Source organism: Thermobia domestica, chromosome 5 (genome assembly GCF_964235325.1).
Source record: "Thermobia domestica chromosome 5, izTheDome1.hap1.1, whole genome shotgun sequence".
Classification (NCBI taxonomy): domain Eukaryota; kingdom Metazoa; phylum Arthropoda; class Insecta; order Zygentoma; family Lepismatidae; genus Thermobia; species Thermobia domestica.
The window spans coordinates 255,193,377-255,265,465 of NC_137458.1; the positions used below are offsets into that span (position 1 = coordinate 255,193,377).

At 36.3% G+C, this 72,089-nt stretch overlaps 1 protein-coding gene across 1 annotated transcript; it reads left to right on the plus strand.

Moving 5' to 3' along the window:
• The first annotated feature begins 23,145 nt into the window (after positions 1-23,145).
• On the plus strand, positions 23,146-60,451 carry LOC145686554 (endocuticle structural glycoprotein ABD-5-like). Its single transcript, XM_081759991.1, has 3 exons — positions 23,146-23,301; positions 39,661-39,776; positions 60,017-60,451. The coding sequence occupies exons 1-3, from the start codon at positions 23,293-23,295 to the stop codon at positions 60,210-60,212; spliced, it is 321 nt and encodes a 106-aa protein (XP_081616117.1). The 5' UTR covers positions 23,146-23,292; the 3' UTR covers positions 60,213-60,451.
• Positions 60,452-72,089: the final 11,638 nt, after the last annotated feature.

The following is a 72,089-nucleotide window of genomic DNA, read 5'->3' on the forward strand; positions in this document are numbered from 1 at the left end:
TGTCATATGCATTGTCTTTAATCTGTAACGTCCTAATCTCTTCCTGTAAGGTAGATATCAATTGTGCATTTGCACGTATTTGGTTAGAATTATCTGTCACCTGAATCTTTTGCTGACGAACAGAAGATTCTATTACTTCAAAATCTTTTTTTACAATATTAACTTCTTGGATTACATGATTGTAATTATCCTTGCAATCTTCAGATAATCTTTTTAACTTCTCGTCGAATTGTAACATAATATCTGTCACAGCTTGTATTACAGATTGTTTCGCTTCTTCGGACTTTTGTTCTAATCGTCTACCCAATTCTTCATGTCGTCTCTCTAATCGTCCATTCAATTTTTCATACTGTGTTTCTAATCGTCCATTCAATTCTTCGGATTTTTGCTGTACCGTTTGTTTTAACTCTTTGGACATCTGATTTAAATTTTGTTCTAGTCGTTGTTCCTGTCGCTGTAATGCTAGTAAAATTCTGTCTTCTAATGTCAACATTCCGGGTGCAATAGGAGCTATATTCTGCCCGTTGTTAGCATCATCAACAGTTTCATTCTCTACTGTCTCACCAATCATGATTTTTCTTGTAATTACTCTACCACTTCTAAGAATAGTTGAGTTCGTATTCATGAATCTTCTTACTAAGGTAAATTCACTCTTACTTATACTTTGGGATATGAATTTACAAGAATCCCGGGTGAGGTAAACCAAAAATTTTACAACGACTCACCAAAGGTAGTCGTTAACCCTGGTTCAGTTATATCTTCAGTGGCAATAATCGTTTTCACCTTCAAATATCTTCTGAAGTTATATTCACTAGTATGCTCACCTTTTCTACTGAAATTACAAGTACATGATGAATGTTAAATAATTTATTCTTTGACTCCTCTTAATGTATATTCACACAAACCGACTTGCAATCCAACACGTTAACTGAGTATCTATAAACAACGACATAGCAACCAACTAGACAATAATGTATATTTCTTATATATTAAAACATTCTTCTTTCATTATTTTTGATTAACATTATAACAGGTATAGTGCTTGTGTAAAAGCACTTTCTGCCCGAGATATATGTAATTATGAGCCGATACAAAGTATCTCGTTATACATGGAAGCATCTTTATCTCCTGGAAAAGGTATTCAACATCATGCAATAGACAAGATTTGCTTTTTTCAAATTATGCTTCTGAGAGTTTTAAAAAATGTTCGTTTGTCCCTAAAATGGTCCGTAATTATTGAAATAGTTTTTTGTCAAGTCCTACATTTACTAGGCTGAAGTTCATCGTAGACCACCAAATGTTGTCAGAGACTTCTACAATGTTAACGAAAGGAATCATTTGATATTTTCTGGCTTCACTGTCTTGTTTCAAGTTCGTTCAAGCAAGTTATTTATCGCATTCTCAACATTTTTCCTTTCCGAAAGCCAGATTCAAGTTTACAATTTTTATACCATTTCTTAATTGGTTTATTTCTCTTGCTATGATAATACTTTGTCAATTGTATGGGGTTAAGTTTAGAGTTGCCCCTCCGTTTTTTTATAAAAATTAGGAAAATTTACAGGAGAAATGGGGTCAGAAATGATGATTTGGGGTTCGTATGTGATATTTAGATATGTAAATTTGGCAGTAAAGTTACGTTTAATACGAGAAAAGATATGCAGAAGTGGGTACTATTTGCAAGACGCAGAAGGTTTCAATCATTCAGCAGCATGATAGTCGTAAAGGATGGTATATCAGTGCGTTGAATTTGATATTTCCGCATTTATTTTTACACAATTATATAAGAATAATAAAGAGAATCTATTATTTTTTTATGAGAACCACGAATTACTGAATTTAAGTGATAATTGAAGCTTCTACAAGAATCTGTACCAGTCACTGTTCTAGTCTAACTAAAGTCTTACCTGATAACCTAACCTAGCCTAACCTAACCTAAATTAACCTAACCTAGCTTAACCTAATAGTTTTTAATGTTTTAATCACTTTTTTTTAGGGTTGAAGCTATAGGGGCAACTCTAAATTTAAGTCATTGTATGGAACAAACATAGAGGTCTGTATGTTTTTGGATACGAATTAAGCCTACATTCACTTTTAGATATAACCGCTGTCTCTTTCCAAATTTGTGGGGCTACCTTTCTGTTAAACACTGTTGCATAACCTTTTCAAGTACCGCAATAAAATATACATCCTTTCTAAAATTTTCTTCTTTGACCTTACTAGTACAAGCGGTGTTTATTTCTATTCCGTTTATATTTCATTTTGGCTTTATAACTTATGCCAATTTAAATAGTTTTTTTTTTAATGTGTTCTTATCCGAAGATGGGCGGGCGGTAGAAGGTAACTCCTTCCTTGAGGCCATAAACATTAATTTATTGGTAGTTTCATTGGAGACGGGTATCATGATTTTTTATTTATTCATATACCTGTATTTAACTGGTTAGACATACATAAGAACTTGACCTAAGCATGGTATGTAATGTATATGTTGATGTGCAGTAACAGAACAGGATATATGATGTTAGTTGCGACGAGGGTGTTAATCTTCTGCTCTAGTTCTATTCAGAGTGGGTTCAAAAGCCTTAGTTAGAAAACAAAGTAGTTCATTGATGAAATTTTATGCAATGGATGAATGAATGATGATAATATATACGATGACGGGAATTATAGTAAACAGTGTTCTGATCATTTCATGGATAACAAGAAGTTGGTGTAACGGGGAAGATGCGTGACGAGGTACAGCTGGAGTCTGGTCTAAGAGTCCATCGAGAATGGGATGACCGTCCGCTATGTGTCATGAATGTAACTAGAGCAAAGGCTGCACAGAAGTATTAAGAGCGTTAATACAAATGTGCGACGATAGATCTTTTGTGCTGGCGTCCGTGGTGATAAGTAATAAGCAATGCGTTAAACATGGTATTCCAGGACTTTTAGTTTACCATAAAACTTCTTTGGAGCCAATAACCAGGATCATGCGTAAGAGCAGGACGAACAAAAATTTTATGTATTACAAATGAATTTAGTGTTAAGACCTCAGTTAGTGCCTTTTACACTCCAGTAACAACTTGATCCGACGACCAATATTAGCTTATAAATTGGAGAGACGGGCGTTCCAAGAGAGATGTTTGTCGAAAGTGGCACCAAGGTACTTCACGCTATCTTGTAATCGTAGAGGCAAACCTAGCAATGTAAGATGTAAACGTTCTGGATTTCGTGTTAAGCAGTACTTGTTTCGTTTAAGTCAAAATAACGTCATTTGTGTTTTAGATGGACAAGTTTCTATTTGAGACACAAACTGACGAATTATCAATTGCTGGTTGTAATGTTGCATTTATTCGATCCACTGAAGAACTTGAAGCGAGATATGCTGTATCATTAGCAAACTGAAGTGCATAAATGGGTGATTTTCGTATTGTCACATCAGCAATATATAGGATGTATAGTAGTGTTGAAGAAACAAAACTTTGAGGAACTTTGGTCTGTAGGATGAAGTGACGGGATAATGTATGATTTATTTGTTTGACAGGGGAGCGGTTATGAAGAAAATTGGCTATAAATCGAATATGCGATAATGGTAGAATGCAGAGTAATTTGAAGAGAAATCTTTGTGCCAGACGTGTCAAATGCGTGCTCAATATTAAAGGAAACAAGGGCAAATGGTGGCCGTTTACTGAAATGGTTAAAAAGATAGCTTGATAGTTTTGTCAATTGGTCAGCACTGCTAAATGATGGTCTAAATCCTGCTAGGTAAGAGTGAGCACGGAGGCAAGAATGGAGTCGCTTTACCAAAATTCGTTCCAATGTTTTGCAGAAAACATTGGTAAGACTGATTCACCGTCAGGAACTAATATTAAGAGCATCTTTATTAAGTTTTAAAAAACAAAGATGTTAGGAAGCTTCCAGAAAGCAGGAATAAAGCCGGTTGTGAGCATAGCTAACTTCGCCGGGAGCCCACAGTTTTTCATGTTAACCTGTCCATGTTATAGAATAGTCGACGTTCAATTTCATTCCCATCTGAAGATGTGCGGGCCGCAGAAAGTAACGCGTTCTCTTGGGCCATGAATAATTATTTATTTGTAGTTTGCATTGAGAGATGAGTTACAGGATTCATTCATTGATCGATTTTAGTTGTTTACAACATAAACTTACAATAGATAAAGATACAGAAATACAGAAGAGTGCAAATACAAATAAAACAAGAAAAATGCTTTCTACAACAAACAATTAAGCTTTGAAGTACTGTAGTGCTGAAATGCTGAAAAGGATTCTTGATTCTATAGTAATATTTCAGACAGGAAAGCTATGAGGATAGTGAATTTGTTGAGCAAATCTGGAGCATCTTTCAGCTTTACATCTAGGTGTGCAGCGTATGTACTGTGTTGATCAGATTTAAATCCTTCAGAAGTTGAAGAAATTTTCAATATTTTGGATTATGTCTTCAGAGGATGTGTTATCATCAGAAGACGTCTTCGGTGTTAAAGCTCCAACATTGTAGGCTCAGGTCTTGAAGCGAATGTGGCAGCGGTATCTTGAAGGGATGTTGTTGTTTTGCTTTTTGCTTGTAGGATTTGTTGTATTCGCGGACATGCGGAATATTCAGCAGGATGAGCGCCTTTACAGATGACACCTATCTGGTCTTCTTTTCACATTGGTACTAGTGATCACCTAGGAACAGTGCGGCAAATCACTGGGAGAATGAAAAATATTTTTTAAAAAAATAATTCAAAAATTCATAAAATTAAAGCAGCAGTTTTATTTAAGAAGACAAGCACCGTTGGGAAAGCTTTCTTGGCTGTATTAAGACACAGAACATAAGCTAAAAGCAGACTCTCTAAGTCTAATTTAGGTAGTAAAAACTACTCGTGACCCTGAAGACAAGACCTGAAAAAAGCATTTAAACTTCGGTTTTTGAGGTCACGGGATGAGAATTAGAGGTGCTACTAAGGATGCTGCAGGTCGTCTCTTAGGTCTCGCCAACAACAACTGACAAATTTTTATCTCTAGAGAGAACTTTCGTTATGAACGACTGCTGAGAACTCTGAAGGTATTAGAGTCTAACATCCAGTACACGGGCCCTAGTTATGTGCTACTGAGATCCTGAGTTCAAAACGGGCGACACCAGAAGCAACAGCCACACGAAGAGCTTCGCTGTGGGCAGACTACTGATCTACTTCGCAGCGTATCAGGTGTTTCGAAGTGTGAAAGAGGAGAGGAATATGAGAAATTCGCAGTGATGTGTATGTAATTTTGTTTAGTGCGTGAGTGTGAGTGCAATAAAGATTAAAGCTAACTTCCAAGAAGAGGCCGTAACTACGTAAGTAGCCCGCTATTGTAATTTTGTGCTTGACAGAATAGATTCACTCAGGGATATGTCTGAAACGAAATTAGCCCAAAGCTTATCATATGCCTGGTGTGATGTACATACACAATAATATCTTTTACTGACAATAAGAATAGCAACAAATCTCTGATAATTAACTGATCTCTTTAATAATAACGTTTGCTGCCTTCAGAGTTGATTAAGGTTCACTAACATTTAACTTTCATTTAAAAGTAAATAATTTTGCCCTGGACTAGTAACCTTTAAACGATAGATATAATTTGAGATGATCTGTAGATTCCCTTTCAAATAAGAGTAGCTTAGACAATAAACATTCATCGTCATTTAGTTTCGCATTTTCTTATTTCCTCTCAACAGTTCTAAAATAAGGTTAATGAAAGGTGTAAATGTTTCGCCGAGTAGTTGTAAAATAAAATCCTTATTTTGGTAGAATTGCGTTGGCTAAGCGCCCATCCATTTTGGAAAAGATAAAAGATATTGCAGATTAGCACACCTTCAAGGGGAATCGAACTCATGGTCGCTCACAATCACTCCACTAACCACTGTATTACCCAAAACAAAATAGCAGAAACTTTATTCACTAACAGTAATTTTTTAGTACACCCAATGAGAGCCAGACACACAACGCACCGAGGCAGAGCTTGAAAAGTTGCTTGCAAGTGCCCAAATCGGCAATTTTTTGTCATTTGAAGCATTGCAAGTAATGCTTCTTTTGTAGTAGTTCTATGCGAACTCTCATGTGTAGCAATAAGTCTTCTTTCAAGATTCTGGTAGCTCGTAGAGACTTCTTCAATGTAATCAAGAATAGTAAGATGGGGACTTTCCCTTTCCGATTCTGGGTTCGCATTTGTGAAACGGAGATTATTGGGAAATCCTTCTCATTGAGTGCTGTTGTGATGTCTTCAATGCTGGTATCAATTGGAAGGTGGCGAATAACTGTTTTGATAGTCTCAGTTTTCTTTTTGATTTTGGTGGCATACTGTAGTTTGTTGTGTTTTGTACGTCTTCGAAATCTTGACGAAGCTCTTAATTTTTGTGTATCCTTTCATGAATAGAAAAATGACTTCGTTTGCTACAATCTTTAGTTATTATTATTATTATTATATTGTAATTTATAGTCCTGTGTAGGAGGGCAATCGTATATGTGTATCCAAGTTATGATCACGTCTCAGGTAGTCTTTATGTCATTATTTCCTCAACATTCCCAAGTTCAGTGCTTAGAGTGGAAGCTTTTTAATTTCATCCGTGGATTTTAAAATGACCTCATAGGTTGGTATGGGTCCAGGTGTCAGTGATGATCTGTTTTCTTCTTGATATCGACGGCACATTGTACTTGAGTGTAAGAACAAATATTTTGCACGACTTTGTAATCTTGAATATTCACAATCGAGCTAATTGAACTCACAATTAGATAATATACAGTCTTTCTACTACAATTATAGCTAAGATCCAAACAAACTTTTTCTCATTCAGGATTTAAAATTTCTACCTCTCGCTGAAGACAAAAAAATATAAAAATTTAAATTCACTTGAGCGCTGGAAAACCTAGCATAATATTTTCAAGGACGAAGTTGTTTGAAGTCTGAAGAACTACACAATAGTGATATTTTCTTTGAACTATTTTGTTTACGGAACTGAAGTGACATCTTAAAGTATTTTAAATCTGTATTATTTCAATCAAATATTTTAATGTCATTTCTATTATACCACTATATTGGCCATGGGGACCAGTTGTTAACTTGGACAAAATGAGAATCAGCCAGCCTCCGAAGTTTGGAGGCAGGCGTGATATGTTAGGGGGTTCAAGTCGTTAAGAATTCGAAACAGGTTTACATCAATATTACTCAGATCTTTTACGTGTGGCAGTGCTGTGCCGTGAAAAATCAGTGTCCGGTGCGAGAGTATACGGCGGCGGTTTGTACATATATTCCAAATAATTTTTCCTCTCTTTTTCCTTTTTTCTCCCGAATTGTTCGCCCCATTTTCTTCGGCGCCCGGGGTCGTCGTCCTACTCTCTCTCCCACGGCACGGTACTGATGTGCGGTAACCATAATTCTCTTTATATCCCTTCACTGTATCTATGGGTTTCTAATAATAATAATAATAATAATAATAATAATAATAATAATAATAATAATAATAATAATAATAATAATATAGCAAGAAGAAGAAGAACGGAATGGATATTTCAAAAACTTGTAAAAACAATTTATACCGTACTTATAAAATACAGAAACACTCTTACTCGATTTTTTTACAAGTTTTACGTCCTACGATGACACACCGAGGTAAGGCAGACGGCGATGATGAGATGGATTATAATGGTGAAATGAGAAAAATCCCAAAAAAGCTAAGCACACGAAGTATCCCATGGCTCCACCACAAGGTTCAGTTGGAATTAAACCAAGAGCACCGAGTACCAAAGGTAGGCGTTCTACCAATGCACCACCGCGGCCCCCATTGTTGAATTGTTGAAAGGCTTTCTGTAATGAAATTCTATTTATTGAAGTACGTTGTGCATAGGTAGGGACCACTGGAGAGTAAAGAAGACCCTCTTATGTGAAATAGTCACCTAAATCCAGCATGGTGAGTGTTAAAATTGCTGTAAAGAGAGGGTGAAGAGTGAGGCAAAAAGGCCTACTCCTGGTACTGAAAGAAATATCACCCTCTTTCACTGAAACAGTAGTCTTCTGAGAAGATCTGCAAACACCAACTGTCTGCGTGGGTCCATGAGTGGGAGCTTGAATGATAAATGCGGTAGACACTTAAAAAAAGAAATGAAACTTTAAAATTTAGATACCAAAACAATAAATAAATCTCTACATAAACCTGGATCAAGAATATGTAATTTCAAAATATCACGCCCCATATAAAGATCTACATAGGGCTCCTGCTCATATGACCTGCATTGCGGGGTTTGAACGTGTGAATTCATGGATTTCTTATTCGGTAGCCTTTCCATCAAGATTGTGGAACAGAGTTTAAATTGACCGATAGAATGTAGGGGAGACCGGGGCTGGTTGGCGAATTTTCATTCTTTATTTTTTATGAGCAGATGGTGCACTGTATTACAATGTAATGGATGTGTACGGACAGACCAATGCTTCCTCTAATAAATTCAATTTTTGTTTTTGTTTTGTTGCTTACAGTTTTCGAGAAATAAAATTTTCTTTCTTTTAAAATGGAGTATGCCAACCGATCCCTAGTAAGGGGCTGATTGGCTGATATTGTGGGGCTAGTTGGCATACTTTTTAAATATAGCAAAACACAAAAAAAAATTGGATTTATTAGAAATAAACGTTATTTTTCTAAATTCTGTTACATATATTACAATGAAGTAGGCTATTTGAAGTTTGAAATGACTTTTATTCACAACATTTAAAAGAATCAGCATTATGAAATATGAAAACTTCTTTCTTTCATTCTAAATTGGTTGTCGTGACTTTGAAAGCTACAAGATTATCAAACCACATCAGTTTCAATATGATTTGGTGTAGGTTAGTTCTTCATATTATTTCAAAATGTAATTAAAATAACTGAACTATCAAGAAACGTAGTTTATTTCCCTCTGTTCACAAAGTAGCTAAGATAAACTAAGATACGTTTTAGCTGAATTATCCAGAAATGTAATTTATTTCCTACTTTCCACAAAGAAAGAAAAAGCAATGGCTAGGCCTCTATTTTTGTAACAAAAGAGCACATACAAAATATTCTTGACCCTGAGATTTGGGCCTATTCAGAAAATTCAGAGTCCGGCATACAGTCTTATCTCAATTTCTAAATTTCGAGAGTAATCCAATACGTGTATGCTATTCTCTAACATTGAAGTAAAAGATTGGTAGAACTGTAAACAACATAACAATAAAACAAATAATGTAACAATAACACTAAAATGAAATAAAATTCAACACGGGGTTGTTTGGCGCACTTGCCAACCAATCCCAAATGCTATACGCCAACTAACCCCAAGCCCATATTGTGCAAGAAAGTCGTAATTACTCAGCAATTGTATGGCATTTACGTTTTATTGTTTGAATATCCAAGAAAACAAAGTTCAGATCTAACTAATGCTATATTACTTACCTCTGTATTCCAAGTAGTAACGATTCTGCGATGATGTAACGGAGATCTGAAAAAACTACTTCAGACTGGCAAAAACACTCTTTATCTAATAGACGCCATAATCCGCAAGTTACAAATTCCATATGAATGGTGGCAGCAGCATCCATAGGTCGCTCTTTTATGACAGCAGCAACAGCTCATTATGTTAATTAATGAAGGAGTTATATGCAGTTCGTCAACCAGCTCCTGCTGCCAACCAGCCCCGGTCTCCCCTACATGTTGGAAATTGACAGCATCACTTACAGCAATCAGCTTAGAGATCACTGACCACTGACCACCTGTGAAGAACATACAAATAATACTCTGATTAGTACTGAAGTACTTACCACTTTCCGGTTAATATACCAAGACATCAGGATATAGCAGGCAGCAGCAGGAAGTATAATCCAAATTATGATTGTGGTGAGAATTTTGTTCACACTAAAAAAGAAAAAATTACACTCTATTAAAGCACATCACTTATTTCACACTTACAACCAAATAATAATAATAATAAAACTTTCTTTGTAGTATATTCAATTGTCTATGGCCTCGTATTTTTGCTTGACAAGAGTGTCCAGTCCTTCTTAAAGTTAGGCTCTAACACTAGTTGCAAGTTCGCCAGAACATCTCTTGCTCTTCCGTTTCGATGCCCACTGTCCTCTCCGCTTAGAAACGTCCTTGGTTCGAATCTGGTGCTCTTCTCATCTGCTAGCGAACGGAATCCTATAGTAAACCATTTAATTGGGATAGTGATTTATTAGTAAAGAGGAACTAAATAGCTGGTGACTGAAGGAATAGTAAGTATTACATTAATACACGACGTCCAACACCTTCTGGCTTCTTTTGCTTAATCAAATAACTGGGAATTAGCACGTTGCCAAGTGTGCATATTGAAATGTTGTACGAACTATACTCAGTTTACTATTTTGATATGATGTAGTCTGTAGCTATATGCACATTGTTTCGTCTAAGTCCTGTAGAAATGTGTTGAAAAAAACATGATCACTACAAGTTACGGTAAACTCCACACTGATTAAATTTCGCGTGAAAGTTTGATAGAAGGAAATAGTTTTGGTGTAAAATGTAAACTAACCTAACTATCTCGCGGGAATGTGTTATTAGCACACATGTAACTATCATCGACTCTTCACTCCCGATAAGGTACGGTACAATCTCTTTAATTTAACTATCATATTGAAGACATGAAAGGGACATGCAGCAGTTGTCTCCTCTCTCAGAAACTAATAACCGTAGTATTTCTATTGAAAGGTGCTTGGAGACGACCTCCATTCTTCCAGAACTCAGTAAAAGATGCTATACTCCTTTAGCTGCTGGCTAGTTCCTTATGTAGAAACGGCTTTTTGCAATAACGCTATCATTGTCTGTTTTTACACCGACGCCAGTTTACAAGTTTATATTACACTTATTCCATATTATTTTTTAGTTCTTACCAAGGGCGCCGATCCTGGGGGCCGAAGGGTCCGGGACCCCCAAAGGTCATGTGTGCCCCATGTATTTTTATGAATATGTATTTTTATATGTATTTTTATTATTATATGTATTGTTGTATGCATTTTTATGAATGCCTCCCCCCAAAATTACAGAGAAATCGGCGCCCTTGGTTCTAACTGTATCACTAGACTCATCCATGTTTGTAGTACTTAATTATATTGTTAAACACAATAAATCGGTTAACATATAGTCACACAAAATGAAAAAGGAATACAATCAACAATTTTTTCTGCATCACTCATCCCATTCTGAAACACCTGTCACTGCTGACCTCTGGTGCCAAAAACCACCAGACAAAGTAGCAGATGATTTTGCAAAATAAAGTAAACAAAACGGAGAACAATATATATTTACAAACATCTTTGCCTATACAGATACAATAATCACAGAACAAACACATACAAAGAAACTATACAGGGTGTTTCAAAACAACACCGACAACGTTTGGGAGGTTATTCCTGACACCAAGATAAGACGAAAAGTATAGACCAACTTGGGTGCACAAATGCTTCCTTTCGGAGTTATAGGCTGCCGAGAACATGAAAAAAATAAACTTCAAAGGTTCATAGCTGGAAAACTATGGGACGTACGGTAGTCGGGTCAAGACTTCACTTAGGAACTAATATGTACCCTATTCAAAAGTTCATGTTTCAAAATCCTGAAGTACTTCTATAACAATTTTTATAGAGGGAGTTTGAACACGGGGATATAATTTGAAGTAATCACAAACTACCTCCATAAAAATTGTTGTGGAAGTACCACAGGATTCTGAAACGTGCATTTCTGGATAGGACAAATATTAATTCCTAAGTGATGTCTTGACTCGACTACCGTATATCACAGTTTTCGAGCCATGGACATTTAAAGTCATTTTTTCATGTTTCCGGCTGCCTATAACTCCGAAAGAAAGCATTTGTGCACCTAAGTTTGTCTATACTTTTCGTCTTACTTTGGTGTCAGGAATCACCTCTCAAACGTTGTGGGTATTGTTTTGAAACATCCTATATGTGTTTGTTGTGTGATTATTGTATCTGCAGGGGCCGCGGTGGCTCAGTGGTAGAGCGTTTACCTCTGGTGTTTGGGGCCCCGGGTTCAAACCCTGCTCCCGCCAAGTGAACTTTGTGGTGGACAAACACCGTGTGCGTGGGTTTTCTCGGGGTTCTCCCGTTTCCTCCCACTTTCTTCATTCCACCATTTCATTCATCTCTCATCATCACCGTCTCCTTTAGCGTAACCGGCATAACCGTGGGACGTAAAACTCAAAAATTTCATTTCACTTTTTTGTATCTGCATACACTGTGGTGATTGTATCTGAAAGAGGTGATACACAATCTAAAAACACATTTAAAACAGTCTGTGGATGAGTAATAACCGTTCTCTCTATTTGTTGATAAATTTATAAGCAAGAAACAACATCCATATGCAGACGGTCCCTAGCCTTTGACCTCAAAACCTATCTGTAAATAGTACTTCTCAAAGAAACAATAATGGGTTAACTTAATAAGCGGATATGCGATTATATCCGATGTAAATACATTAAATCTCTTTTTCGATACATCCAAAAATTTTTGTGATTTATATAAACCTAAATAATATCATTTTTACTGTTTGAATTATGTAACCTTCTGTTCCATCTGAAGCTATTGGCTAGTTAGGTTCGTTTTTGGAAGCAGCATCGGAGGGAGAGTACGGGGGTAAAGTGTCAAAGAACGTCATACGCACAAAATCACGCAGTTCATTGTATTGTTGAGGTGATTTTGAGTTTAACGTTCCTTTCAGCAGCGAGGCTATATGATACGGAACCTACTGATTAACGTAGAATCCGAACCCATGAGTTCCCACCGGGAATCGAACTCGAGTTTCCAATGCCAAAGACGCGTGTGCTAACCGCTTAGCCACGAAGGAGCTCTCATTTTATTGTAGAAGTAATAGCACAGTGCTGTGAGAGATACAATGAATATGTCCATCTACCAGTTGGCCCCACTTGCAGCGTTGAAATCTTGAACAAAAGAGTACTAAACCTGCCCTAATGTAATCCTCGTAGTTGTCCAGGTTTATTTATTTTTTACTTTTGGAGTTTAGATAGCGCTCCGATAGAAGCATTCGCAGTCTCCAACTCTCTTCTTGCAGAAATACACAGATGCGTAGAGTTGAGTTGAGTTGATTGTAGTTTAGCGTCCCGTTCAGCAGCGAGGCTATATGAGACGTGGACCTACTGATTAATGTGGAATCCGAACCACGTGAGCCCCTGCCGGGAATCGAACCCAGGTCTCCCACGAAAAAGGCGCACAGATGTGTAGAGATGTACTCTATTCGATGTAGAAAATTATATTGGTTTAAAAAAGAAAAAAAGTTCTTGAGTTTTCGTAGCTCTGCATCCCCTTTTCCTATTGAGCTATAATTATACCAATATAATATGTATTCCATTAGTAATGATAGTCTTATTTAATATTATTTATGTATTAAAGTAATATATATATACGAGGGTCATTTAACTCAAAGTGGCAACATAGTTGTGAAATGGAATGTAGTAAATCACTCACCTCAAGAAGCTTACAGTCTTTTAATGTAATCGCCGTCAGCCAGTTGAACCCTTCGCCAGATGTCTGATAACCTTTGAATATCTGTCAAAGCCCCATGTTGTGAGAGGGTATTGACAGTGCGTCCTAAGGCATGAACGATGCTGGGATTGTCTGTGAAAATGTTTGCCCCTGAGAGGTTCTTTCATTTTTGGGGAAAGGTCAAAACGCAGGGGCTCATATCCGGGGAGTATGGCGGGTACCTCTCAATCCCACCGTCGTAACAGAGTCTGTATTGGATCGGCTGTATGACATCTGGCATTGCCGTGTAGGAGAATTGGTCCAGACTCCAGGAGGTATGGACGTTTGCGCCGCAATACTGGTCGCAAATGGTCACTGAGGTTTGAAGCATAGTATGCAGCATTGACGGTAATGCCCGGTGGAACTTGATGTAACAGGATAATGCCTTCGTGGTCGTATGACATTATTATAATCACTTTCACGTTTGCTGGGTCTTGTCTAAGCTTTTTCGGTCGTAGAGATTCTGGATGGCGCCATTCACTCGACTGATGTTTCAATTCAGTCTCTTAGGATCTTCCTCACGTTTCGTCACTTGCAAAAATGTTGTGCTAGAAGTCATCACCTTCCTCATTGTAACGTTGAAGGTATAGACGCAAAAATTCCCACCTATGCCACTTTTGAATCTCGGTCAGAGCATGGGGTACCCATCTGGCTGCAATTTTCCGCATGCCAAGATCTTGTGTTAGCATGCAGAACACTGATTCGGAAGAAATGTTCAGCTCCTGCGCCAATTCACTACAAGTCAAGCGCCCATCACCGCCAAACAGTGTCCGTAGTCTTACAAGATGAAGTTCTTCCGTAGGCGTTCGTATATGCCCTACACCGTGCATTTTGTCTGCTGACTATCGTCCCGCCTGAAATGCTGCAACCCACTCGCCACTGTCCGATACGGTAGAGCAGCTTCACCTCAGGCCTCTACTAATCCTCTGTAAATCGTCCTAGCATTACGCCCTCGTGCCACCTTGGATTTCATTAACATATGCTGTACTGCACGCCTGAACATTGCGTTATGGCAGTATTTCACGCAACCACCACTTTAACAATGTATACTCGCCACACACACACCCTAATATGGGACCGTAGCAGCGTTGAACTGACTCATCCACAGAACACACTGCGTTCGTCATTTGTCTCCTACCCACACGACACTTTAATCGTAGCAGTGTTTCCAGTTCAAGTTAAATGACCCTTGCATATTTACAGTAAAATTTGCGTTTTGATATGCAAAGATATAACCTTGTCACAATAAAATACTCATTTCCCTATTAAAATGTAAAATAGTGTCGCAGAGGTACTGTAAAGTTGTTAGAAGTTCCCATTAATTGTAGCAAAATGAAACTATTAATTTTCTTTTCGTAAAATTTCTTTCACACAAGTATAATTAATCAGTTTTCCCTTTAATCTAGACAAAATAAGTGCGGAGACTGTAATAATACCTTATTAATTTAATGCAAAATGGAGAAAGATTATATTAGATTAAATAAGCATAATAGTATTGATTATTTAAATAATAATATCCGAGAAATGCATATTTGTAATAGATGAAATTACTTTCTTACTAAGGTTTCTCACTCTAAATCACTAAATTGTACATAATGATGCTACAATTTACTAAAACATTTATTTATGAAATATGAACAAATTATAACAGGCGTTTCAAGAAAACTTCCAGGAATGTTTTCTTTCCCCCAAAGTAAAACTACTCCCTGTTGGTTTTCATTTGAAATGACATATGCCATAGTGTACAATTGTTATTGTGTTTATTTATAAAATGTGAACAAACTTGAGAAAACAGAATTTTTGAGAAAACTAACAATCCTTGTGGCTGTTTCCAAAACTTACCACATGTTACTAGTGATGGGCAGTGGGAATATTTCCGGTGGGAAAGAAAATTTAAAAATGTGAATATTCCCGTTTTTTCCCTGCATATAAGTTCCCGGGAAGGAATTTATTTTCATTTCTTTACTTTATCTTCCAAATTATAAGAACCGTATTACTAATTACATTATTTTCATTTATTATGATTTACTTCGAGGTTTTAAATAATTTGCAGGTTAAAAAATTAAAATTTGTTGACTGGACTTTAAATAACTAATAATATTATTTTCTAAGGGACATTTCCATTTGCACAATAAAGTAGCAAAGTGTTAATTTACAAATGATTAAAAGGAACAGTTTGGAATATAATGTAGAAATTCTGTGGAAATAGAGATGAATCAATACATCCCGAACCACCGTTAGTAATAGACGTCTGTCTGTCTCCTATCTCTGACTCGAGTTTCTAAAGAGGTACTCGGACTTCTCTTACACGTGAATTAACGTATGAAATTTCGAGAAATAGATAGGAAGAAAGGTCGTGTGTGGCAATGTTACGTGCAAAATTATAATGATAAACCAGTATCTTGCAAATATTGTGAACATAAACATGATGCGCAAATGTTGATAAAATGGTGAGACATGCGTCTTCTAGCAGTTACCCAACTTAATTTGTTTATAATATTCAAAAATTTAATATATTTATAATATTACCAGTAGGATCAAGTTTAGAAAATCCACTTACATATGAACAGTTTAGCGGTGTAAAAGTATGTGGACTCACTATACCATTTTTTCCACATATTTACTTGCATAGAACATATCGTCAATAAATATACATTTATTCGTACTCTCTAAACATAATAAAATGACATAATAATGTTCAGAATATACATTTTAAAGAATCCTCTGGAGACAACAGTAATAATATATTGTGATAAAAAAATCGAATTTAACTTTGAAATCATAATATAGTAATAGAATGCAATAGAATACACAAATTCTCGGAAAATTCTCATTTTTGGGAATCTTCCCTGAACTATTCCCAGGGAATATTCCCCGAAAATATCTTCCCGCGAATTTGCCCATCACTACATGTTAAACGCTTGTTTAAGAAATATGAACAAAATTGGCTGAGTACTTTTGAGAAAACCTCCTCACCCAAAAACAATTCTCTTTGTGAATATTTTCAGAAGAAATAGCTTATACTACTTAACACGACTGTTAAAAAAATATTTATTTATGAGCAGTTTTTGTTAAACAGTCTCCAGAAAAGTCGCCCAAGGAGCAAATTAACCCGTTGTTTTTTTTTTTTTTTTTCAGGAGAATATTACACGGTTGTTAATATTTGTTTATGAAATTCAAATAAATTCGGTTTAGTAGTTGAGAAAATCCTCTGGTGAAAATGTACTCCTAGAGCAAGGTACAGATTATTGACTTCTTCAGGATACACGACTTATGTAACAATATGATGTTGGTAACGAAACATATATTTATGAGAAATGAGCAAAATCGTCTGAAAAGATTTTGAGAATATGAATCTTTAAAAACAAAGAAAATCTCACCCAAACTAAACTACATCTTATTTTTGATCTTGAATCTTCTTGACTATACTTCTTTTTCGGAGAAATGACTTACATCACATTATAGAGTAATATTGAAATATTTATTTATGAAATACTATTATCAAAATTGTTTGTGGTGTATTCGAGAAAATCATTCGGAAAACACTCACTCCGTAAATTGAAGTACTCACTGTGAATCTTTGAATGAAAACTGCTTACGCCATATTCTAGTTTTATTAATACAATATACAATAATCTACTATACTTATAAAACAAGAACAAAATATCCTAGATTTAAAAAGAATAGTCTGAAAAAATAGTCAACCTCAAGATCAAACTACACCTTGTGAATTTTTCTCAGAAAAATTGTGATAGAGCTATTAACGAAATATTTATTTATGAAATATAAACGAAATCGTTCCTCAGTCACACGTCCATAATGAACTTACCCCTAAAAGTAAACTTCAAGATACTGTTTTGTATTTTACATAGAGAAACTACTCTTACAGTATTTCAGTATATTGATTCCTAAAAGGTCGTTAGAACGCCTTTTAAGAAAATAGTAAATTTTGATTTTTACCTCACGGTAAACTACACTGGTTTTGGGAAGTAGAAAGAAAATTGACAAAACTGTCCCTAGTAGCAGAACAACTTGAAAACCATTTGCTTTATCGGCGAAGCTTGCATCCAGATTGATTGGAAAGCGTGCAAGCATGCCTCAAGCTGGATTCCAGTAACGAAGTTAGATAAGAGCAACTTTGCATTCAGTCTTCCATGCAAGCTTGACACAAGCGTTTCATGCTGGCTGCAAGTCAAAAGCCAATGAACGGAGTGATGCTATGACGCTCTTCGAAGGGTCTAAAGCATCGCTTGCAAGTATAACAAAAGGCAGATTGTATGAAAGCACGAGATGAAAGTGCAAGCATAGAAAACCAAAAGCCCAGCACGTGCTAACTGGCCGAAAGTTTGGGCTAGGTTTAAGATTTGATCTGGATACATTGAACGGTTTGGCCTCTTCGCACGTGTAATTCAATTGACAGACACCCAAAAATCATATTTTTAGCACAAAGGGGTCATGAAACGTGTAGATCCATTGAAAAATTTCGAATTCGGTTATTTGCATCATCACCATTCTTTCTTCTCTCTTATAATTGCTTGAAAGTGAAAACTGCACAGAAATGCAAGAGCTCGCAAAAATAAATATCGGATGTACAAAGTGTATCTAAAAGCAACAGTGCTTTATAGTCTATTTCACACAAAAAGGGGAGTACAGTATTACATAACCTTCCCGAAATCATACATTCTTAATCATATCAACCTCCACAAGTACGCTGCAGTAGCACCATTTCTTAGTAAGGGCCCGTGTTTGTTCGGTGATAGAGTGCTTACCTCTGATGCGTGGGATCCCAGGTTCTACCCAATCTCCCGTAAAATTGGCTTTGTGGTAGAAAAATACCCTGTGCGTGTGCATTTACGGGGTTCTCTTGTTTCCTCTTACTTGCGTCATACCACCACCATCATTGACCTCATCATCTTCGTCTTTCTTAGCTTCGTTGCAAACCGTAGGACGTTAAACAAAATAAAAATATTTCTTGGCAAATTAACAAATTTCTTTCAGAATTTCGCAAATTTATGGGCCTTGTTCAACTGTAGTACTGATTAAACCTAACACTCAATAATACCCATTTTCCTATTTTCTATCAACGAAAACTACATACACCATGTATTGGCTCACTGATGGAATGCTCATCTCATTTGCGTGGGGTTCCTGGTTCGATCTCAGCTCGCGTCAAATGGACTAGTGTGATGAACAAATACCGTATGCGTGGGTTTCTTGAAGTCCTCCCGTTTCCTCTAATTTTCTTTATTCTATCACTTCATTCATGATCATCGTCACCGTCTCTCTTAGCTTCGGTGCATAATCGTGCGACGTTAAACTAAAAACCAACAATAAAACCGTCTTGAAAGTATATATATCTTTAATGTTGGTTCTCATTGCATTGCCAATCTCATTTTTACGCTAGCCTCTAGAAGTTTACCCAGCCACAGAAAGAATGTTCTAACTTCAGTTCGAATTTGCGTATTTTTGCACTTGTTTTGTATCCTTCCTGGCATTGGTCTTTTCTTAATCCGCATGTGCTTCACTCCATTCCGCTTACTACGATTACCGTCATTCAATTCCACTCGCTACATTTTTTTTAATGCATGATGTTGCTGAGAAATTACCAAGAAATATATGTAAAAATTTCGCTGAGGAAATGTGTATTTTCTCTATTTGTGTTCTACCTATTTGTGTTCTACCTGTTACTTTATTTCTTTATTTCATACTTTTAAAAAAGGGATTAAAATGAATTTAAAATAAATCATCTCTTATTAATATCTAAATTGTAACGTTTGTACTATATTACATATAGCGGTACATTGTGATCTGGAGACACCAACGAAAATCTAAAGGTTCCAGGTTTCCCTAAACCCTCCCTAATTACGGGCTTGGATGCCATTCGAAACGAATTGACAAGTACATCATTAATTGATATACAGTTTCCCCTAAACTTCTTTTTAACCCGGAAAATTAATTTTAAAAAACTGGATTTTTGACAATGCGCCCCGGTTATCTACTGGGACGAAATGTGTTATTCATTTCATATTCATAAATAAATCTATAATTTATTTGACATTTTTGAGAAACTTCTATTTTAACCATGATACAATAAAAATCCGGGAAAACTAAACATCATATTAATCATTATAAGACTTGTCAATACTAATCGAATGACACCCATTTCGTTCCAGTCGATGTCTGCTCTACATCGCCTATGTCACTCCCTATATATTAATCTTTGTTCTTGCTCCTATGTAATATGACCACCACTAGTACCTTCGTACTACATCTTATGCCTTCTATAATATTTTAGTGTTCTAGTACGTTCACCAACAAATCTAGTACTTTTCTCCTTCTCTTATTCTTCATAAATAAATTTTACATTTGGGAGAGAAAAAGGAATTTCATAAAAATTTGGTAATGTACGGAAATTTCACTGTTCTGGTAACTTTTTTCTGTCTCTTTCTTTTCAACAGTAGTATTTACAAGAGTGGAAGTATGACATATGTGCCGTCCGGTCGCTTCCTCCACCTTATAAATGATCACAATAAAAAATATTACATATTTGGTGATCCTCCCTTTAAAAACACGATTTTCTTAAAAAGCCTATTTTATGATACTTGTTGTTTTCTCCGGACATCCTCTATATTTGTCATACCTGTGTTATTTAGTGGTTTTACAGGAAATTCTAATATGGGAATTAAGCAGAAATTCCACCAGAATTTTTAGTCTGGGGGGTGTAAAGTCAAAATTGGGAGGGTGTATGTAGTTTGAAAGGTTTGTATCGAATTTTCACTGTAAAATAATTAAAATTGCAGTTCTTTCAAAAATGTGGGGGTCAGTCCCCCACCCACAGGGGAGGGAGAGCTGCCGGAAATCTAATAAGATATTAATATCGTAAAATGTGATAATAGGGTGAAACGTGAGCAGATAAAATTTTAGTACTTTTCCCCCATATATAGTACCTTTTTTCTGCATAGATTAGTACGAAACGTTTTTGCTGGTGGTCACACTGCTCCTATGATGTAACGAAGAATAAAATTATAGAGTACCGTACTTATAACGTAGAATATTCATTGGTATTCAATTAACAAATGATATAGTGTTGTGTATAATTCTATGCTAGATTAAGGATAAGTTTACGATCTTCTGGTAAGTTCCTGATACGTTTGGTAGAACACCAGCACATATAAGTTCCTAAAAATTTTTATGTGTTCTACCATATCGTTTGATACTAGTAGGAGTTAACGTTATATTTAATTCTGATAGCTTTATCAGCCAGAGAGCAAACTGAAAGTTCATCGAAAAATTGTAAAAATGTCTTTCAAGCACAATAAAAAGAAATGTTTATATTTATAAAGTTAATGCATAAATATAGTCATTTTCCATAACCTTCTAACCTGGATGTAGCTAGAACTTCTAATATGGTTGTGCACGAAGGTAATTAAAGCAGAACTTTCACATGCGTGTTCATATTCGTAATGAAAGTTTACCCATATTCTCACTATAGTATTGTCACATGCTCATATTACTGGGTTTTAAATATAATTAAAAAAAAAGTAAGATAAAATGTGATTTCAATAAATTGAAAGATTATAGATAACACAATTGAAGAAGACATAAAATAATTAAATCGTCTTGCTAGAGTGTGCATAGACACTAACGGTACACCATGCGGCTACGTCTATACCGTGCAACTACACACTGCGGTTTGTAGGAATTAGACCACGGAATTTCAGGTCACACTGTCAATTATTTTTTTACCAGAGTAATGAATGAGACTTAGAAAAAATAATGTAAATTTAGCTTCTATACTCAGCTTTTGAAAAACATTCATAATTTCTATTTTTTATTCTCAAATGCATGCTACTGTGTTACAAGCAGTCTGTCTGCTTATGTGTGTCTACTGGAGTACAGTTGGTGTTAATTTGGAATCAAGCATCAATGATAATAGATACACTTTCAATCCTCTAAGCTAGAGATTCAGATGGCTAGGGTTCCCTGAGTTATAGACTTAAAAGAAACCGAGACAGCCTATAAAACTTTATAATATATTCTTAGTTAGGCTTTTTTTTTTTTTTTTTTGCTGAAATATCAGAGTTATTCGAATTCCAGGTCACGCACTAAAAATGAGTGACAGAGTAGATTTTCCTATCGGTTGAATATTGGTGAATAATAAAAGCACATTATTCATATTAGTTGAGTATCGATGAATATTAAAAGAGTATTAATCTTATCAGTTGAATATCAAATAACAATAAAAGCAGATTATTCTTATCGGTTCAATATCGATGAATAATAAAAGTAGATTATTCCTATCAATTGAATATCGATGAATAATAAAAGAAGATTATTCCTGTAATTTGAGTATCGATGAATAATAAAAGTAGATTATTCCTATCAATTGAATATCGATGAATAATAAAAGAAGATTATTTCTGTTATTTGAGTATCGATGAATAATAAAAGTAGATTATTCCTATCAATTGAATATCGATGAATAATAAAAGAAGATTATTCCTGTTATTTGAGTATCGATGAATAATAAAAGTAGATTATTCCTATCAATTGAATATCGATGAATAATAAAAGAAGATTATTCCTGTTATTTGAGTATGGATGAATAATAAAAGTAGATTATTCCTATCAATTGAATATCGATGAATAATAAAAGAAGATTATTTCTGTTATTTGAGTATCGATGAATAATAAAAGCAGATTATTTCTGTTAGTTGAGTATCGATGAATAATAAAAACACATAATTCCTGTTAGTTGAGTATCGATGAATAATAAAAGCAATTTTTTTAAAATTTACCACGAATAATATTAACTTATGTTTTATAGAAAAACTGGGACATTTAGAGTTTTGAATAATTTTGGAGAGAGAAGCATACATTGTGTAATTCTGGACGTCTGAGAGCCCTAGACATGACTGCTCTAGAAAAAAAACTCCATGTCTGATATCTTTTTACATTAACACATATTCATTCCAGTCAGACAGTTCTATTGATTGCTTTCAAAATCTTAAAATAAAATCATCAAAGATCCACAGGGTTTGTCAGAACCCAGATGTGTGATTTATGCACAAAAAAGAAAGAAAATGTGTTCATACGAATGAATTTTGTTGCATTTGCTTTATATTTCCCATACCTCAATACATATCTCGTCAAAATTCACGATTCATTTTAGAAGTATATTTCCTTTATATATCTTCCATTTTTCAATTTCTATGGGATAAAAGATTTTGCTTTAATTAATATTTCAAACATATATTATCAATCTATGCAAGACCGCACAACATATTCGTGTGTAATACATTTCTAGAAGTTTCCTTTTGTGGATTTTTTTCACGTTTACCACATACCCGCACAATTATGTTATATCATAAATTACATATTCATATATGCATTCACGTGCTAGACTCAACTCTTTTGTTACTATGAAATACTGTTCGTCCCTGACCCATTGGGACATTCTGAGTCGCTTCTCAGCGAAGAAGCTCCCAGAAGAACCCGTTTGACCAGTTGACAATGGGATTGGAAGAGGCAAGCCTTGAAAACTAGCCAGACAATTTGGCATATAAATACTCTCACCCATTTAAACACTTCTTTAAATACGCAATTTTTATCTTCTTTCACACTTTCGCGTAATTACTTAACGTTTTGCTAAACTTTCTTTTTACGTTATAAAAAACAGTAGTGTACTTTTTCGTCTCCGACTTCGAATATTAAGAATTTAAGTGTTTTTGAAGAAGTATGAAAACGGTAAGTAATGGAATGACAACTAAAATTTTGTCTTGAATTTTGATTTGCCAATTGGCTATTAACCTAATTCAGGTTGTCACATAATTCAAATTGATTACTTGAAACAATTTCTGATTGGTAAGTATTTTCTTAGTGTTTTCTTTCGTAATCATTCTAAGCATGTTTGAAGAAAACAATTCTGATTTGTATACACTCACCAAGTTTCTGGTACGTTCTACAAATGTTCAATGTGTGTGCCTTTGGCCAACCGACACACACCCAAATGGTAATCCAGTTCCGTCCGTATGTTCACTAGAATGTTTCCGTCAATGTCTGTCACAGCAGTAGTGATGAGTTGCTGCAATTTGTGTGTCTCTTCCAGACATGTTTTAGGGAGCACCCGGGGAGGAAGCAGTGCTCCCTAAAACATGTCTGGAAGAGACACTGATTACATTCCCGTTTAAGTGAATCCCGATTAACCGATTTGCTAGATTAACCCAATCGCGCAAAAAAACAAAACAAAAAAGGGGGCTTTGCCACCGGAATGCCGAGGATATTGTATAGCTTTAGTTTAACAATGTTCAGTTCTAATGTTCAGTTTTGAAGAAGGCATCGTATGTTGCAACATCACTTCTCCATGTTGAAGATATTTCAAATATACGATACTTATATCAAAAAGCTTTATTTCAGTTTAAGCGAAGCATCATCGGCCCCATCAAATTTGGTTAAACTTTACTCTTAAGGAGTAAAGGATAGCCTAATCCTGTAGTCTTTAAATTTTATAGTAATGTACAATGTTCTGTGAACATATACCCAGTAAAAATGATTGTGTTACTTGTAATTTATCACATCATATCTGTGTCACCTGAGTTGTGTTAAATTTTGTCACATATCTTGTGCTACTTCCATCCTATCACGCTTTGAAGTAGTGTGTTAAAATGGTAGTCGTTCAATCAACTACCTGAAACGAAATGATTAGGAGTTATTTTAGTAACATGCATTCGAATTGTTTTGTGTACAGTTGGTTAACCATGACTTTTACATTTTTCTTTTATATTAAACGGACATGACGTTTAAGAGTAATAATAAAATGTAGCGTAAATTATTTAGAAGTGGTTACAAGGAACGAAATATAGACATAAACAAAGGGGAACATAGGAACAACAAACGACAGCACTTCTCATGTAAATGTTGTCAGTAATTACATACGTTGACAAAATTATTTTCGTGAAAGATTCCAGGTAACATATGTTGTTCGTTACTTGGTATAAATGTTAAATATATCGCGTATAGCTTTTCTCATAACAATAAATTAAAACTAATTCAAAGTTTCAATATAAGTTACTAGATATTTATGATTTCCTTGAAAGGTAATGTCTATCAGTTACTAGATATTTTTGATATAATTGGACGACAATGTCTATCAGTTACTGAACATTTATGATATCCTTGGAAGGCAATGTCTGAAAGTTACTACCTATTTATGACATCTTTGGAAAGCAACGTTTGGCAGTTGCTAAATATTTATGATATCCCTGGAAGGCAATGCCCGTCAGTAAATAAATATTTATGATAACCTTGGAAGGCAATCTGCAGGTTGAAAATTACAATATAAGTGCATCTATCTGATGCACAGGATACATTTTTAGGTAGCTGTGATACCTTTGCTAAATTATTATTCTTAGAAAATGAAAGGTTTCGATGATCACTGCAAATTTAAGAATACAGATGTTAATATTTAAATCTTCATAGCTTGCGTTCACCATTCTAAACTGAAGTGTTACTAACAGCACATGCTATGTTTATATAAAGGTAACCAAGAGAGTTCTGTCACTGTTTTTGGAGGTTTGTGTTCAAGTAGAATTTCACAATGCAAATCGAGATAAGGCGAAGGTCAGTTTTTCGTGTGAGTATATCCAACTTACTACCTGCTTGTGGCAATTCGGTTACACCTGAACTACGAACTGAACATGAGACCTCCACAGAGCGTCATAAGGTCGTGTATGCTGTACGAGTTCAAACTGGAAGATATGCCAGGTCTTTAATGAGAGTGACGTGACTACGCAGACAGTGCAAGGGTGGTTTAACAAATTTAAGGACGCTGACGAAACACCCGAAGACGCACTATGTACCGGAAGAGCAACACATGTAGAAAATTAAGGTCTTCAGGCAGCAATTGATTCTAACAGTGGCCAGACATGTGAGGAACTGGGACTACAATTCAGTGTGAGTGGAGAAACCATTCGCCAGCACCTCCATCAACTTGGGAAGCACTACAAGTTAGGTCTCACATGATTTGACTTCGAACTAGAAGGCAACATGAGCAGATACCTGTGTTTCTTTGATGTCTCGTCTGAAAAAGGGTCAATTTCTGGACAGGGTGTTGACAGGCACAGGCGTGCGCAACGTGGATGCCATGGGTGCCTTGGCAACTCATTAGACAAACTTTATTTTATGTAGAATTATTACAAACTGAGAAGAGATTACGTGTAAATTAATTCCCGTCTGCATGTGTGCCGTGCGTCGCCGACGCAGCGCCGGGTGCAATGACGCTATCTTTTCTTAGGGGAAAGTGGGGGAGGACGACATTCCATATGGTGGTACTTTAGATCTTGCACCCACATTCCCAATGTCCTGCGCACGCTAGTGTTGACAGGTGATGAGAAGTGGGTCCTGTACGAAGCTCCACGGCTTGTCATCACTGGTTAACGTTATATGAACCGGTTCCAAAACAGCCGAAACCCGTACTGCACTAGAAGAAGGTCCTCTACTGTGATAAGTGGACTGCTCGTGTCATTGTGCATCGAGAACTGGTCAGAGCATCAATGCAACTATGTACTGTGAGCAGTTGAGCCGTGTTCAAGAAAAACTCAGAATGCTGGAGCCAGTACTTCTGAATCGCAAAGGGGTCCTTCTATTACAGAACAACGCTAAGCTCATTTGGCTAGGATGACCCGGGACACCATTCTATGCCTTGGATGGGAAACGCTATTGCATCCGCCATGCTCCTCGAACATTGCACCGTCCAATTATCATCTGTTTCATTCTTGGACAATCACCTTAGAGGACGCCAGTTGAAATCCCTAGTAGAGGTGCAAAATGCTCTTGATACCTTCTTCGCTTCACGGACCACCAAGGTCTACCGCTGGCTTTTCAGAGAGTTGGCAGAAGGTAATCGATGCTGATGGGTATTATTTTTGACCTTCCAGATACGTCTTAAGTGACATATCGATATTCGAAAGTGGTGGGTACAAAAGCGACAGAATATTCTTGGTTACTTTTAACTATATAAATCTCAATTTCCGCGTTCCTTTATTCATAACTCTACTAATTATCTTTTAGGCGTTCCTCTAAAATTCGAATGGCATCCTTCACCTGGAATGTGTATCTTACAGCAGAGGAATATTACTTGATATACACAACGGAATATCTGTGTAATGAAGCTATAATTACTGAATCCCTAATCCTAGTTCTCAATCTATTTCTTGTCACTACATTCCTAATTTCTAGTCCTAAATAGAGAGATAGTCAGTAGGATGGTCCTGTAATTCAATACCCTTGAACGTGAGATAGTATGGTAGGAATGGTTTATACTGTGACCTGGTGGTTGTCCTGGGATTATGATCTGTGTACTCGTTAACTGCACCGGATTCAAGCCCGTTCGCGGTTAAGGAGCTAGAGTCTTTCTATTTCAAGTCTGCCCTTCCTGGCGCTGCTGTCGCTGTGTCGAAAGAGGACGAACAAGTTGCTGCGGCCGAGATCTTTGAATTGTTGGATGCGGAAGCGTTGCCACAATGAATTATTTCACGGACTTCGCTGTGCACTGTCTTGTTAGCCATTCTAAGTAGCCTACGATCTTCACTCGTCAAGACAAACGACTTTTTTCCCCTAAGCAAATGGAGAATTTCCTCCATAAGAGGGTGACGGAGCTGGAGCCGAAGTACGTTTCACATAATTTTCTAGGGCACACTTGAAATTGAGAGACACTAAGCTTGGTTGACGTACACGTCATCAGCGTGGGAAACTCGTGACATTTAACAGGATGCTAAACTCAAATGCAATCAGTCAATTAAAAAAAACTCGTTTCACATAACCTAGGTATTGAATAATGACACAAAGAAAGAAAGAAAGAATGAAAGAAAGAAAGAAAGAAAGAAAGAAAGAAAGAAAGAAAGAAAGAAAGAAAGAAAATAAAGAGAAAAATGAGAATAAATGAAATCTTAAGTTTTATACCTCACGCACATGGCGGCTAGGCTAAAGAGTCGGTGATGATGGGTAATGAATGAAATAAGTGGGAGACGGAAGACCTGCGAGAAAACCTACGCACACGGTATTTGTCCATCACGAAGGTCACGTGGCGAGAGCTGGGATCGAACCAAGGTCCTCGTGCGCCAGAGGGGAACACTCTACCAATGAGCCACCGCGACCCTACTAACACATAGTTTACCAAAATATATACAAAGGAGTTTGTATCAGAGTTAATAAACTATCAATTTAGAACTTTTTTCCTTTTAATTATGGGTTGGTAGTCCCTAGTCACATTTGATAAATCAGACACCATGAACTTGGCATAACATTCATTCATGATTCATTTATATGAATTAAGAACATAAGGATTTATTTCCTGAATGAATCATATAGTGAAATAAATTACCTCATATGAAAGTTTCCCGTTCACAGTCTCACATTCTAAGACTTATATAGTTTTACTATTATTGCACATGAAAAAATACATACAGAACGTTTTACACTTGCATGTTTTATAATCACAACATAAATATATAATTTTACTCTCTTCAAGAATAGCAAAATTGAAATGTGAATTTGCACATACATACATAAAGCATTTCATTCCCATTCGGCCTTCTCTCTGGCCAGAGGTCTGATTGATTGGAGATGCAACGAAAGATAGTTGGAAATCAGGAAATGTACGAATTTATAGAAGTAAAAGATTCAGCCTTAATGTGCACACAAGGTATTTGTTTATTAATACCTATCATATACTTTCGTCTGTAAGTGGGAGTAAACTATATTCGAGGCTAACCTTACTAACATTTTATATAACTGAAAGACAAGGACTCCAGATACAATTATTTTATCAGAGAAAACCGCGATTAAGGCCTTGCGTTCCAGTGATATAGTAAAATCGCTCGAACCATCCCCACGCGGCTACAAAGGAAGCGGAACACAATTGAAGGAAACCGCGTGTTTCTTTGTTACATGGGAGGGATAATTCAACATGTCCTTCCAGTTGAGGGTGGCCTGCCAGTTGACCTGCTGAAAAAGAAAGCGATGTTGCAATTTTCACCCTCTTGCTTACTGTTCTTCAGTAGTCTTCGCAGAAAGACAGATTTATCTAGTTCTTTTTTTCGTTACTTTTGTTTTCATTGCATCCTCCTTCCGTCTCCTTTAGCTTGGAGGGCATAATTCTGGGGCGTTAAACTGAAATATTTAATTTAATTTGAATTCGTTGTAATGAAAAGAAAAAAGAAATCAATCATTAGTTTCATGATATGTGCTTATATTACTCTTAAATATAGCATATTGTTAATATTATGTAACTTCCATAACGATAACGCTTGTACGAACCAAACATGTTAAGTAGTTCGCCCCTGTCCTCCACCCCGCAAGGCAATGCCGCAGAAGCCTGATGAGAAAAAAATACAATCTTTCTTTGCCACTCCCAGAAATCCGTCCTTGACCACCCCTGTCCATACTATTATACTGAATTCCTTTAATGATTGTTGTGTTTTATTATTATTATTATTATTATTATTATTATTATTATTATTATTATTATTATTATTATTATTATTATTATTATTATTATTATTATTATTATTATTGTTATTGTTATTGTTGTTGTTGTTGTTGTTGTTATATAATGTATCCATCGATAATAGAAGTTTAACGATGGCAACAACGTATTACTTCGACACCGAACACGTGCCGTTTATGGCTTATTTGGAGTGTTATTTATGAGGGTGGTTATGGCAAATTTTCTGCTTGAGTACAAAGGAAGCCGGTTGGGGACGAATAGAACGTCTCGACTATATCTGTGTGGATGTCGTAAAATACTCCGCTGCAAAATACCAGTGACATCCATGAGTATATCATGAAAACTTATCCTTTATTCAGGATTGTATTAATCCTGGAGATGAAAGTTTTTAGTGAATAGTTAGTTCTACTATTTCTCCTTAGGTAACAGCACTTTACTAACAGAAAAGAAAAAAATCATGTTTTGTCTCAGTAGATAGCAGGCATAAGGGAGCATTCTATTACGAAATTACGACACACATGTCTTTGTTCTGACGATAAACAATTGGCAACTTCGAGAAGGTATTCGAGATCGGGAAAAAAAAAGAAAAAAAAGGAAAACTTTTGTCTTAGATCTCAGGTCAGTGTTGCCAACCGGAAGCAGCATAAAATTATTTCAAAACATCAAACTTCCCTTTTTTTCGCTCAAATCTTCCACACTCCATATATATATATATATATATATATATATACAGGCCCGCAACTAGGGTTTCTGTCACCCGGGGCAAACACACAATTCGGCGCCCCCCCCCAAGGTTTAGTCGAAAAGTATCACTTACTTATGGATTGCAACTGTAAATAACATTCTTAATGAAACCAGTTATATCGATTTTTAAGTACTTTAATCAAACTTACTTTAACCACAAGAATATATTATATTCGTTATGTGCTCACAAGTTTTAAGAATAATTTTGTACATACATTTTGTTTTAATGTTGTATGAAGAAATCAAAACAAAATGAACTAGAAAATATCTGCCACATTATACAGTTATTAATTGAAATAACACATTTAGTTTTAATAACCCGAAGAATAATTATGAACATACGCTTTCATATTAAAATAAGAAACTAATACAAAATAAACTAGAAAACTTCTAGTACATCATAAAGTTATAATTGAAATAACATTTAGTTCTAATAAACCCAAAAATAATTTTGTACATAAGCTTTCATTTAAAAATATAGAAACAATACAAAATAAACTTGAAAATATCTGGTATATTATAAATAGAGCAACCCAAAAGCATAAAAAGCATAATAGCAATTTAGACATATGGTTGGTACCTTGAACATGGGTGTGGTTGTCTAAGGGTTCAGAAGAAACTAATTTTAAAGAATAATAAAGCATAATTTTAGAAAATAAAGCAAAATTTAAAATATATAGCATAATTCTTGGAAATTCTATTTAACTGCAAGTTTAACATATACTATATTAATATTTTTTAAAAAATATTTATAATGCAAAATCATTGAGAACATAACAATGCAACAATGAAAAGCTTATTCTTATTTCTGTAAATTTTTCGGTGTAATCCTTTGATGTGGAGAAAAGAAGAAAACTTTCCATCAACAATGAAGCACAAAAGAACTCCACACTATATTGTTATGTGTACCTCTCGAACTTGAGCACTTTCTGTACTTTTGTGCACCTTTCTGTATACTTTCTCTTTCTGTATATATGCACCTCTAAGGTGCACACAAGTGATAGAAAAAACTGATTCGAGCAAAGTATTTCTCTTTGCAGTGCATTAACTAGAAAGTTCATTAAATATGAAAGAAATTGCTTCATAAAATATTAATAAATAGATCAAGATATTTAGATTATTTAATGTATAGTAAATATTATACATTATACACGATTAATGTAAAACAATGATTGAAATTAACAATAAAGCATAATAAAGCATAAGTTGGACTGATAGATAACAATTCAAAATGCCTCGAAAAGCTCTCAAGCAAAACTAATAGATAAAACTTCATACATCCTTCACTCGCAAAATCCCTTGGTAGGCGTACAAGAAACAATTAAATACACCGAGGCGTGTAACTTATCTTTTCCGCCACAAAACTGCCCTCTAGCTTAAAAACATTACAGGGGCGCGTCTGAGCTAAACTCTTCAACCACCAGCAAGCAACAAAAATCAGTAACTTTTCGCCCCCGCCCCTATTGATAACAGCGTTTTAAACTTCAGAGCTGTTCTCAATGGAATTATAGAGCTTCTTCGTGGCTAAGCAGTTAGCGTACGCGCCTTTGGCGTGGGAGACCCGGGTTCGATTCCTGGCGGGAGCTCATGTGGTTCGGATTCCACGTTAATCAGTAGGTCCACGTCTCATATAGCCTTGCTGCTGAAAGGGACGTTAAACTTAAAATTAACTCAACTCAATGGAATTATACAGACAAACAGCTCCTTGTGGTAGGAAAAGGAAAGGGGGGCGGATTCTCTGTGGTCGCCCAAGGGAACAAATGAATGCAATATTAGGTTTTTAATGTATGACATTACACCTATTTAGATGAGACTCTCTCTCTCTCTCTCTCTCTCTCTAAAAGAGGTCCCATGGAAAAGGCCAAGTAAACTTTTGATTTCTTTTAACCTCTAGAATAAGTTTCTCAAGGGAAAGGGTGCGATTTTTAAAACAATTGATATACTATCTTCTTTCTGGCGCCCTCTCCAACCACGCGCCCGGGGCACGTGCCCCCCCTGCCCCCCCTTAGTTGCGGCCCTGTATATATATATATATATATATATATATATATATATATATATATATAACAGTAATGTGAATGTTCTCCTCGAGCATTCACAATAACTATACCCTATATAACGGTTTATATAGTCTCTTAAATATAAACGAAAACCTGGTATTACAGCACACACACATAGGAAAATGACATCTTCACGCAAGGGAGTTAATTGAGAAGAAACTTCAGTAAAACAAAGATCTATTTTTTTTAAGGATGCATAATGAGAAATTAAGCATAATTTAAAGCAGAAGACAACACGACGAAGTGGCTTGAAAGTCAATTTTTCTAAAGTTGCGAATAGGGATGCACGCGAGACTGAAAATTTTATGCGAGACGCGAGACGAGACTAAACCATGCGAGACGAGACGCGAGTCGAGACTCAGTTAAGTCTCGCACGAGAAGTCTCGCGAGACTTCTCGCAGTCTCACAACATTTATGAATTACATGTAATTATATATTTAGTGATTTTACATTTATTGAATATTCTAAGTTGAGTGTTAATGCCTCCAGGAACAAAAAAGTGATTGGGGCAATAGACATTTTATGAGATTTATTATTATTCAAGGTTGATTTTCAGAATTAAAGCCTTCTTTAGTTTCTAAACGTCATTAAAAAAGAAAAGCTTTGTAAATTGGAAATTTATTACAACAACATGGATTTAGGACTTTATTTTGCGACGCAAACACATACACGCGGGCGCGCACGAATTTATGAACTTCTGTTTTTTGGTCTGAAAAGCGAATAAGACTCCCTATTGCTGCAAAATGTGATATTTCTGTTGTTTCTGTCTTTTTCACATTACTACTAGCGATTTATGTTGGGGGATGGCGGGGAAGTCCCCTCTCGTCAAAGTTTATCCCGGGTACGGCTCGCAGAAATAACATGATATTTTTACAAGGAATAAGTATTTTCTTTCTATATATTTATCAAAAACATCCCCCTCTACTTCGGAAGTTTAATTCAAACACTGGTTTGGTAGGATGGCCCTATAGGTTTGATGCGAGATGGTAGGAATGACCCTATATCTGTCAGTAATTTTATTTTCTAGATCTGGCAACACTATATAAGTTGAAAGCGAAAGTTGATAAAATGCGATAATGCAACATTGCTACAAGCGCGAACGAACCAAAAGAATGGGTCGTATTGTGTTGTGAGGAGTTCTTTTGTTGTCTACAAGTTCTTTTGGTGGTATAAAAACATCTTTATAATGGAAAATCACCCTTCAAGGAAACGACCAAAACGTGTAAGTGTTGATAGTGGCGACGATATTTTAGGAGAGCCAAATATTGCTGGAGACCTCTAAGCTGGAAAACAATGTTGGATCCAGCAACAATTTATGCTGTTTTTGCTGTAAATTATGCTATTAACCCTTTGGGGATCCCATGGTACAATCTGTACCATACGGGGAGTTTCATGGTACATTGCGTTATAACTCTCCTATTTGAGATTTTTCGTCCGGTATTTTTTTTCAAGTCCAGAGGCATTGTAGAAGACCTTACGTATGGTTTCACACCTTCCTGCGTCGAGACATAGGATGTGATGACGTCATAATTCTAAAATATATATTTTCTTTTAATATTGCGGGGCCGGACTATGTTCATTATTTTTGGGCGGGCTTATTTTTACACGTAGAAGATTGAAATTTTGCACAAACATTCAGTCCACCGAGTAGTATTTACCAGAATTTTTCAGATTTCTGCGTTAAAACAGGGGGGGGATCCAGAGGGTCAAAAAGTTGAAAAAAGGGATACTTTTACCAAAAAATCCCGTTTTTCCTCATTTTCCCGCCTTAGATACATGATGGAGACAAGTGAATGGCCGCCTGAAAGGCAGTTCTATTCTGAAGAGAATGATGTGCGACACATGACCCTAGGGTAATTAGGGAATTGTCAGGGAATTTTTATGAAAATATACTTCTGTATAGGCGAATTTTGGACATTTTCGGTATTACTTTTTGCGGGCTTATTTTTGCACCTAGAAGATTGAAATTGTGCACAAACTTTCAGTCCACCGAGGAGTATTAACGAGATTTTTTCGTACTTCTGTGTTAAAACATGGGCGTACAAAGGGGCTAAACGTTGAAAAAGGGAAATTTTTACCAAAAAATCACTTTCACAGGATTTTCTCGCCTTAGATACATGATGAAGGCAAGTGAATGGTACCGCCTGAAAGGCAGTTCTATTCTGAAGAGAATGATGTGTAAACCATGATCCTAGGGTAATTAGGGATGTCTCAGGGAATGTTTAAAAATTTCCCTCTGTATACGGGAATATGGGACATTGTCGGTATATATATATATATATATATATATATATATATATATATATATATATATATATATATATATATATATATATATATATATATTATATATATATATATATATATATATATATATATATATATATATATATATATATATATATATATTTGGCGGGCTTACTTTTGCACCTGGAAAATTGGAATTGTGCATAAACATTCAGCCCACCTAATAGTATTTATCAGATTGTTTCAGATCTCTGCGTTAAAACATGGGGGTCCAGAGGGGCTAAAAGTTGAAAAAAAGGATATTTAGACCCAAAAATCCCTTTTTTCGGGATTTTCCCGCCTTAGATACATGATGGAGACATATGAGTCATACCGCCTGAAAGGCAGTTCTAAGCTGAAGAGAATGATGGGCGAAACATGACCCTAGGGTAATTAGGGATGTCTCAAGAAATTTTTTACCTGAGATCATGGTGTTTTACGGTAATTTGGGGCATGGTGGGAATTCCTGATAAAATTTCTTCCGCCCTAACTATTCAAGATAGAAATTTGAAATTTGGCACACACATTTATTATACCAAGTACTATTTATCAGATTTTTTTTAGATGGGTACGTTCACACAGGGCCGCTCCAGAGAGGCCCAAAGTGCGAGAAAAAATTCCCTCCGTAATTTTCCCTTTGACATCATTTTTCCCGCTTCTGGTGTATGGTATGAGCATGCAAGTGGCACCACTTGAAAGCCAGCTTCATTCTGAAGAGAATGAGGTATGAACCATGATCCTAGGATAAATAGTGACGATGCAGTAGCTGCTTGACTGAAAGTCTAAAAAATAGCCCAAAAGGCCGGGTACCGGAAAGGTTAATTTGACGAAAATTAATGGTCCAGGAATCAAATTCCAGCACAACTTTTCTCTTAATTTGGAGCGGAGGGGACACAAGTTCGGATACCATGTTGAACTTTAGGTTCCGTCTCCTTAGGATGTTATGAACATTCATCCCATGGAAAGCAATGACTAACCACCAAGGATTCAGCTTGCCAAGGGACGTTTAGGTCAAATACCTGCCTTCGGACAGAATATCACATCATCATTCATTAACAGCCATAGAATAACACATTGCAAAATTTTGACCAGAATATACGCGAGACTGCGAGACCATGCGAGAAAGTCTCGCGCGAGACGCGAGACGAGACTCAAGATTTTATACGAGACGCGAGACGAGACTTCACATTTGCGAGACGAGACGCGAGACGAGACCACATTTGAGGCTGCGAGACGAGACGAGACTTTTCTATTTCTCGTCTCGTCTCGTCTCGCGTGCATCCCTAGTTGCGAATTAAAGATTGCACCTTAACTTCTCATAGCTGAAATTTGAGTTTAAACGAAACGTGCAGTTTGTTTTCATGCTAATACGAAATTGAAATAACAGTGATTATGAGTAGTATATGTGTGTCAGCATCACGTAATAAGTATGTGTGTGTCAGTATCAGAAACAGACAAGTAAATATAATTTCTATGTGTCAGTGCGTATACAGTTCATAGGTTAAATAAACAAATAGTTTGTTTCAACAAAATAAACACTATAAATTATTATTGACGACGCACGACACACATGTACATTTAGCAACATAAAAAAAAAATCACTCTCAAGTATCTTAGTTTCCTCAGCTCGATGTAAAACATGTGAATGTAAAGTAAGGGAATCAAGTCCACATTTCTGTTCATTTTTGGACATATCTCTATCTGAAGCTTCTTCTAGAGCTTGAAAAATTCATGTTCAGATATTGTAAACAACTCCCATCATCATCACCATCATCATAAATATTCTGCCATTATTGTCAGGTCACTTGCCCCAAATGAGAAGCTTCCATGCTCCACCGATGTTCCGCTAACCTATTCGTCTTCATGTACGATTTTTCTGTTTCAATATCGTCCAGTAATTGTAGTCTCCTTTGTACCCTCCTTCTCTTTCCTGCCACCATACCTTCTAGCACGTGCTTTATGATACAGTTCCTTCTTACCCAATGTCACAACCGATTTCTCTTCCTCTACTTAATAATATCTACAATTGTTCTTTTCTCTCCACCATTTCTAACAAAATCTCATTCGTTTTCCTCTCGACGCAGTCAACTCTCTGCATTCTTCTTCAGTCACACACAGATTTCGAAAGTTTCCAGTCGATTTACATCACTTTTGCCAAATGTCCATGTTTTTGACTTCACCTCGAAACATTTCATGACTCATAAGTAAATCTTTCAATGTAAAAACTAAAAGGAAAAAGAAGAAGCAGTGTTAACTTTCCCATGTACTTACGTGAATCGTATAAAACTGTATGTCTCTTTTTCTCAAAACTTTTGTAATATGACTTGATTCCTTTGTGTTCTGAACACCCAATATATATCATTAGACAATATTGTAGTTAAAAACAAGTTATACGTTTAAAGGCTACTCATAGCTTTGGGTTATATTTCATTATCCATATCGTGTTTTATCAATATGCTATTGTAACGAAAAACTTGTTTATATAAATTCTCACTTTGAGGTACAGCTTCATTTTAGTCGATGGGATTGGTTATCATGCATCATTAATTTTTAGGTTTGAAAAAATACTTTCTTTTTTAATTTTCTGGGAAACTATGCATTAGCATTTACACTTACCAACATAATTATGTTCAGGTAAATGAAATAAAGTTTATTCAGTGTTTCAAACTAAGGACGCAATAGTATCACATCCAAATCTTGCTGATTTCTGCATCAGAAATAACGCAAGTGAGACGGAGGCGTCAATGCACATAGAAAGTACTTTAGTGTTTAATACTACGATAATGATGTGATGACTTTCGAATGAAAAGGGAATTACAAGGGATTGGAAATTTGAGCCTCTACTTAAAAGAAACTATCTATATGAGTACCTAATCCAATCACAGAGACAGTTTCCGAAATAGGTAAAGGTAATAATATAGATTACAGGAACTTTAAATCTCAAACCGTTTTGGAGATATGGTAAATACTAGTTAAGTTTGCAACACTGCTTAAAATTATGTAACTTCGAGTGCTAGTTGAAATTAAACCTGCCCAAAACTAGTGTTATGGAAGCAAAGTAAACCAACAACAGTTTTAAAAACTTTTCACAAATACACCATTTTGAGGAATATAGTAATTTACATTAGGCCTATAGCATTTTTTCACATCTCTCGAACGGTTTGAGATATCAAATTGCTGTAAACGACATTATAATCTTTATATCTATTGAAAATCATTCACGTAATTAGATGTGATGTTTGTCTAAATACTTTTTCGAAATAAAGTCCTTTGAAGAAAGTCAAATAATATTCAATTCCTTGTAATCCTGCTTCTACTTGTTCGAAATACATGGTCTCCAGCATAGGCGCCGACTTGAAGAAAATATTGGGGAACCCAAACAATGAATAAATATATCATCATATTCAGCCGTTTTCAATCAACTTCTGGATAAAGGCTCCTTCCCTCCAGATCTCGGTCCGCTGCATCCGCTCCACTGCTAAATTCATGACCTAAGTCAAATTTGTCTGGAGCCATTAAAACAAATTCAAGTTCAAATTCTGGGAACTTCACTGCACCACACTAACCTTCTGGTTGAAGCTTTAGTGCTCTATTAAACAGCGTTTTGAAACGCTTTCTATCCAATAGGAAGGCTGTTTCTAATATTGAATTAAAGGTACGACGAAATTTGACAGAAATTCTTGCTCCTCTTTGTTAGTACTTCCTCAACTGGATTATATTGCGTCTCACTTACGTTATAACTGTTCTAGAAACTTCAACAATTTGTTTGTTTCTCGATGTTTGTGATATTGTAGCGTACTTACTTTGCAACACTGCGTAACAAATATTATATTGCAAGTTATTGTTTAACATGTAAGTTTGAAGTCTGTAATAACCTGACGTAGTGCCTTTTGATCAGGGTCTGACCCCGTGAGGTCGGTCAATGGTGAGTCTACTGTATTAGGAGAATTTGTGAAGGGATCGTTATGTCTTTGGCATATATGGTGTGAGTCAATGAAAACTTGACCCATGACCCACCGTGATCCATTCTGACCCACCACCCATCATGACCCACTCTGAACCATCACCCATCAAAACCCATCCTCTTCAACTCTGACCCATGATCCACGCCCTGCTCTCAACTGAATAAAGAGCTTACACTTGTAATAAAACAAGGCTCTGAAATTGTTACTAATTCCAGTTGGAATTTCTACAATTAATCGCTCAAACACCACTCTGTTACAATATCGGTGGATCTCAACTTTATGATATAAAATGGTGTTCGTGATCGGCCATATTATGATAAATTTCAATATACGTAATTACAATATATAATTATTTCCTTGTTGAATTACAAATACTATTCAGTCGAAAAAGGATGAAATTTGAAAGTTTGAAATCAAGGTAAAGTAGGTTAGCGTAAAGGGAAAAAAAATAAAAGAAAGACAGAAAGAAACAGTGTAAAATTGGACTGTGTTCGAAAAGCCAAGTAGTAAGTCCTATTGCTTTTATGAAAGTCTATTATCCGAAAGTGTCTAAAAGTTATTTTTTTCACTTAGATATACTCATCACAGGTAAATAAATAGAAACAAATCAAAAAAGAAGAAAAAAATGGAGGTCTTGAAAGTAAATCATAGACAAATTCACCAGTGTTCAGAAAATGCTGTGTACAAGCGTTGAGGAGGGTGGATCATAATGGATTAGAGTGGGTCACGATGGGTGGTGGTTCGCAGTGGGCCTCCTCCCGTTGACCCACGACCCACAGACTCATTCACAAATCTTGAACCACGACCCATGATCCCCTCCATTTCTGGTCATTCAAAATGAACCCTTGTTTCTATCATTAGTAACTGCAACTTTCCCCTCCTCTTTTAGCTTGTAGAGGATAATCGGGGATATTAAATTATAGGGGCCCCATGAATTATATTAAGAGCTTCAGTAACGCTTAATGCTAACATCCGTATTTACAATAGTTACAAGTTCCTGAAGTTAAAAACGATTTATATCGAAGAAGACCAAGTACGACTTCTCCGTAGGGTTGTCCAAATACAATTGGGGAAATCAATCTGAGAGAGAAGGATCTGTCTTAAGTAGATTTCTTGCAATGTATTTGGGCAACACTGCTGGGAAGTCTTAGCTGGCCATCGATATAAATCAATGTTAACTTCAGGAACTTGTTTCTAAGTACGGAAGTTAGCATCACGGGTTAATAAAGCTCTTAGTACAAATCTGAAAACGTCTCTGCATAGGTATCTAGATGCATTATTCATTTTCTGAAATTTACTTGTGTTATGCAACAATTTTACAAAGTTTGTTTTCAATAAATTTGATTATCATGTTCCCATTTAAACATATACTTCATAAAATGTTAACTAAACTGTTAGATGTATGGTAAAGATTTCTGTTATAAAATGGTAATGTTAAATATGTGTTCTTTCTTTACATGTTTACCGAATTTCCAGTATTTTTTACATGTCTGTGAAAATACGTAATACAGTTACAATTACGGATTTAAAATTTTTGTGATTACAGCTGTTAATATTTGCTGTTATCGTCGCTGTTTGTCTAGCGAAGCCAACTCCCCAAGAAGAAGTTCGAATAAGTTCTTTCAATAATGAATACAATGGGAGAGGTGCTTATTCATTTGGGTAAGACATATTTTGGTTATTTTATATAATATTAGAACAGTGTAATAATAGGAATAAGAATAAAATTAGAGATTTTATAATTTTGCTCTCTGTACACTGTGGAAGGTATAACTTCAAATTTCGTTTTATTTCATTTTCATATTTATGATAAGCAGTATATAAGTTTCTTTCCTAGCGGATTTCAAATGCACTACTGTGAATGTGAAAGTTTTAGTTCGAATACCATGCGATAATTTATTATAAGTGTACTGCCCTCGTAGCCTTCCGGCCCGGAGTCAAATTATGAGGGACCCATAGACCCAACTTGTAGTGCTTCCCAAGATAATGGAGGTTCTGCCGAATCGTTTCTCCACTCACACTGAATTGTAATCCCAGTTTCTCACATGTCTGGCCACTGTTCGCCTCAATTGCTACCTGAAGATCTTAATTTTTTGTACATGTGTTGGTCTTCCGACACGTGGTACGTCTTTCGTGAGTATTTCGTCACCGTTCTTAAACTTGCTAAACCACCGTTGCAGTGTCTGCGTAATCACTGAAGGCCTGAGATATCTTCCGCCCCGCGGCAGTAGTTTGATCCAAGTTTGAACTCGTACAGCTTGCACGCCCTTATGACGCTCTGTGGAGGTTCCACATTCACTCTGTCTTCACAAGTTCACGTTGTAACTGAACTACCACAACCAGGTAGAATGTTGGATATACCCACACCAACAAACTGACCTTCGCCTTATCTCCATTCGCATTCAACTCACGGTGTGAAGGCAAATTGAACATAGACCTCCACAAAAAGCGACAGAACTTTCTTGGTTACCTTTATATATTTCACAGGACATAGCATGTTTCGTATAGAGAATATTGTTTTTTCATATAGATACATTGCGTCTATATTAAACTTTAAGTTTTAATGTCTCGAGTTCCGGAAGTCGGAATGTCAAAACTCCTTCAGATTCGTGTTCCTCGTGATCTAGTTTATAAAAATCAGTTGGGGGACGGTTTACTTCCGTGGTCACTTTACGTTCGAATATCTCGAGTTCCGAAATTCGGAATGTCAAATTTCCTTCAGACTCGTGTTCCTCCTGGTCTAGTTTACAAAATATATAATAATCAGGTTGGGCCCAGTTTGCTTCCCTGCGGCCTACTTTTCAAACGAAACTGAGTTTTCCAGAGTGTACATTTTGCTTTAAAATGAGTTCTGCCCTGGCTAACAAACGTACATTCACTTCTATAAGAGTTTCACTTGAGATTGTCAGAGGTGTAGCGGGTTACGTTGAATATACCAACACTTTATCAACTAAGTCGTCTTAGATTTTTCACCAATCCCCAAAAGCGGGTGGTTTTTCGTGATTAAGATATGTTTAAGCGGGGAACTAATATAGAACCTGAAAATCGGGTGGTACACGCTAAAATCGGTAATATGGCAACACTAACGTAAGCTAGATAGAAAATAAGGTATATCCCTATTTAAGATCACTAAACATGCAACTCATGAAATTCAATTTGAAATCTCATCCACTTAAACTGAGATCTTTTATATTATTATTACCCTTTCCCCTTGTTTTTAAAAATAGTACTGAAACTCTTTCATTTCTTAACAAAAAAGCGCCACCTCTCTTTCTTTAAAAAAAAGAAAAGAAAAGAAAGAAAGAAAATCTATATCGTCATACACAATTTTATTGTTGATTTGTTGCCACTCCGTTAAATATGAATGTTGTGGTTTTGCGAGTGTTGATTGGTTTCTTATCGCAAGTTCCAGACACCTGCAATAGTTTATACGTGAAGGAAACATCGATCATGCTTTATCTTTTTACTTTGCAATAACGATAGCCGTGCCTCTTTGTGAGAAATTGCAACTTAGTTTTTTATTCTGCCAATTGTAAAAGCATTCTCAACAAGAATTTCCCTACACTTTAAGACATTTAAAAAGAAAATACCTTCCTTCCCCTCTGCAAATTTTGAGCATTTTTCCCCTACGCCAAGGGGAATTTCCCTCCATCAGGCAACTGTGAGCCGAAGTGGGAAAAGATTATTTGCTGTTTTCTCGTCGTTACTTGATATTAGTGCAGTCGAATTTTTGTGACATTTGCGATTTTCGGTTTTGAGAAAACCGGTTTTATGAATATCGAAAATCGCATTTTGAAACCGCAAAAGCCGTTTTCAAAACCGAAACCGTAAAAGCCGTTTTCAAAACCGACATTTCGGTTTTATGAAATTCCACTTTTTCAAAAACCGGTTTTCGGTTTTTTGAAAAACCGATTTCAACAGCACTAGTTTGTAACATACAAATCGCTTAACCACCGCCAACGTCACTTTAGCACGAAGAAATTGCAAGGATCGTACCAAGATCGCGTGAGGTCCATCCAATCTGCTTTATAATTCTGAGTCTCATTTACAGTATAATGTCAATATTGGTAATTATTATGAGCTACATACAACAAGAGAGATGTTCTATTATTTTATTTTTCGGGTGAAGCAATATATGGCAGCTTGATTTTTTCAGTTAGAACGCTGGAATTAGAATATCCCAAGGAAATAGCACATGTGGCGACCAAAATCTCAGTAATGGAAATAGGATAGGAAAATGAAATGAAATCTTTGAGTTTTACGTCCCACGGTTATGCCGGTTAGGCTAAAGGAGACGGTGATTATGAGAAATGAATGAAACGGTGGAATGCAGAAAGTGGGAGGAAACGGGAGAACCCCGAGAAAACCCACGCACACGGTGTTTGTCCACCACAAAGTTCACTTGGCGGGAGCAGGGTTTGAACCCGGGACCCCATGCACCAGAGGTGAACGCTCTACCACTGAGCCACCGCGGCCCCGGAAATAGGATAGGATAGCGGCAAGAGACATTGTAGCAAAATATTATCATTTTGATATCAACTACCATCATGGAAGTGGGAGTCGCGTCGGGACAGAGCACCAGACAGGGCTAAGCGGTTAGCGTACCCGTAGGAGACCTAGATTCGGTTCCCGGCGGAACTTATATGATTCAGATCCCACGTTAAGCTGTTGGTCCACGTCTTATATGACCTCGGTGTTGAAAAGGAGGCTGAACTAAAAATCAAACAAATAATAAGAAAAAATAGAGCACCAAAGCTGGGCGGACTTTGACTTCTATATAGGTGTAAGTACGCTCTGAACTCTATTATACATGGTGCTAAGGATATGCAGATGGACAGATGATGATTGGTAACACATAAAATGATGCAATGAGTTCTCTTTCGTCTTCTGTATGGTGTACCTTCAAAAGAAACTTATATTCCGAACTGTCTCCTAAATACGGACAGGCATAGCTGTGTGTCTCAGAGTCGCAATTTTCTGTAGTTCGTGGGTCTCAGAAGTTAACACCAAATTATATTCAGATAATCCAGTGCATCTTATGATACAGATGATTCTTTCTTTCATATAATATAACTTTCAAGAATGGAAAGAATGGAAATTTGCTAATTTACAATGTTAGAGCTATTGAGGCGTGGTTCCACATTCGACCCGTTAAGAACAGAGATAAATCAAGCCCAGTTACGAAAGTAGTTCGATAACGATAAGTACATCAAAAAGTTAACTATTAGGCTACTAAGCTAATAGGCTATTAGGCTAAAGTATATTAGGCTATTATTTTACATTAGTATAAGAGATTTTAACTTATTTGTCAGCTCGGTTATCACAGTAAAGAATCCTGGAATTAGGATAGCCCAGGGTAATGGTACATACAGCAGCCAAAACCTCTGTAGATAATAAAAATAGGAATAGGATCGAGCATGAATCTTTTAACATTTGAAAGGAACTTGTGATTTTCAAGATAAAATACGTACAAAATAACAAAAATGTGGACTTGATTCCCTTGTCTAAACGTGCTATTTAACAAGGAAAAATTACACCTTTCCTGATCCGCCCTGTTTTAATGCTTCAAGACTGGAACTCAGAATCTGGAGTAAATGTCCTTTTTCTATCCTCACAAACAGAATCGAGTACTATAGTGCATGAGAAATGGTGAACAATGTTTCTCATTCATGATTGATATGCCTCAATTTCTCGACGAATCAGAGCTATCATTAAGACTGGCGGTGTTGCCACGTCATGTTAATAAGGTACGTGGCACTTTCAGTCGACGTTCTCAGTAGTTTAATAATAATTATCTGTGTCTATATTTCTATTCTTGCGATAGTTCGTCAGACCAAAAAAGAAAAAAAGCCAGCAAGCCACAAACGGTTAACAGTAACGATTGTTATCATCATCATCATAGGTATTCTGCCAGTATTGGCAGGTCACTTGCCGCAACTGAGAAGCTTCCTTGCTCCGCGATCTTCCGATAACCTCTTCGTTTTCGAGAATGACTTTTTTGTTTTGATATCGTTCATTAATTGTAATCTCCTTCGCCCTTTCACCTTTTTTTGGCAGTTTTCTTGTGTATTAATCCCGGAAGGTTACAATCATGCCACATTTAATCATTGTAGCCCTACAGGAAGTGCTCAAAAATTTTGTGAAGGTGTCTCATATAAATGTCATGGGTAAGATTTTTCAGTTCCCCATAAAACCACTCTAACGTTGTAAATTTTTATTTTTTGGTGATTTACTTCGGTAACGTTAACGAAAACGTACAAACAATTATAAGAAAACCGTAAAAAGTGGTCTACGGGAAACGGGAAGAATTTATACTATTCTTTTACTCCGAAAGTTCATCTTGAGTATAGAAGATATGCCTTTGTTAATTAAATACCACGAAACTTGCTAATTATAAGTAATATTTCTTTCTATCCATAATAGGGGAACATTTCTTTCAGTTAGCAGCTCAGAAGAGAAAAATGTAAATATAAAAGCAAGATTTAGAGTGTTCGTTCATGAGTCTTCAGTAAAATTAGCTTCTTTTCAGTGATCTTATTAGAGACAAAAAGTATTATTTCTGTAAAGGCGTAACTTGTTTATTTACGTATTTTTCTTCCTGCTTTGTTTCTGCCAGACGCCTAATTCGAATTACCCTTAATTTGGTTCTCAACCCTGAAAAAGATTCATGGCGACATCTTTTAACAGGCAGTCCTAATATTAAACGCTATCGGATATATCAAAAATACTGATTCCGTACCTTAAACCTGTTTAGCAATTGCTTTTTTTTTTTTTTTTTTTAACCATTTTCGGTTTACAGCTCCAGTATACCCCTATCCATATTATTGGCTACACTACTGACATTGCAAAAGTCCTGTAACTCAAGGCTAATGATTGTCTATGGCCTTTTCTCGTTCTGAAGATGTAGTGCGTTACAGCAGTGTTGAATTCAGACATGTTCAAGAGGGGGCTGAGCACCCCTCTTAGAATATCTATACACATGTCTTGAAATATTTGGTTTCGTCTGTTTAATCCTTTTCGGAAATAAAAAGAGTCTTAAAAGCAAAGATTTTTTAAAATTAGTTTATTTTTTTGCCGAACCTAATTGTTCTATTTAACAAACCGAATTCTCGTATAAATTCGAAGTTAAATAAAAAAATTTGGAAATTAGTTCACATCATTGCATAGTAGCCTGCAACTTTCTACCTTTCTTCTCATCAATAGTCGTTATATAACTCTGGCCCTAGAAAAGGCATAACCTTCTGCGGGCCGCCCATCCCCGGATGGGAATGAAAGACATGTGAAAAAAAAAAAAACTCTTTACAACGTTAGTTGGGGGAAAATGACAATATATTGGTTATTGCAATCGATCAGACAATAACAGTTCTGTTGCGACAAATTCCTGCTGGTCTATTGCAATTTAGAACAGAGCTGGTTAGCCAACTGCAGCAAATATTGGTTTAACACACAGTGACATATCCAACCGCCTGGAATCTCCCTCGTACTGATGGGAACAATGGGGGAAGGCAAAAGGTCAAAAAATATTGTCTCTCACATGGAGGTGTAATGTGAGAGTTTTCCACACTGTTTTTTAAAGAAAGTTTTTCTGTGTTTTGTACTTTTCATGATTCCGGTGGGACTAAGGAAATTGTTTGGAAAAATTTTAGTTAGAATAGCTTTGCCGGACCAAATCTGGAAATGATTCTTTTTAGGTACTCCTTAAATTTTATTGCCCCCCCCTTGTACAAAAGTCTGAATTCAACACTGCTAGTGAGACACCAAAGAAATAAAAAAAAAGTTATTTATTCTTTAACGGTGACGCATATTTGAGGCATCTTTGGTTTTAAGCCTATTAATTTATACGAGGAACTATTTTTCCCTGTTTTCTTTAAAATTAGATACAATTTTAATGTTTGATTTTACTTATGGGTTCTAAAAGTATCACTCTTTCTTTCTTATACTTCTAATATCAAGGTTATAGGTTATATAATAAATGATCACTTAAAGGAACCTAGCCAGGATTTCGTAATGAGAGGGAAGGGGGAGGAAGCGTGACATGAAATACTGTAGTTATCACACCAGAATGTCGATCAATCTAAATTATTTTACTGGCAACTTATATTGGTTTGTTAGGAAAATAAAATGAGGATATGTTAGTAGTCTTTTAATAACAAACTCTGAACAAATCTAGAGTAAAAGAATATATAAAAAAAAAGTATTGAAAAAGATTCTACAATATATACGTTCCTTCCTCTGTTCATTCAAATGTAGTAACTTTCCTTTCATTTTGACTTCAACTATTACAAAAAGTACAAATCCGCTATTCCAAAATCCAAAAAAATGCATATCGAATTATATGTTCTAAAATATGTTCCATTATCTGCGTTCCTTTCTCTGTTGAATCAAATGTTAACAGAACTTTCTTCCCACATAAATTTTTGTTTTTTTATTATTTCGTCAATTACTATCTGCTCCAAATGGCAAGTTAAAAGAGCAGTAGAAAACTGTTTCTGAAATAACATGACGAAAATGTATGATAAAAATTGTCCACACTATTACAGAAAGTTTGCTGTAGCTTTTTATTATTAACGCTGATTCTTCTTCTTCTCGTTTTTCTGTTTCATCCTTCCCTACTTTTTTCATTTCTGGTTTCGAAGGGGGGTCCGGACCCTCCGAACCTCCCCATTGGCTACTGCCTGCGGGTCACTAAAAATTCAGTGTACCTGAAAGCTTTATCTATTAGTACTTGAAAATATAAATTTAGGAAAAAATAAAAACGATTTAAACAAGGGACTAATTATTAAATATGAAGGAAAATATACTTACTGGAATTATTTTAGATGTATTTTGTATCCAATTTACTGCAAATACCATCATATCCTGTTTCATGATTTTCACTATTTCACTATACGCACTAGCTTTTATAATCTGCACATCTATTAAACTGCTAAAATTAAAAATATTATAGTTATAAAAAGGAAGACAATATATGCTGATCACCAGTTGTGTTATAGACACCTACCTAATAGCGTGTAACACCACCTTTCGCTTTGATAACGGAGGCTACCCGCCACGGCATGGACTCCACGAGGCACCTGAAGTGTTGTTGTGGAATCTTAATCCATATCAGCTGCAAAGTCTCCCACAGAGCTTGCAGGTCCGAAGGCGTCGTTCCATGGAGTCCCAGATGTGTTAGATCGGATTGAGGTCCGATGATCGTGTCGCCAGACCAGAAGAGTGCTCATCAAACCAGTTTGCTGCCATCCTAGAGCGGTGGGCCGGCGCATTGTCCTGCGGCAAAATGTCACCACCTGGATGTAGCAGCCGAGCAAATGACATGACATGGTCTTCCAGAATATCGCGGTAGCGTTTGCTTGTGAGGGACTGTGTTACACGTGTTAAGGAACCCATTTCAGTCCATGTAAACATGCCCCAGATGAGAATACTACCAACACCGTGCTACCTGCTGTCACGATGGATCCACTTCCTCTTGCGGTTGGCGACTCACCCTTATCGGTTCATCGTCATGTACCAGTGTAAAACTGTCCAGTCAATTTTTCCCCATATTTTCACGGTCACAGTCAGTGCCCCTTTGCGCCCTTGTGTTGTGTTGTTAGAAAAGATAATCTCGCGTGGGTCGATGGCTTCTGTACCCCATGGTGAGCAGGTAGTTGCGAGTTGCGTGGATGCTGACATGACATTGTTGTCTTGCATTGAACTTCTCCGCGATGTAACGCACTATGGCTCATCTATCGGCTGTAACAATGCGGGTCATATAATTGGTCGCAAGAATTATGGAAAATCAACAACTAAAATTTGGGACTGTTTTAGCATAATATCAATACATAGAACGTATTCTAACAGGTTTAATCCTAAAAAAAAAAAAGAAAAAACTTTTAAGTTTGATCGATTTTTGTCGTAATTGCACTGAACTAGGGCTATTTATTCAAAAAGAGGGAACACCCGCAACTGGAATTTTTTTTTGCAAGATAACAATTCAGTAAAACATATTTCAATAGATTTCATCTTTTTTTAAACGTTTATTTCAAACACTAATTTCAATGGACACATAGGCCCACGTACAAAAATATAGTGCGAAAGTCTATTTTCAGGGTTCTTGCACACACCCCTGCCGACACCACTGTTTACGAACTACTTATTAAACTAGCCGGACTTCCAAACATGTTAATACTTATCGAAAATTGCAATCAAAAGCTGTCTTAAATCACTAAAATATCTTTTTCTTCGTGTTGAATGATTCATTCCTATGTTTCAAAAAAAAAAAAAAAAATGTGGGCAGTCCGATGATGTTTGAAGCTTTATTGCGCATCTCTGTATTGTCACTATATACATCGTTTTAAAGCTTATGAAATTTCCAACATTTATTCGAGCATGTTCTTCATATTTCTGTGTTAAGTTGTATGAGGCAAAAAAAGAATATGTCCCCTAATACAGATCCCATTTTTTCACTTTATCCTAAAGTCATACAAAAGTGGTTACTCGAAGAAAAGTGATAATAGCTTGTTACATTGCCTATAATATTAGAAGTATAATGAAGAAAGAATGATCTTTCTACGTTAATTGGTTTAGAAGTCATGCAGCATAAACTAACACGGGAGGGTCCCACAAGTTGTATCTAAAATCTGATTGCCACATAGCACATCTAATAGAGCATCATGAGAAATGAACATGAGCAAAATTTAAGGTGCTATGGACCAGAAGGATAGGAGCTAGGGGGGCTTCAAAATTTGAATATCCAAAGAATTATATGGTTTGGGTACAAAACCTCGCAGCGACAACCTCGCGGACCAAAACCTCGCCTGGCCAAAACCTCGCCTCCCAAAACCTCGCGGCCCAAAATCTCGCCAGGCCGAAACCTCGCCTGGCCAAAACCTCGCCGCCCAAAACCTCGCGGGACAAAATCTCGCCGGGCCAAAACCCCGCCTGACCAAAACCTCGCCGCCCAAAACGTCGCGGGCCAAAATCTCGCGGGGCCAAAACCTCGCCTGGCCAAAACCTCGCCACCCAAAACCTCGCAGGCCAAAATCTCGCCTGACCAAAATGTAAATGTTCCAACAGATGATAAGGATGACGGTATAAAAGACGCTGTTTCAGAAGAAGTATCACGGGTATTTGACCAAGTCCCGCGATGCCATATGAAAATTCTATTTCTGTATTAGAGGATTTCAATGTGAAGGTAGGGCGACAGGATGTTTTTAAACTGGTTATAGGGAAAGAAAGTCTGCATAAGGAAAGTAAAGACAACTAACGAGGTTAGTTTCGTAAACTTTGGAACATCCAGAAACTTAAAATTTGAACAAAAATCTAATAATATTTATGAAAATATGAAACAATATATGAGTTTTTACAACGTCCCTGATTATGTCCTATAGGTTAAAGGAGACGTAGATCAGCAGGATGAAGGAAGTGATAGAATAAAGTAAGTGGGAGGAAACGGGAATAACCCGAGAAAGCCCACGCACACGATGTTTTGTATTATTATTATTATTATTATTATGATTATTATTATTATTATTATTATTATTATTATTATTATTTGTAATGTGGAATTAAATATTAGGAACACATTGGGTAAATTTTAAAGAAAAGTTTCATTCGCGGCGAGGTTTTGGCACGGCGAGATTTTGGGCCGCGAGGTTTTGGCCCGGCGAGATTTTGTCCCGCGAGGTTTTGGGCGGCGAGGTTTTGGCCCAGCGAGATTTTGTCCCGCGAGGTTTGGGGCGGCGAGGTTTTGGCCACGCGAGGTTTTGGCCCGGCGAGGTTTTGTCCCGCGAGTTTTTGGGCGGCGAGGTTTTGGCCACGCGAGGTTTTGGCCCGGCGAGATTTTGTCCCGCGAGGTTTTGGCCGGCGAGATTTTGGGCGGCGATGTTTCGGCCGCGAGATTTTGTCCGTATACCGAATTATATCATGGAATTATGCACGTTTAAAGTATATATCTTTAAAACCGTTAAAACAATCAAAACAAAAGTTGCACAATATAATGAGAACAAAATGCCCTATCGAAAAACCACAAACAGTGTTGCCATAGGTGAAGCAGTGTTACCAACTCAGCATAAAAATATGTTATTATAATAGCACCATATACAACTGTGCACAGATTTTAAATTCACTATTATCACTAAACATAACAGTGAAGTGCAGTGGTAGTGTTACACACTATTGGAGCTACGTATGCTGAAAGTATACAATGGAGAGGTCTGATATGTGGCAACAGATGGTAATAAAGGAATCTGGGTCTCATACTATAAATTTAATTCAAATACATAACACAGATAATATAACATAGCAAAATGTCAGCAGCGTCACAAAATATTGATGCATTTGAAAAACGAAATTGAGTGATGCCATTTTTACGCCCTGTGTCAGCTTCGAAGCTATATAGGAGTGCAAAGTGGGATTCGAGTCACTATAAAAGAGAAAGATAACAATGAAATGTAACAAATACATGTTCGAGGCGGGATTGGAATCCGCGATACCTAATATATCAGTTGTCTAGCCTTCTAGACCACACCACTACCGATCCGACTAGAAACGAAATGAGGTAGTAACAAAATAATTATATTTCCAATGTGAATATGGTAATATTACGGTGTACAAACATAATTATATGTTATGTAGGAGAGGAAGTAAAAGAATATATTACTTATCACGAAAGACCAAACTAAGAAAGTACTCTTCCAAATACTGATAAGATATAATAGAGAACCAGTTTACGGAATTAGAAAACACGTGTTTCTTTCCTCGCGTGTATCATTTTAGTTTTCGCGAGTTGTCTGCTTGTTCATCGGGACTACAGAAGTATATTGCAAAATCGCCACATTTTTCTAATCATTCTTTTATTGCCCTTTGTTCCCACATATCAGACGTCTCCATTGTTACATTTCCAGCACATGTGGCTCCAATAGTGTGCAACACTGTACCACTACGCTTCATTGTTATGTTTGGTGATAATAGTGCATTTTAAATCTGTGCACACTTGTATATGGTGCTATTATAATAAAATATGTTTATGCCGAGTTGGCACCACTGCTTCACCTATGGCAACACTGCTTGTGGTTTTCGAGGGTCTAGGTCAAAACCCCCACAGCCAAAACCCCCACACTCAAGAAATGTCAAAACGCCCACACGATCGGTCATAACTCCCACACAAATGGACAAATCTCCCAAACGCACGAACGGTCAAAACCCCCACAGCCAAAACCCCCACACTCAAGAAATGTCAAAACGCCCACACGATCGGTCATAACTCCCACACAAATGGACAAATCTCCCAAACGTACGAACGGTCAAAACCCCCACAGCCAAAACCCCCACATTCAAGAAATGTCAAAACGCCCACAAAATCGGTCAAATCTCCCACACAAATGGACAAAACAGCCACACATAGCAACGGTCATAATCCCCACATAAATGGACAAAACCTCCACATAAATGGTCAAAACTCCCACATGCAGAAATTGTCACAACTGCCACACAAATGGACAAAACCCCCACACAATCGGACAAATCCCCCACACTCTGAAATGATCGTGATTGCACGTCTTTGTTGCGGCTCTCGCCCATTTTACTGTTTCTGTTTTTAGAAAACAGTGCAAGAAGAATAGTTGCAACATCAGTTTAAGTGGAATAAAAAATATTATTAAAAAGTACAAGGGCAAGACATGCAACCAGGATTATTTCAGAGTGTGGGAGATTTGTCCGATTGTGTGGGGGTTTTCTCCATTTGTGTGGCAGTTGTGACAATTTCTGCATGTGGGAGTTTTGTCCATTTGTGTGGGGGTTTTGTCCATTTATATGGGGATTGTGACCGTTGCTATGTGTGGCTGTTTTGTCCATTTGTGTGGGAGTTATGACCGTTGGAGGTTATGACCGATTACCAGTGTGGGGGTTTTGGCTGTGGGGGTTATGACCGTTCGTGTATTTGGGAGATTTGTCCATTTGTGTGGGGGTTATGACCGATCGTGTGGGCGTTTTGACATTTCTTGAGTGTGGGTGTTTTGGCTGTGGGGGTTTTGACCGGTTCCCGGTTTTCAATAGGGCATTTTGTTCTCATTATGTTGTGCAACTTTCGTTTTGATTGTTTTAACGGTTTTAAAGATATATACTTTAAACGTACATAATTCCATGATATAATTCTTTGGATATTCAAATTTTGAGGCCCACTAGCTTCTAACCTTCTGGTCTATAGCACCTTAAATTTTGCTCAAATTCATTTCTCATGATGCTCTATTAGATATGCTATGTGGCAACCTCCCTTGTGGGACCTTCCCGTGTAAGTGCGTGTGAGAAATCCAAGATGGGAGACTATTTATTCAAACCGGCGGAATCCCGCAACTGGATTTTTTAAATATTTTTTCTGGAGGTTAATGAGGAAGAGACCACGAACAAATTCCAGAAGGTTTCATCTTTTTACTGTAAATGTCTAGGTTTGGTCCTTTTTTGAAGTGATTTGACTAGACCACAAATAGAAAACTTATAGATAAAATACGATGTGAAACAATTTTCGTGAAGGAATGAGAGTGTGAATAGAAGTAATTTCTGTCAGTGCACAACAGATTGCAATGAATTTTGAGTGGTAGTAAAAGTATTGTGTGTGTAACTACTTACTGAAGCGGAAGGCGGCAAAATACAAGAATGCAAATTGAGTAAAAATAGCCGACGGGGATTTTTGTTTCGCACAATAGTAGTGGACATTTGAGATGGATATATGACGGTTCTAAGATCTAACCTAACCTGAAAATGTAAGAAATCTGTAAAACTTTGGTAGAGCCGTCTGCTCATGTAACGTCTAACTTATTTCTTCAAATCTACTTAATTGTTCTCTCTCTCTCTCTCTCTCTCTCTGTATATATATATATATATATATATATATATATATATATATATATATATATTAACAATGAAATTATTGGAGATTATCAGTGCGGATTTAGACGAAATCGATCAACTATCAATCAAATATTTACCATTCGCCAAATACTCGAAAAGAAGTGGGAATACAATACCCCGGTACATCAACTATTTATTGTTTTTATAAAGGCGTACGACTCGGTTAGGAGAGAAACATTATACAACGTTCTTACAGAACTTCGAATACCGAGAAAGCTAATTAGATTGATATTTTTAAATGAATCCCAAAGTAAAGTCCGGGTAGGAAAATTTCTGTCTACGAGCTTTCACGTCGAAAATGTCCTGAAACAAGGAGATGGGTTGTCGCCATTATTATTCAACTTTGTCCTCGAATACCCTATATGGAAAATCAAAGATAGCAACCAGGGCCTAAAGTTGAACGGTATCCACCAGGTTATGGCATATGCTGATGATGTAAATGTAATAGGCGATGACAGGGGAACAATAGAAAGAAATGCAGAGATCTTATTAAACGCTTGCAGGGACATGAGTTTAGAAGTAAATGCAGAGAAAACTAAATACATGGAAGTGCGTCAGGACCGTAATACAGCAAATAATAGATGCATAAATAATACTTTTGATAAAGTGGATACTTTCAAGTATCTAGAATCAGTATTAACAGACGAAAATCATATTCACGAAGAAATTAAATGTCTACTAAAAGCAGAGAATTCGTGTTATTATTCGGTTCAAAATCTCTTGTTGTCGCGAATTCTGTCGAGGAATTTGAAGCTTAAAATATATAAAACAATAATCATGCCTGTTGTTTTATATAGTTGCCAAACATGGTCGCTTACTCTGAAAGAAGAACATAGACTGAAAGTATTTGGAACAAGATCCTGAAACGAATATTCGGACCCAAAAGGAACGGGAATGGGGAATGGCGAAAACTTCATAACGAGGAACTACATAATTTATACGGTTTACCCAACATTGTTAGGGTCATGAAGTCTAGGAGGCTTAGGTTGGCAGGTCATGTAGGTCAAACCGTATACATAAGTATTATTTTTAATGTGTCGCAGAGTATGAATAGTTTACCATTGCAAGTTTGTAGCTCAAGATCGATATGAACATATTTCTAATATGTTCCTTTAATTTGGTAGGATATCTTACACATATTTCTTGACTCACTACACATTTTTTGTAGGATTATATAAAGGTAACCAAGAAAGTTCTGTCACTTTTGTGGAGGTATGTGTTCAATTGGTCCTCACACTGTAAGTTGAATGCAAATAGAGATAAGGTGAAGTTCAGTTGTTGGTGTGGATATATTAAACATGCTACGTGGTTGTGGTAGTTTAGTTATACCGTGAACTTGCGTAAGGGCAGAGTGAACATGGGACCTCTACAGAGCGTCATAAGAGCGTGTATATTGTACGAGTTCAAACTGGGGTCAAACGCCGCTGCAGCGAAGCGGAAGATATGCCAGGCCTTTGGTGAGGATGTCCCGAATACGTGGACAATGGAGCGGTGGTTTAACAAATTTCAGGACGGTGGTGAAACATTCGAAGGCGCACTATGTGTTGGAAGACCAACACATGTACAAAATGAATATCTTCAGACTGCAATTGAGGCGAACAGTGGTCAAACATGTGAGGAACTGGGACTACAATTCAATGTGAGTAGAGAAACCATTCTGCAGCACCTCCATCAACTTGGAATGCACAACAAGTTAGAGGTCTGCACAGGCCGTAATTTTTAGCCCGGGCCCGGCGCTATCCGTGAATTTATAATGTGAGGCCCGACCCAAGTTCAAAATATGTTTTATTATTTAGGCTTGAGCTCGTGTGAAAATCAAATAGGCCCTAATTACAAAAACTATATAATTAACGCAAAGTCGCATTTCTATTTTAGCAATTAGAGGTTTAATTTTGCAGTTGTGCTTTAAAAATTCTCCAGAAAGAACGGTTTAATAAATATCGTTGTAGAGTATATTTACAAAGTTAGGCCGGAAAAGGCTCGAGAATATAGTTGGATATTAAAAAATTTACTGCCCGAGCCAGGCCCGCGCCCGAAGTGATATATGCTTTGTAGGCCCGAGTTTGGCCTCAGCCCTTGCAGACATCTACTGCAAGTTGGATTGATGGTTCCCACATAATTGACTCCAGGACAGAAAGCAACGCGAGCAGACGCTTGTGTATCTTTGCTGTCTCGTCTGAGGAAGGGGTCATTTCTGGACAGGATGCTGACATGTGATAAGAAGTGGGTCCTGTACGAAGCTCCACGGCGCACAGTGGTCAGAAACTGAAAAAAAAAAAAAAAAAAAAACTGGTCAGAAATCGATTTTGTCAACTTCGCCGCCTATGAAATCGGTATTAATATCTGATTATAAGTATCTGTTCTGCTTCCAAACCCGGAAAGTCAGGACATAGGAATATTTTCGCTGTCCATGAAATGCATGTAAACATGAAAAAATAAAGCCGGAAAATCAGTAAAAAAATTGAACCAAACATTACGATATGTTTTAACCATTTATATCGTTTCTGAGTTCATTGAAAGCGATTAAATAGTACTGTAGTCATTAGACTCAAATACTGTGTGTATAGTGAAGAGATTTATTTATTATCCATTGTCATATAATTTATATGATAGCTTTGTTAGTGTTACCGAAAAGTTAGCTGATGTTAGTAGGTCTGCAGTCTAAGCTTATCTTTGATTATCTGCAAAATAAGGTTTATTGAGTTGACCATTGGAAGTAGCTTCAGTCAAGTGCAGCCGAAGGACTCAGCCCCATCTAACAGGAAATGCCTGATTAGTAATGTTGTGGTCGCAACCGAGACAGCTATCTGAGCCTTACAAAAGGAAAAGGCATATTGTCTTCTACGTGATTTGGATTGCCCTTCGTTACTTAATCAAAGTTGTAATGAAATCCTCATATATATTGCAGTGATAAACTATGTCATGTGTAACTACTGTATATTACACGTCAGTGCAGTAGTATATAAGAAGTATATAAGTAGTATATAAGAAGTGCAGTAGTATATAAGATATGAATCTTTTAATCTTACCGAAACAACGTAATCCTGAACTAAATTACATTCCAGTATTTAATGTCTTTCATTTTCTAAGAGTAATAACATACACTTAATAACATGTGTGGAATTAAAAATTAAGTTGTTCATTAATCCCTAGTTTCAATGTAACTTGCAAAACAAACATCAATATTCATTACTATAATTAATATTATCCTTTCTATTTATTTGTTTTGCAAATTTGTTAAAAAAAAATAATCTGATCACACAATTTTCCAGACAGAATTTTAAGATGTTCATGAGCAAGGAATCAAATCTCTTGTTACACTTTCGTTGTTTAAGAATACAAAGGGCTAGTATCTACTTGCGTTGCTCTTGTCAATTTATGAAATATATGTCAAATATACGTCAAAATATGAAATAAGATATACTGTATTTTAACTGTAAAAGATAGTACGGTATCCTATTAGTTATAGAACCTTTCGTCAAACAAAGTGTTAGGAACAACCCGGAAAACTAACATTTATATACAAATATTCAGATCATGTCTTGCCCCCCACTTTTAACGTCCAACTGCCGCCACTGGTTACTTATGGAACAATAGAGAGACATCCGTCAACTTTCATTATTTCGGAATAAACTATTTGTATCCGCTTTCTCCAAGTTTCCGGCCACTGTGTGGCGCAGTCATCATTGGCTAGCATCCCATTGTCGAAACAGCCGAAACCAGTACTTCACCAGAAGATCCTCCTGTGTGTTTGGTGGACTACTTTCAGCATCGTGCATCGGAAACTGCTACCAGCTGGTCAGAGCATCAATGAAACGGTGTACTATCAGCAGTGGAGCCGTGTTTAAGAAAAACTTAAAACTCTGGAGCCAGCACTTCTAAATCGCAAAGGGGTCCTCTTGTTACCGGACATCACTAAGCCCCACTTGGATAGGATGACCTGAGACACCACTCTACGCCTTGGATAGGAAACATCATTGCATCCGCCATACCCCAGACATTACACCGTCCGATTATCACTTGTTCCATCTCTTGGACAATCACAGTAAAGGACGTCACTGCAAATCCCTAATAAAGGTGTAAAATGCACTTGATACCCTTCTTCGCTTCACGGCCCACCAGGTTCTACTGCAATGGAATCCATGTGCTTGCAGAACGTTGGCAGAAGACCGTCAATGCTGATGGTGACTAGTTTTTATCTTCCAGCTACGTCTTAGCTGACATATCGATGTTTGAAGGTGGTGGAGAAAAAACGACAGAATTTTCATGGTTACCTTTATATTAACAAAACATAATAATTCTATCCCTGCCAGATTTTTTGTACCTGTTTAAGATAAACCCAAATGATTTGGTTTGTCCGGAATATTTTTATTTGATATTCTTTTCCAGCATTCAGATTATATGAGACGAAACCTGTTGCTAAGTATAGCCTCCGAACCACTACTTGTGTTTATATAAGAGACAATATTTCCACTAGGAGGCCGCGGTGGCTCAGTGGTAGAGCGTTCACCTCTAATGCATGGGGTCTCTGGTTCGATCCTAGTTCGTACCAAGTGAACTTTGTGGTGGGCAGACACGTGTGCACGGGTTCTCTCGGGTTTCTTCCATTTCCTCCCACATTATTCATTCTACTGTTCCATTCATTTCTCACCATCAATATCTCATAAAAATAGTCTAGTCGGCATAACCGTGGGACGTAAAACTGAAAGATTTCATTTCATTTTGATTTTCAAAAATTCTCATTGGAAATCCAATACAGAACTTGAAGCATATGCAATGGAAAAATACCGTATTTACGCGTGTATGCAGCGCCCCCGTGTAAGCCGTGCACCCCCAATTTCTGGAACGTTAAAATTAAAAAAAAAAAAAAAAAAACTCGTGTAAGCAGCGCACATCAATTTAACAACATCACGTAAGACTACACAAATCACAGACTTTCGTGTATGGTACCGTATATCGGTACTCACCAACGTAACACGGGGTACTTGAATGTTAATAGTACCTGCTTCACAGAATAACAAATCCGACTGGGCTTCAAATACTGCTAGTGCCATGAATTTACAAAAGGATGCCCGAGCGCCAAAAGTGGCCATAGTAAGAATTTCCAAGTACGCTGCAAGCTAGTCAATTGTCATCAGGTGCAATAGCCATCCATTGATCCTTATTGGAAACTAGTGCATGCTGGAAGACTTGGCCAATAGATGGTAGTACATGTACAGTATTTTTGTGATCGGCCGATCATGTAGATGTAAGAGGAAAGATGAGCTGTAACTTGTCATTTTATATTAAAACTTTTCTACTCTTGTAAAATTACTCACAATATTCCAGTATTAGGTTAATAAAGTCTCCCCGTGATTTTAAATGCTTGGTGGCTCAGTCAATTCTACATTTCCTCGTGTATGCCGCGCACCCTGTTTTTTGACTTCGTTTTTGTAGAGAAAAGGTGCGCGGCGTACACGGATAAATACGGTAATTATATCAATGGTTAATAAAAATGCATCTGGGCTAACTTAGTATACGGTTAGTATTTTTGCTCCTGCACAGGAAGTTCCCGAATTTGATTTCCAGCTGGCGGCTAACATAAATGATTTTTATTTATTTTTCAGTTGGTATACTTTCAAATATATTGGCCCTGAATGACTTGCTTCCAAAATACCTTATCATGTTATTTTTCCAATATTAAGAGACTTCACACTTTTTAAATTGATAAATATGTATGCATATTTATATGAATAGTTCGGGGGAAAATAATGGCAAAGGCTACATTCATCGATATTAAGTTATTAGGAGAAATGGGTTGGGATCGAATCACAGAACAATATGAAAGTAAATTAGATGTGAAAATTACATGTACGTGGCAGGGAGGGCTGCGTGGTGTGTGACACATTATATTGTATGAGAATGTTGGATTGTTTTCTGATTATATCAAAAGTTTGAAAAAAAATGCCTCTTCCCATTATTTTTCCCGAAGCCAATCATTTATTCGTAAATAGTTAAAATGATCTTGGCTTTGAAATAGTGTGTGAATGCTTTGTGTATGACCAAGTATTACCCATAGAAAAGTTCCAGGACAAAGGTCGTAAAAAAAATAAAAAGTTGCACTTACCAAGTAATAATCCTAGCTCTTATCAAAGTAGTCCCCTTGGCTATCTATACACAATTGCCAACGTTTCTGGAGGTCTTGGAAGCAAACAAGGAAATCTTCAACTGTGATGCTTGTAAGCTCATTTGTCTCAGCCTGTTGGATGTTGGATCAAGACATTGTCTGCTATATCTTAAGAAGCTTTCCTTTCAGTTGCCTTTTTACTCGCGGAATCAAGAAAAAAATACAAGGTGAGAGATCAGGTGAATATAGTGGATGTGGGATGCCAATAACAAAAGGTCTGGCCAGATACTCAGTAACAAATAAAGCAGTATGGGATCTTGCATTGTGATGCAGTCCTGAGAATGTCATAAATCAGGGCGGCGGACGAATTGCGCACAGTTAACAACGGTCTTCTTGCAATAACTCTCTTACACGCTTCACGTTTGCATCGGTGTGTGCTGCAGGCGGGCGGCTAGCTCTGGGATCGTCTGGCACTAAATCACTGACTTCACAAAAACTTTTGTACCACTCGAAAACACGACTTCTCGAAAGTGCCTCGCCTCCATATGCTTGCTTAATCATGTTCCACATTTCACTAGGAGTTTTCCCGAGTTTAACGCATTACTTTTCCTTGCTCACAATCAGCATCCATTGTGTCACCTTCACTAATGCGATAACAACCCGAACAGTATGTTACTAAGCACAACTCTGACATCTAGTGAGTTTGCGCGGAAACATGGCCAAGGTCATGTCAAGTAAGAACATATACCAGATAACATAAAAACGTTTGTTCCTTTTTAGTCTTGCAAACTCAAAAATGAAAAAAAAAAAAAATCCTGGAACTTTTCTGATAAAGGTTGTTGTTAATATCGTATGCTTCTGTCTCACTTTATATTTCTAAACCTTATCGTTTCTTTCTTACCCTTAGGTACCAACTAAGTGATGGATCTGCCCGTCAAGAAACAGGAGAGCTTAAAAATGAAGGATCAGAAAACGAAATTCAAGTTATAAGAGGAAGTTATTCGTATGTAGGACCAGACGGAGTGACATACACAATAGAATACGTAGCTGATGAAAATGGATTCCAGCCTCAAGGCTCACATCTGCCATCAATTAGGAGATAGATTCTAACCGACCCCTTATAACGATACTATCAGAAAACTAACTATTAACACAACTGTAGTAATGAATTCTAAATGTGCCATGTACAGAAAAGAATCAAAGATGATACAATGTTAGTATCTGATTCGACGTTCCTATCAATATACGATAGTTTTAACATTTTATATTTTGTTATTTGTAACTGCATATTGGGAATACACATATTTGGAACAAGTTATTTTCTAATAAATTATTTCATTTATTGGTTCATGAATTTATTCCAGTAGCTTAAGAATAAATGAACTAGTATTGGGTTCCTCGAACGAGATAGAGAAAACTCTCTTCATTGATTTTAGGAATGTAAAAGAAAATCTTTATTATAATAATACTCTGGAGTTGTTTAATGTTTCACAGTTTTCTTTCATGTAATTTCGCCTAAATTATTCTTCTAAATAGCAACAAATGAATTCTCTTTTAAAAATCCGAAATTTGATGGCGAATAATTGGGAATCAAAGGTCTACACTGGAAAATATTTCACGTACATACTAACCAAGTAAAAGCCTATCTTTATACTTTGTAAAAAGTTCGATCAATGTAAATCAAAGGTCTACACAGGAAAATATTTCACAAACCAAGTAAAGGCCTATCTTTATGCTTTATGCCAAGTTTTGTCAATGGGAATCAAATGTCTACACAGGAAAAGATGTCTCATGCATATTAAGAAAGTCTATCTTTGTGCTTTATGTCAAGTTTGATCTATGGTAATCAAAGGCCTACAGAGAAAAATATTTCACGTACATACTAACCAAGTAAAGGCCTATCTTTATGCGTTATGCCAAGTTTGGTCAATGGGAATCAAATGTCTACACAGGAAAAGATGTCTCATGCATATTAAGAAAGTCTATCTTTGTGCTTTATGTCAAGTTTGATCTATGGTAATCAAAGGCCTACAGAGAAAAATATTTCACGTACATACTAACCAAGTAAAGGTCTATCTTAATGCTTTATACCAAGTTTGGTCTATTGAAAACAAAGGTCTACACAGGAAAATATTTCACGTATATACTAACCAAATAAAGGCCTATCTTTATGCTTTATACCAAGTTTGATCAATGGGAATCAAAGGTCTACATAGTAAAATATGTCAACATATTAAGAAAGTCTATGCTTTATACCAAGATTGACCAATGGTTATCAAAGGCCCACACAGGAAAATATTTCAGATACATACTAACCTAGTAAAGGTCTATCTTTATGCTTCATGTCAAGTTTGGTCAAAATGCGGTGAGTTATATAGATCATATATTTTATATGCGGCCCTCAAAGCTGAGGGGAATCAAGTTCAATTACCAAAGAGACATGTGAGAAAAAGAGACATAAGAGAAGCTTAAGTACCAAGGGTGTTATAAAATAGAGGATCTGCCCATACAACAAAATCGTGAAGCCATACGTCACAGCTTCGCCACACCTACTCTGCCCTCTCAGCGCCACTAAGATCGCAATGTTTCCAGTCAACAATCATGGCGCAAACGAGAGTAGCCACTCAGATGTGCCGGTTCAGACGATGCTCGGTTGTTGTCTGGTTTCATTGAGTTCATATGATGAAGAGACGTATGGGCAGATCCTCTATTTTATAACATCCTTGTTAAATACATTGACAAGTTAACACTTTTTTTCTTTTTTCATTATATGAGTTACTTAAAGTAGGTGGATATGAATCTTTTAATCTCTGAAAGATGATGGTGATCTTAAAACATAAACAAAATGACCAAAAGTGCACTTGATTTCCTTATGTACTGAATGCACCACAATATTGTTATTGTGATTCTTTTTTTAAACTTTTTTTGTTTTTGTGTTTATATATTACAACCATTCTGAACGGAACGATCGAATGTTCTTATGTGCCACTTTCGTCTGTAAATGTTAAGAAACATGATTCTCAAATGCATTTTCCAAAATATAATAGGTATAAAGGAAATTAAATGGAAAGTAAAAGATTTAAGAACTCGATATTTATTTTTATTCCATAAGTCTTAGACTGGACTCTGCTCATTTGTCTGTAGACATGTATCAGAGCAAAAATACTAAAGAGTGAGAAATGAGATTTTGATGATTCCATGTTGAAAGGGCCTGGACAAAATGGGAGGATAGAAAGGCCCGAATCAAAACAACCTAGCGTCAAAAGGCCCATCGTCAAAAAGGCCCAGGTCAAAAGAACCCCGCGAGAAAAGGGCCCGCGACAAAAGACCTCGAGTTAAAAGGGCCTGGGTAGAATTGTTCCCACGGCCAGAAAGCCTGAAATCAAAACAGGAGTGGAAATTAAAGATGCACGAGGAGATAGTGTCCCCTTAGTAAGTAGAAGTATTTGTCCAACAGAACGAAGAATATCATCGGTTATTAGTAATAAAAAGGAAACTTGAATGGTGATCTTAATTTTGTTTGGTTCTGTTTGCTCTGCAACAATCGCTATCACTTAAGTCGGTTCTCGATGAAAGTTTGCTTTCACCCGCGTCTCTCTGAGTTTGTATTCTCGAGACATAGTCCAATCAGACTTTATCTATTAATGATTGTTCCCTTAGTTTTAGAATTTCATTTCTGCACCTGGATCAAAGTATACAAACAAATATTATATGAATAATATTGTCTTGAAAACGTTTGTTTAATTTTGCTGTAAGAACATACATGTGGATCTCCATACAGGGTTAATCAAAAGTATTGGGAGAGAACAATAATAACGACACACTTGGACGGAGGAAAATCAAATATTGCAATTGGTATTATTGCAAAAACTACATTGATTTGGAGTGTGGACACCGTGAAAGCCATCTTGAATTACGCTATATTGCAGATCGTACAATTTTTTAATGGAAAAGGTTATGATCTTACACTTGAATTTAGGCTTTATATTCCCACAAATGAGAATGTGAACTCATTTTTTACATATAGTCATTCGTTTATGAGACAGGATATTTGACATATGTATCTAATAGAAAAAGTATCATGACAGGGCAGTAACAAAGAGACACGTGGACAAAGGAAAAGCAAATGTTGCAGTTTGGCATTGGTGTTAAAATTGCATTAAATGATCATGTCAGCCAATTTGAATTCATCATAGTATATACTATACAATATTTTTAAATACAAAGGGCTATTTGTGTCACATAAATTTTAGGCTAGAATCTTCATACAAATGATAATCTGAACCGATCTTTGACCGACTGCTATTCATTTACGAGATGGTGTGTGCTACGTTTGACATTTGTTTCTAGTAGAAGAAAGTATTGGGACAGGCAAATAGTAAAAGGGCTTCACTGTGTTCTTAAAGTTTCAGTTTCTGTTAGTTTGCTTGCGTTTGTAAAATATTGGGAAGTTAGCACATATGTTAATAGTAAGTATAACATATTTTAATAGTAAGTATATTTGTGGTTATTTGTTACTTTTCGACTATAAAGCAATAGAATGCTCTTAATGTGCAGTTCCGAATATTCAGTAGAGCTCAACGACTTCGTTCAAATAGTAGTGGGTGGTAACAATGTTTTGTCTGATCAGTGTATTGTAACATGTAGAGTTAATACGGGAAGGATATAATGGTAGAATTGCTAGAAAGAAACCGTGTTTTATCCAAATTAAGAAATATAAGATACTTAAGTTTTCTTGAGCTTTCGAAGATAAACCCCAAAATTGGTGGGAATGTGTTTTCTATCGACGAATTTAAATTAAACCTGCAAGAATATGATGGCACAATAATAGTTTTTCGGGAAGTAAATACATATATAAATATCAAGAACTTCCAGCCTACTGTAAAATACGGAGGAGGAAGTGTAATGGTTTGGAATATGTATGTTCACCAGACGTTGGAGAGTTACTGTGTATTGAAAAGGTTCTGATAAAGAAACATATTTTAATGTTCTTAGGACTCATCTTTACCAAAGTACAAAAAAATTAAGAATGAGGAGGACTTTCAGTTTTATCAACATATTGATACTAAAAGAAATGACTGTTTTAAAACTGCAAAAAGCGCGCGAACCGCCCCCAGTACCGGCTTTAACCCCATTGATAATCTTTGAAACGAAGTGCAACGTAATTCAATATGTACGAGTTACGTGAAAGGAAGTTTGAGAAAAGCATTACGTACAGCGTTGAGCAATATTTCCCCACACTATACCAGGAAAATTGTAACAACCATGCATGAATGGTTAAAGGAAGTTATAAATCATTGTGTTTGCTATTAAATACTAACTGTATTAACTTGGAGGGATAAAATAACGTTGGAGGGAATATAGTAGTTTGCTTAATAATATCTGAATATTTATGTGACCAGCAATGTCCACATCCCCATTCAATGCAGTTTTTGCAACTTGCAATATTTGCTTTTCCTCCGCCACATTATTATTGGATTGTCCTGATACTTATCTCAATTACACAAAAATCAAACATAGCACACCAACCTCGTAAAAGAATGAGGATTGGTAAAAAATGAAACATATTCTACTTTATGGGAAAATTCAAGCCTAAATTGATGTGCCAAACACTCTTTTTCATTTAAAAATATTATGTGATATCCAATATGGCAGAATCCAAGATAGCTGCCATTATGTCCATGCCCATACTCAGTGCAGTTTTCTCATTAACACACACCTGCAACCTTTTTCTTTCCTGCATCTCCCTGCCTAGTTGCCTGTCCAGATACTTTGGTTTACTAGATACAAATGTCAAACGTAGCACCCTATCTCGCAAACGAATGAAGATAGATTTTTTAAAAAAATAGTTCTTTTTCTCATCTGTGAGAAGATTCTAACCTAAATTGGTGTGTCAAACCTACCCCTTTCCATTCAAGAAATATTGTGTAATATCAAAAATTGCGGAATCCAAAGTATTTGCCATGATATCCATACCCCATTCAATGCAGTTTTACATCAATACCCATCTGCAATATTTACTTTTCCTCCGTCCACGGATATCGTTATTGCTGGTCTGTCGTAATATTTTTACTAACCCTACATTTTTTCCATATATACGTTCTTTCAACACAAATACATCAGGTATTGCCTACAGAATATTTTAGACCTAATAATTATTTTTATACTTCTGAGATTTTTCAGGCTATATCTCAGGCTTTTTTGACGTGAGGCCCTTTTGTCACGGGGCCCTTCTGACCCAGGCCCTTTTGTCGCGGGGCCGTTTTTGCTCGCTTTCTGTCCTCGCTCTTTTGTGCGGACCCTTCTGACGTTTTTGATGAACATTCATTGTCCCAAGAATAGATTTTATCTCCTCCGTAATTCCTCTATTGAAACTGTAAATGTACTATAACATTAAAATAACTTCCCATTCCCACAGAGCATAAATATTAAGATATAGTAATTTCTCTTAACAGATATGAATTCGATTTTGTGACTTAAGAAATAGTTCTATTTCTGTCCATATTCCTCTATTAAAACTTGATGAAGTGTATGTATCACTTCCAATCTAACTATTTTATCTTTCACAATACAAAACAAAACAATAATAATAACAAAATATTATTATTAGTAGTTTATGAAAACTTTATTTTTGTATCATGGGTGGTTTGTAGCTAGGTCGATAAGATTCTCAAAGCGAAAAACTGGGACATCGTATATGGTGTGCTCAAATATTTGGACTTTAGGGTATTTTAGTAATGTTTCGTAAATATTGGTAGGAATAATTAGACATAGATATTTGTATATATTAGAAAACATACTATACTTAAAACATAACTAGAAATGCAGGAATGTAATTAGTGTAACACACAAATAAGTAACATGCAGGATTTAACATTATCTGCACTGCCAATTTAATTTCACGAATGGAAAAAGGGTTTCGCATAGGGTTTTTGATTTTGATTTATTGGCATATAACACAACAGGCACAGGCGTAATTACAGTGTTAAATAGTATATCCTTGTACAGATTATATAGGTTAATAAAGCTATTGGTAATAATTACATTTGTCTTACAGAATTAATAGACTTCTTAAAATTACTTACATCCATTGCCAGTACATCCAGGTTGAAATTTTCTTTAACTAACCTGTTGTAGGTTGCACTAACTCTCCATATAGGAGATCTGCTTAAGACGTTTGTTTTCGCTGTCATACAAAAAAAAGAATGTATGTTTCGAAGCAGTACGCAATTTAGTGGATGGTACTTGAATACGTATTTGTTCGTTAAGATCAGGACAGTCTATTTTGCCATGATAGAGTTTGTGTAAAAAAAATAAATCAATATTTCTTCTCCTGAGTTCTAATGTTTCAAAATTAAAATTTTCAACAAGGTTAATGTAGCTTTCAAATTTTGGATAGAATTTTGTTTTCTTAAGAGTAAGAAGCCTTAAAAACTTATTTTGAGTACGCTCAATCAAGAATGAGTATTTCTGTATATTAGGGTTCCATATATTACTACAATATTCTAATTTCGACCTGACGTATGCATAATACAGCACAATTAAAGTTTGGTCATTTTGGAAATCTTCACTGACTCGATAAATATATCCAAGATTTTTGTAGGTTTCTTTGCAAATAGTTTCAATATGTTGAATAAAGGATAATCTTGAATCAAAAATAACTTCCAAATCCCTTATAAAATCAAGCTTTTTCAGTTTTTCCCCTAATATTGAATAATTATATTGATTATATTTTTCTTTTCTAGTGAATGTTAAATAACTACATTTACGAACATTTAATTTAAATTTATTGTTTTTACACCAAATTTCAAGATTTTGTAAGTCATTCTGAAGTTCTAAACAGTCCTGAATCGTTTCAATTCTGTTGAATATTTTAAGGTCATCAGCAAAGAGTAGATTTTTAGAAAATTGAAAGCACTCAGGAAGATCATTTACCAACAAAATGAAAAGTAGAGGTCCCAGATTCGAGCCTTGAGGGACTCCAGATGTTGCATGAAAGGTCTGAGATTTATGATTAGGATATAGTACAGTTTGGTTACGATTTTGAAGGTAGGAAGCAAAATATTGCAGAATTGATTTCGAGAAGTTAAAGGATGCCAGTTTGTTTAAGAGAATGTCATGGTCAATGACGTCAAATGCTTTAGAAAAATCAGTATATATGACATCTACTTGTCCTTGCTTGTCAAGTTCCTTCAAAATGTAGTCTGCTATTAGTGCTAGATTTGAAACAGTAGATTTGCCCTTCAGAAATCCATGTTGACTGACAGATAATGCAGGTTTAACATGATCCATTATTCGCTTATGCAGTATATATTCATACATCTTGGCAAACGCAGATAAGATAGAAATTGGTGGGAACTGTTCAATGTTACTAGCTGAGTTTGTTTCGGGTATTGGACACACAACTGACTCCTTCCATTTTTCAGGAAAGGTACATGTTTTTTTAGATAAATTAAATATAATATTCAGAGGTTGTAAGAATATATCTGAACAGCCTTTCACAATGTATGTTGGGATCATATCTGGTCCACTTGCTGTTTTCGATTTCAACTTCCTTACTGCTTCTTTTATTTCTTTTTCGGATATGAGAGGTAGTGAAAATATATCAAGAAGAGTACTGGAACGATCATTTAGAGACATTCTCGATACGTCATAGTCCGCTCTTAAAAAGCCATAGACTGAACTAAAATGTTGCCCGAATGCTTTAGCTATGTCCCGATCATCAGTAAGGTCGTGACCATTGTACTGTATGCGATCAGAAGACAAGTGACGCGATTTATTTTTAATGAAGGACCATAATAATTTCGGATTATTCCTTAATTTATCTTCTGTGCTGCTTAAAAACTCTTTATAAGCAGCAGTTATTTCTGCTTTAATTTCCCTACGCAGTTGACGAAATTGCTCTTCATGGTACCTGGTGTTGCCTACACTGAGACGACTTTTTTTTAAGATGATACGTTTTACGTTTAATTTTATTAATAATATTCGGGGTAAACCATGTAGGGTAGATTTTATTAGTTACTATTTTACGAGGAATGCAATCATCAAATATTTGATACAATACTTCATAAAATAAATCCACAGCTTGATTGACATACTTAATATTTTGCAGCATCTCCCAATCCACAGCTAATAGGTTTCGGTAAAGTTTTTCAAATTTTTAGTAATGTTTCCTAAATATTGGTAGGAATAATTACACATAGATATTTGTATATATTAGAAAACATACTATATTTAAAACATAACTAGAAATGCAGGAATGTAACTAGTGTAACACACAAATAAATGCTTACATTATGTGCATTAACATTATGCGCATTGCCATTTAATTTCACAAATGGAAAAAGGCATTTAGTGTATCTAAACAAATTACATACAGATATTTCTTGGACTGAATATTTTTCTAAGTGCTCCTTGTTTTGTTTTGAAATAATCATAAAATTGTAAGCAGTGATGAAAATGAGATTTCTATGCATACTGTTTAATGTTTTCACATTAAGGCGATTTTTTCTTGGGTCCAATAAATGTTCATTACTCTAAAAATCCTCTTCGCATAAACATTTATTCAATCAACGCAAAACACGAATTTTACAATTTTCCTAATGTTGTAAATAATTATCTGTAAGTCCTTGTAATGTTGAAATATAAAAGCTTTTGGAGTTAGTGTTCATATTTTTAAAATGAGAACTTTTACATGTCCCGAAAAGTGTTCAGAAGTATCGGGACAGGTAGTGGAACATTGGTACTGTCCTAGGAAATCCAAGACGTCTAGGCAGCCTCCAAAGATCTGCTTTTAGAGTACTTAAATCTCCTTACTCCACTGCTCCACTGATTCATATTACATTAAAATACTAACTTATTTTATTACAACCGAGAAATTTGCATATACATTTAAATAAGATTTTCTTTGGTTAAGAAGATACAGGTTGGAGCAAATTTTTCGAGGTGTGAACTGCAATGAGTATTTCCAACAAATGAGATAACAGAACATCTATAAGGCAAATCTTTAAATTACCAATTCTATGAAGCTAAACGTTATAGATCACGAAAGTCAGTATCAAGATACTATAAGAAGAAGCGTACAGACTCCATTTACTAAGTGTTGAGATTAGTAGCATAAAAAGAAACAAAATCAGAATATATATTTACACGTTGTTATCCCAAACACATCCCTCTTCTTTCGATACAAGTAGTGGGAAGATTGTAAATCTGTAAGATCCCCTTCTGGTAGATTTGTTGCGTGATCCTTTTGAGTTCAGTGATCACACAACAAGTAGTGTCTGCTGCATATCAAAAATGGAGTCAATTCTATACCCTTTCCTTTTTCATTTAACTTTAAGCCTGATGGGGCTAAGTTGGTAGAATAAGGAGGAAGTGTCAATCAGCAGGTTAGGTTAGGACGGTAAAATTTCTCCAGAATAGGATAAAAACGGAAATTCAGAAGTCACGCGTAAAGACAATGTTGGTGGTGTTCTTCGACTGGAGAGGTGTGGTTCACAAAGAATTCATACCCTAGGGTCACGCCATAAAAGCAGCAGTTTACGAAGACGTTATGAACCGGATTTGGAAGAGATTGTAACGTCTGAGACCGGAAATTCTTGATTCTTACGAGTATCTCCTCCTCTATGGCAACGCACCTTGTTACAAGGTGATTCTTGTTGAGCAGATGTTTGGCCAAGAAACAGGTCATCTGCGTCAACAACCCGCCTTGTTCTTACATCTAGCCCTAACAGACCTCTTTCTGTACCAAAAGATTACATCTAAACTACAGGTGCAGAGATTTAACTCCAAATCAAACTGGCTATTACCAGCGAAGTGGACAGAGTCACACAACAAGACTTCCATGAGGAGATGTTACAGATTTGCATCTATTACCAATACTTGTATGGAAAGAAGAGGGATGAATGTGGAATAATAACTATGGGTTACAGTCATTCTGTCTCTAATTGCTTTTTAATTCTACTTCATGGAAGTACTGTGTGTTCTTTAAAGTTATTGGCCCAGAGAAAGTTTGTAAATGATGTTTGATTTCATTCAGGGCCGTAAGTTGTGGGGGGCAACTGCCTCTTAGGGAAGCTCCCAGCCGTTCGAACGGGGCCCATTTTAAGACAAAGTTTCTTACTCCATATACGATACGAACATGAAATTATAAATGAAGCATCGAACAGGTTCACTACATTACATAAACTAAACATCACACAAATGGTAAATAAAAAAAAAATAATAAGTCGTGGTCCCATTTCAGTAAAAAATGTCTACTATTACCTGCCTCAAGAAATAATATTTATTCGTATGGCTTTGAGATTTGTTAATATTGTCCCCTTAATTAGTCACGTATGGAACAGGCCCAGAGGCGTAACTAACGTCCCCGCAGACCTTGTGTGTGGGAGGGCCCATAGGCTCCGAGGGGGCCATAAAGAGTAATAGAAAGATGGAAAGAGGGGCCCGAGAATTAGAAAAATAACTTTTTCTAGGGGGCCCAAATACGCCCCCCCCCCCAGAAAAATCTAAGTTACGGCACTGGTTTCATTTAAGGAGAAAAATATAAAACTTTCTTCAACAAAAATCTTAACCGACTTCAACACAGCATCCGTTGAGGTGTTTCATGATCCAGCTCCAAAGACTACCATCATATCCTGAAGTAATTTATATGCAACCACCAGAAAAGTATACTCTCACAAACAAAGACAAACAAAATCAAAATGGTGTACCTATGTCAAGGTTGTGCTTGACCATACCCACAACAAATGTCTCTCTCTCTCTCTCTCTCTCTCTCTCTCTCTCTCTAGAATGAGAACTCTCTCTTTTCTTTGAATTAAAGGAACATGGTGACTCAGAAGTAGAGCGTTTACCTCTAGTATATGAGGTCCCTCGTTCAAACCCCAACCAAGTAAGCTTATGGTGGAGAACTTCGTGTCCATGGGTTTTGTCGTGGCGCTCTCTTTTTCCTTCCACTTTGTCATTCCATCAATTCTTCCATCATCATTCACTTGCTTTAATCATCGTCTCCCTTAGGCTAAGTGGCATAAACGTACGTCGTTAAATTAAAACATTTTATTTTTTCAAGTCGAATTAGAAATTGACATACTAAGAAATTTAAAAAAAAAAAATGATCATGTTATTAAGCAGCATACACGCTGCTACATATGATTCGGCTTGATACATCATCATATTAGCTAGCTTTTTAGAAAAAAAAAATAGCTAGACCCCAAAGCTAACTAGGGTCCACGGTGGCTCAGTGATAGAGCGTTCACCTCTAGTGCATGTGGTCATTGGTTCGATACCAGCTCGCATCAAGTGACCCTTGTAGTGGACAAAAAAACCGTGTGCGTGTGTTTTCTCAGGGTTCTCCCGTTTCCTCTCTATTACTTCATTCCACCATTTAGTTCATTTCTCATCGTCACTGTCTCCTTTAGCCTAATCGGCATATCCGTAGAATGTAAGAAAAAAAAATCATTTCATTTTCCAAAACTAACGTACTGAAAATAAATAATGTGCAAGGTATAACATAACATTGATTTTTCAGTAATTTTTTCACATTATTTTTAAAACTTGGCTTTAAAGACAGAAAATTGTTTTTATCCACGTAAAAGCAATACACTACTTCAAATATGTTCCTTACTATAGAATGTTTAAATAGCTTATGATGTTAATTTGCTCCGTTTCCAGTAAGAACCATTCTCCAATTTGGGAAAAATTGATGTAAATTTAGGGAGTTTAAAAAATTTAAAAAAATGTAAGAGGGCTGAAAACAAAAATAGTATTTAAAAATATCAAGCAACTAAAATAAGCAAGTTGTTAATAATTATGTTCGCCACATTTGGAGTATGATTCCATTTATTTATACATGAAAATGTTACTATTTTCTATTTCACGCTGAATTGAATGGGGACGGGGTTTCTGAAGATCTGATTACGGTTTTTCTTCTCTAAATTTCATTTTCCGTCTGTTGCTTTGTTACAAATGTAAAATTTCGTAAA

What these genes read in the sequence shown, in the direction of transcription:
- LOC145686554 (XM_081759991.1), top strand. An exon ending in AGAGGTGCTTATTCATTTGG is followed by an intron (nt 39,777 to 60,016) that starts GTAAGACATATT and finishes TCTTACCCTTAG; the next exon opens with GTACCAACTAAGTGATGGAT.